General features: G+C 37.0%; 2 protein-coding genes and 1 non-coding gene across 4 annotated transcripts; all 3 read right to left on the reverse strand.

The window, feature by feature from the left end:
* Nucleotides 1–20,714: 20,714 nt before the first annotated feature.
* Nucleotides 20,715–27,507, reverse strand: LOC107766068 (myb family transcription factor MOF1-like). Of its 2 annotated transcripts, XM_016584779.2 has the most exons (6): nt 27,114–27,507; nt 26,910–26,986; nt 26,779–26,815; nt 26,354–26,525; nt 25,163–25,461; nt 20,715–21,121 (listed from the first exon to the last, which is right to left on the reverse strand). In XM_016584779.2, exons 1-5 carry the CDS (start codon nt 27,241–27,243, stop codon nt 25,203–25,205), a joined length of 675 nt encoding a protein of 224 aa, XP_016440265.2. In that variant the 5' UTR covers nt 27,244–27,507; the 3' UTR covers nt 20,715–21,121; nt 25,163–25,202. The 2 variants fall into 2 exon arrangements, with proteins under 2 accessions (XP_016440265.2, XP_075093132.1); XM_075237031.1 differs by lacking the exon at nt 25,163–25,461 and having other exon boundaries at nt 20,927–21,121; nt 27,114–27,506.
* A 4,852-nt stretch (nt 27,508–32,359) lies between these two features.
* Nucleotides 32,360–42,676, reverse strand: LOC107766065 (uncharacterized). The gene is made up of 2 exons (XR_001643582.2): nt 42,610–42,676; nt 32,360–32,637 (listed from the first exon to the last, which is right to left on the reverse strand). It is a non-coding gene; the product is annotated as an uncharacterized LOC107766065 (transcript).
* Nucleotides 42,677–43,290: 614 nt separating this feature from the next.
* LOC142161604 (NADH dehydrogenase [ubiquinone] 1 beta subcomplex subunit 7-like) lies at nt 43,291–43,578 on the reverse strand. The gene has a single exon (XM_075236231.1). The coding sequence runs from the start codon at nt 43,576–43,578 to the stop codon at nt 43,291–43,293; it is 288 nt and encodes a 95-aa protein (XP_075092332.1).
* Between the last annotated feature and the right edge of the window lie 28,511 nt (nt 43,579–72,089).

Consider the following 72,089-nt stretch of genomic DNA (forward strand, 5'->3'; position numbering starts at 1 on the left):
TGTGATATTCGAGTTTGCTTGGCGGCACAGAAGAATTTTAGAGTATCTCTCATGGAATGATTGCGTATTGGAGGTGTGGTATGTATTCGGACGGCGGAATTGGGATCGGATATGGTGATTCATATGCTATATGGATTTAGAGATGAGATGTTCTCATATTCAGGCTATGTTGTGGTTGTGGGATGTGTGTATCGGCATTGTTTAGTGACTATCGGGGTTTGGAGACCCGAGTGGATCTTTTGTTGCTTGGTATGTTAGATTTTGGATGTGATATCGGGTATAGACTGGTTGTCTCAGCGTTGTGTCATTTTGGACGATTGCGCTAAGGCGGCGATGTTGGCTATGACTGGAATGCCACAGATTGAGTGGCGAGATTCGACGGATTTCATGTTCTAGTAGGGTGGTTTTATATTTCGAAGGCCCATTGGGTGGCTAGGAAGAATTTTCTTCCTTATTTGGGCTCTCGTCATGGATGTCAGTGCAGAGGCTCCTCATAATTATTCAGTTCTAGTGATGAGGAACTTTTCCGAATGTGTTTCCTGCTGGCGGGCATGTCGCCGGGCAAAGTTGTTGATTTTGGTATTAATTTGGTGTTGGGAACCGTATCGTATGGCACCGGTAGAGTTAAAGGAGTTGAAGTAGTAGCTTTAGGGTTTCCTTGATAAGGGGTTCGTTGGCAGGCCAGTGTGGATGCGTGTTCTAACTTGAGTCGACTTAGTTGGCTCCGAATTGTATTATTGAGGATATGTTGATTCGATTGTTATTGAGCTTATTAGTGTTCTAAGGTGATCTATGAGTTACTTTTCTGGGTTGCGAGGCGTTATGAATTATTGTTTATAGGCACGTATGGTGCGGATCCATTGGGGTTCATAATGGAAGTCGAGTGGGAAGAGTACTAGATATTGCTCGGTGGATGGCGTATCAGTTATGTCCTTTTGGGTTTGTGTGGTGTTATGTATTTGCTTCACCGTGGTTATGATGATTTGCTTTGGTTCTAGACATCAATTGCGTGTGGTCGTCAATTTTGAGCAGAGTGACTTGAGGTGTTTCATGTGGAGCAGCGTTTGGATAGGATCGCGCATTTCAGCGAAGTTATGTGGAGGTATGAACTTGCGGGTTAGATTCGTGTGATCTGTTTCTATGATGTGAGACGGGTTCTCAACCTTGTATTGTGGTGGTACTAGTGAGCTTGCGGTACAGCTCTTTCATTTGAGTCATTTCCATGATTTGAGTATGTTCGGATTGTTGCTTATTGGTGAGCGGATTTCACAAGTTGTGGCTTTAGACTGTATTGATGTGTCATGTCACCAGAGTAGTGTGTTGAATTAGATGAGATTGATGGGATCATTAATGAATACGAACGGATTCGATTTCAGCATGTTGGAAGGATAATATCGAGGTTCGGCTCAGAAATTTTTGCTATAGTCTTTGCCAAAGGAGAAGCGGCTTCATGAATAGTTGATCTGAGTGAAAGTTATGGTTTACGGCGTGCTTCTTTTATCATTGGCAGTATATGGAAGTGTTGGAATGAGACTCTAGTTGATAAGAGGTTTTCTATCGGTATTCGGGTGTTGTGTGCAGTTGTTGTGATTAGAAGTTATCGCTACAAGTGTTTGAGTTATGTGGTATATCATGTAATTGCCCCTGAGGTAGCAAGTATGGGTTATTACAGCTTGTTCGGCCTTATTTAGAGTATACACGTGAGATTCTGATCTTGTGAATGATTTCAGAAATGGAAATGTGGTTCTAAGGTTTATGGGCTAGGTGGATTGTGAAATATTTCAGTTACATTATGTTATTGGACCTATATGAGATAGGGTGACGTGGGATCACCCCCGAGTATATGCATGGTAAGGTTATTCAACGGTTGGTTAGCTTTTGAAAAAACTCTGGACACGTTCGAGGACAAACGTTTGTTTAAGTTGGGGAGGATGTGACGACCCGGCCAATCGTCTCATGAGTTACCGCTCTGTTTTTTCCCATTTCTGCTTCTTTATGTTTTGGTTATCCGTGTTATGTGGTATCGGGTTAGTCGGATCGAATCTGGAATGGTTTTGGTAAGGTTTGAGACACTTAGTCTCTAAAAGTAGCTTTAGAGTTAGAAAAGTCAACTGGGAGTTGACTTATTGGTAAACGACCTCACAATGCGGATTGTATGGCTCGGATAACTTCGTTAGGTGATTTGGGACTTAGGAGTGTGTTCGGAATATTTTTGTGATGTCCGGTGTAGAATTAGGCTTTAATTGGCGAAAGTTAGTTTTTGGTGATTTCCGGTCGGCAGTGGAAAATAGGCTATCGGGGTCAGAATGGAATTCCGACAGTTGGAACAGGTTCGTAATGTCATTTTGGATATGTCTGCAAAATCAGGTCAATCAGAGTTGTTTTGGATAGTTTCGACATCGTTGGTGGAATTTAGAAATTTCAAAGTTCATAGGCTTGAATTTGATGTGATTTTGGTGTTTTGATGTTGTATTTGGTGTTTCGAAGGCTCGACTAAGTTCGAATGATGTTATGGGACGTGTTGGTATATTTGTCGAGATTTTTGAGGGCCTCGAGTGGATCTCGAAATGTTAACGAATCAATTTAGACTAGAAGAAAAGCTGCTGCATTTTTCACAGCAGCATGAACAGTAACTCGGGTGAACAGTACTCGGGTGAACAGTAAAACGTGTGAGCAGTATTTAAATAAACCCTCTGCGACCATTAAACCCTTTTACACCATTTTTTGAACAGGAAAAGAGCTTTGAGACAATTTTGAAGAGAGGAAATCATTGTTCTTCATTGAGGTAAGGATTTTGGACCCTAAAACTCGATTATTTGTGATTAAGGAACAAAATATCAGTGTATAATTCATGAAAATCAGTAGAAAAAGGTGGAGTTGGGGCTTGAGATTATGAGACCTTCGAGGGATGATTTGAGGGGTCAAACGAGCTCCGATTTTCGAGTTCTTTATATGTACGAACTCGTGAGATGATGAAGAACATTTTGGTATAAAGTTTGTCCCGTTCCAAGACGCGGGCCCAGGGGTTGGATTTTGGCTGATTTCGGGTTTTGTGCTTAAAATCGATATTTTTCAATTGGAATTCATTCGTTTAGCATAATTTGATGATAAAAATCTGAACTTGGTAGATTTGGAGCACTCGGAAGTTGGTTCGAGAGGAAAGCGTGTTGCAGAGTAGCTTTTCGGGCTAGTTCGAGGTGAGTAATGATTTTAAATATTGTTCTGAGGGTATGAAACCCCGGATTACACAACATTGGGCTGTGTTGAGGTGACGCACACGCTAGATGACGAGCGTGGGGTCATGCATCATTAGGGATTGTGACTTAGTCCATCCCGAATGACTATTTTTCTGTATATTTGGTTGCTAATTGTTTGATATTATTATACTTTGGGCTAAATGCCATATTTGGGCTTCGTGCCAACTGTTTGAACCCTTAGGGGATCGTTAATGATATTTTCCTCATTGTTTGATTTCATACTTGTGCTCAGTCATGCCAGATCTTTCAATGTTTTCAAAACCCAGCTATGTTAATTTATTTTAGAAACCTTAAATGATGTTTTAAAGATATTTTGAGCTGAGCTGTATATTTTTACTATTGCCCGAAGGGCTTATGAAATTCTGACTGAGTAAGGCCGAGGGCCTGTATTGTGAGGATACTTTTGGGTCGGGCTGCACGTCGCGCAGTGATACACTAATTATGATAATGAGGCCGAGGGCCTGAGATTGTACGCCACGAGGTGGCTTGATATTGATATGAGGCTGAGAGCCTGTTTATGATGCCACGAGATGGCTTGATATTGCGCTTAGGCCGTAAGGGGCCCCTCCAGGAGTCTGCACACCCCCAGTGAGCGCGGATACCCATTGTGACATGAGATATAGCCCGAGGGGCTAGTATTGTTCTGTGATATTGCCCGAGGGGCTGATTTGGTGTTATTGTGCCCAAAGGGCAGTTCTTATGTGTTTACCATTCCTAGTTGTTTTTCCTATCTATTGTTGACTGCTTAAAAAGGTGTTTTTATAAGATTTCATTGTTAAATTGTGTTACTGATTTTGTTATGCCTCTAATAGCTAAATGTTGTATTTAACGTGATTTTATATCGTTCAGTCTTCTTTTATTCTTATTACTCACTGAGTTGGAAGTATTCACTTTATTCCCTGCACCTCTGTGCGCAGATTCGGACGATACAGGTCCTGCCACTGAGGGTTGATAGTTCCAGCAGATCTTCGGGGGTTTTCTAGGTAGCTACTTGGCGATTTGCAGCCCAGTGCAACCTCCCTCTATCTTATTTCTTTTCTGATTCTGTTATTTAGTAGTGGAGTGGACTTTCAGACTGGTAGTATTGTTTTAGATGCTCATGACTGGTGACACCCCGATGTCGGGATGTGTTGACTTTTATTTCCGTAAATTATACTGTTAAATGCTTATTTTGGGATTTTTTTTCTGATTAAAGACTTAGTAGTTATTATTTTAATTGCTTAAAGTGAATTGGAAGTAAGTTGGTTGGCCTTGTCTTCACAAGAGGCGCCATCATGACCGGGTTGGGTTTAGGGTCGTGACAAATGGGTGTAACAAAGAAAGAAGGAGAATAAAGTAGAAGTCAAGTTTGGCATCTAGTTCCAAGACCCAAGGATAGATCATTTATTGGCACAAAATGGTTCTTCAGAAACAAACTTGATAAAGATGGAACAGTTACAAGAAACAAGGCAAGACTGGTGGTCCAAGGTTACAGCCAAGAGGAGGGTATAGATTATGATGAGACTTTTGCTCCAGTTGCAAGACTAGAGGAAATAAGACTCCTCATAGCCTTTGCAGCATATATGGAATTCACTCTTCATCAGATGGATGTAAAAAGTACCTTCCTAAATGGCTACCTAAAAGAAGAAGTGTTTGTGAAACAACCTCCAGGGTTTGAGAGCAAGGAATGTCATGAGCATGTGTACAAATTAGACAAGGCTCTCTATGGACTCAAGCAGGCTCATAGAGCATGGTATGAACGACTGTCCAAATTCCTGCTTGAACATGGCTACAAAAGTGGTAAAATTGACAGTACTTTATTCTTGAGGGAAAAAGGTGAGGATCTTCTTGTGGTGCAAATATATGTTGATAACATAATCTTTGGGGCCACCACTGATAAACTAAGTAAGGATTTTGCCAAATTAATGGGGATTGAGTTTGAAATGAGTATGATGGGTGAGCTTAACTTTTTCTTAGGCTTACAGATCAAACAAAGCCCAAATGGAACCATGATCCATCAGCAGAAATATGCAAAGGAGCTGATCAAAAAGTTTAAAATGGATGAATCAAAGGAAATAGACACCCCCATTGCAACTGCCACTAAATTAGACATAGATGAACCTGGTTCATCAGTTGATCAGAAGTTGTATAGGGGTATGATTGGTTCACTTTTGTATCTTACTAGCAGATCTGACATAGTTTTCAGTGTAGGGCTTTATGCTCGCTTTCAGGCAAATCCAAAAGAGTCTCACTTGATTGTTGTCAAGAGGATATTGAGATACTTGAAAGGCACTACTGATCTATGTTTTTGGTATCCTAAAGGTAGTAATTTGAATCTAGTAGGATATGTTGATGTTGATTATTCAGGTTTCCTTGTGGATAAGAAAAGCACCTCAGGTATGGCTCACTTTCTTGGTTCATGTCTTGTATCATGGTCCACTAAAAAGCAAAATTCAGTGGCCTTATCCATTGTTGAGGCTGAATATGTTGTTGTTGCTTCTTGTTGTGCTCAATTGCTATGGATCAAACAGCAACTGGTAGATTTTGGTATTAAATTTGGTTGCATTCCTATATTCTGTGATAACACTAGTGCTATAAGTATGACAAAGAGCCCTGTTCATCATAAGAGGACTAAGCATATAGATGTTAGACACCACTTCTTAAGAGAAAACTATGAGAAAGGTTTGATATCCATAGAATTCTGTGCTACTGATAAACAAATTACTGACATCTTCACTAAAGCACTGAGTAGAGAAAACTTTGAGAGGAACAAGTTGGAATTAGGGATGATTAAGATTACCTAATAGGTCCAGCTCAGAAAGCACAAATGAAAAAGAAATTGGAAAAATGAGGAATATTTTTTTTTTGGCTAGAAACTCTGAACTTGTGTAAATATCTAGATTAATTCTTACTCAGCTTCATAATTTAATTAGTATACTCCTGTGACATGTGTTAATATGACTCACTGATCTCTTATAAAAAAAATTCTATTATGGTAATTTGAGGCATGTTCCAGAGAATTCTAAATGAAGAACCTGGTTCATCAGTATGGGTTCTTCTGAAAGCTAAGGTATGTTTTCTATACTCTGCACAATTAGAAAGATAAATATTTAATTCATGTGCAGAAGTCCTGTAATTGTTCAAATCCTAGAAAATTCTATTTGTTAGCTTTGAACCAGTTCTGTCCGCCTAGAACTCTAAACCGAAGAATTGCCTAAACTCTAGGGAAGATAAACCGATCATTCAAAATCAGGAATTTTAGGTTGATTAGATCTCTAATTGACCACTGCTAAAAGTTGTCGTTACCTATTAAATGTGTATTTCTCTTTAAATACACATCATTTCTTTTGCCATCTCCATAATTCTAAACCGTCAAAAATTCTACTTCACTTTCACTTGCCCTCTTCTCCAAAATTCTAATTCACAAATTCTCTCAAGAAACCAACGATCATGACCAACCCACAAGACAATCCTGGAACTCCTCCATCACCCACTCCCTCAAATTCATCCACACCTCCTCCACCCAGTTCATCTCCAAACCCAGACTGAGAAGGTTAAAAATGCTTACTCGAAACACAGTAGCGTCTGGGGCTCTAAGGAAGAAATTAAATGAGAAGTTGAAGGCAAGTCAGGCTCAAAACTCCGACTCCAACTCTGATTCTGAATCATATCAATCCGCTACTAAGGGGGAAGGACCTAGGTCTTCTAATTCTGAAAAGACTCAAGAATCTCCTTCTAAGGTAATTTCTTCTGTGTCTGAAAATCTAGAAACTAGGTTTGTTCTTGTTGGATATGTTAAGAATTTAGAATTGCCTAGGTCACGAAGGAGTGGAGGTAAAAAGAATTCTGAAAAAGAAAAAGAGAGAGAGAGTTCATGTGGTGAAGAGAGGGGAAATGGGAAAGGAGTAGTGCCTGCTATATGTTGGGTTGCACAAGAAAGGGTAGAAGAGAGTGGCAAGAAGTCAGGGGGAAGTGGTTTTGGGGAAGCTGCTGAGTTGTTGGTTAATCTGAGCACACAAAGAGATGAACCTGGTTCATCTGCTTAAGAGACCCTAGCAGACCTGCTTAAAAAGGTTGGGGCAAGCTATGACCCAAAGAAATGCAAAACCCCCACCACAAAAGCCCCCAGTGTTCCTAAGCCTTCCAAGAAAAGAAAGGGTAGAGCTACAAGAAGTAGGGTGAGGCAGAGTGAGAATGACCTCCAGAAAGCACTAGATGAGAGTAAGAAGAAAAGGCTACAAAAGGAAAGGGGAAGGTTACAGAGTCCTCAGAGGAAGTGGAGGTTGATGAGATAGAACAGGTCCATCAGGAGGAAGTTCAACCAGTGGAGGTTTAGACCCCCAAGCCCAAAAAGCCCAAGACTTCTTCCAAGAAGTCTTCCTCTGTGTCTGAGGCTGTTGTACCTTCACTAGCCAAGAGGACAAGGTCTGCTGTGAAAGGAAAATAAGTAAAAATTTCTGAAGATGAGGAATGGAGTGGAGAATAAGTAGAAGATTCTGATGGTGAAAAAGACAAGTTTAGCATGTTTGGCAAAAGAAAGATTTTGAAGGGTAGACTGCTGAAAGACCTGGTGGATCCAGGAATGATGAGACTGGTGGATGCCTTAGCGGCTCAGGGGTTGAAGGACATGGTCCTTCAGATGGATAGTAGGCTAGCCAGGAATGAGATAATTGAGTTTATGGCAAATGCAGAGGTTCAGGATGGCAAGGTTAGCAGCTTGGTGAAAGGGATCCAAGTATCCTTTGATGTAGAAAAACTTAGAGAAATCCTTGATATACCCTCTGAAAGGTTTGATGAATATACAAGGCAAAGGTGGACTTGTCTGGACTCCCTCCCTATTGCCCTTGAGAATACCATGAGGTTTTGTGATGCAGAGAATGTGAATAAAGTCAGGGCTGTTTAGAAAAGTGAAATGAGGCCTCAACACAAGGTCTTGTTTGAATTTGTCAACAAATGCTTATTTCCCAAGCAGGAGAGAAGGTAAATTGCCAATTACATGGACCTGGATCTTATGGAGTGCCTGGAAAGTGGAAGGCAAATCAATTGGCCTGCCTTTATTATCAAGTTGCTAAACAGGGTCATCAATGGCTCCAAGGCTCGTGCTACTCCCCATGGCTTTATTCTAGCCACAGTTCTGGATAGGTTCAATATGCCTCTAAAGAAATGGGAAATGGCCTCAAGCAAGGAATATTTTAGCATCAACACTCTTATTGATTGTGATTATTTAGTCAGTGCAATCCCAAATGAACCTGGTTCATCCAAGAAGACTCCTATCAACAGCAAAGTCAGGGCTCTAGTCCAGGAATAGGAAGCCAAGGATGCTGAGATAGCTAGGCTCAAGGCTCGTGTGGCAGAGGTGGAATCTGAGAGGGATGCTCTCAGAACCAAGCTTACCAAAGAAAAAGAGAATAATGATGGATTTCTTCATAATATGTTGAATCTTCTCCAAGCCCAAAACTAACCCTCTAGCTCCTCCAAACCTTAGGGATCCTAACTTTTGTCTTCTGAACCTGTCTAGTACCTTAGTGACCTAGATTAGGGATTTTTCTATCTTTTGCTTATGGTTTAAATGTTTTTTCTTTTTGGTTGTGGATTGTGGTGGCAACATATCTCTATTAATGATAGCTACTGTTTTGTTTTTGTTCAATGTTAATCTTTCCTTGATAGTTTATATATGTTTGCTTGATTACTGATGATTAAACCATGATTGTACTTGCAGTTGCCCCAGTGGCCATGAGTACTTATTAAAATCTAGAACTCACACTTTGTATGCAACTTTTCGATGATGCCAAAATAGGGAATAGATATTGTGATTTACATATTTTGAAAAAGTAATATTTATAACCTAATTAATATGGACCTTGATGATAAGTGAATTTACTAAACTTTGCGATTGATGGTTAAGCTGAGTTCTTACAGGATCCATATAAGTAAAAAGCACAGATTTTGTCATCATCAAAAAAGGAGAATTTGTTGGCACAAGAACAGATGAAGTTTTGAAGATTGACAAAAGAACTCAGACATGGACCAGGTCCATCTTGTGAAGCACAGTCATGATCAACCTGTACATGTGAGATGCACGTGAATGAGACAAGTCTAACTGATCAAGCTGCAATATCTCCTGATATGATCGAAAAGGTTGCATATTGGATAAGGAGAGAGAGACTCCTTACATGAAGAGAACACAGTTTAGGATGAAGATAGTGTTAGAGTTTGAGATCATCATGAACTCTTCTACGATAGAAGAGTAGCAATTGAATCCCACTAAAACTCTGATTACTAACCTATTAAATGTTAGTGTTGTTCTCTTTTACAGGAAATGCACATAAGCAGAAGTTAAACTTAAATTGAGAGCAAAAGAGCAAGGAGATTTTGCAAGAAATTTTTGTGATTTGAGTGTGCAATCCTGAAGCTACTTGAACAAGATTGAAGAACCAATTCCATTGTGTCTATCTTTTATTCTAATTCAATTGTAGTAGGTGATTTAACATTGTACCTTTCAGCTTTCATAGAAGCAATTGTATTAGGTACCTGGAGTGTTCAAGTTATAGTTAACTTGAAGTTGTCGCAACAGTTGAGGCTGTATGCCACAACGGGATTAGAGTTAATCCTTAGGTTTACAAAGAGTTTTTGTAAATGCTGTTTTAGCTCAGTGATTTTAGTGGAAGTTTGGGAAAATCTTACTGAATAGTAGGTCGTGGTTTTTTCACCTTTTGAGCCAGGTGGTTTCCACGTAAAAATTGTTTGTGTTCTTTATTTTTTGTGTTTATTATTCCGTAAACAATAGTAGTTAGAACACTTAGAAGAACCAGGTTCTTCTATAGTTCAATTAAGCGAAAATTGGGTATCATACAAATCACCCCCCTCTTGTGTGGTATTGATGCTTACAACATCAATTAGTATTAGAGCGGGTTATCCTTGAAGAGGCTAACACCTTAAGAAAAGATCAAGATGAGTGCACCACCTGGAAACTGGGAAGGGAAATCCATTGCTAGGCCTCCATTCTTTAATGGTCAGTACTATTCTTGGTGGAAGAACAGGATGAGAGATCATATCATAGGAGAAGACTATGAACTCTGGGACATAGTCACTGATGGTCCCCTAGCAACTACAAAGAAGAATGCTGAAGGAGTGGATGTGCCAAAGACAAGAGCTGACTGCACTGCTGAAGACTTGAAGAAATGGGAGAGAATGCCAAGGCCAAGAAATGGCTTGTGTGTGGACTGGGTCCAGACGAGTACAGTAGGATTCAAAGCTGTACCACTGCCAAGGAAATATGGGACACTTTACAAGTAGTTCATGAAGGAACTCCTCAAGTAAAAAGATCAAGAGGAACACTGTTATATTCTCAATATGAGAATTTCACTATGAAGGAAGGAGAATCTATCTAGGAGATGTACACAAGGTTCAAAACACTAACAAATAAACTTAAATCTCTTGGGAGAATTATCCTTGAAGAAGATAAGGTTGAGAAAATCTTGACAAGAGTCTTACCAGTGACTTGGGAAAGCAAAATCACTGCTATTCAGGAATTAAAGAACATTTCTACCCTCAAGTTGGATGAACTGATTGGAAACCTCACTGCCTATGAATTGAGAAGGAAAACCATGAAAATGGATGCACCCAAGAATAAAAGAAGTCTGGCTCTCAGAATAGCTGAAGGTGCAGATCTGGAGGATGATGAAATGGCCATGATCACAAGAGATTTTAAAAAGTACCTAATGAGAGGAAAGGTTCTTCAAGAGGTAAAACCTTCAACAAACCAAGGGCTCCTGAGAAACAGACCAGCTAGGGTTGCTACAAATGTGGTAAGACTGATCACATGATCAAGAATTGTCCTCAATGGGAAATTGAATGGAAGAAGGAAAGGGCTGAACGAAGGAACAGGAAGAAGGAACAGGTTCAACCTAAAAGGAACAAAGGATCAACAAAGGCTACGGTTGCTGCTTGGGGAGAAACATCATATGAGGACTCAGAAGATGAAGCTGGAGATGAACAAGCACTTATGGCCATCGGAGAATCAGATGATGAACAAGAGGTAAGTGTCCTTCATCTCAAAGACAAGATTAAATTCCTATCTAAAGAAAGGTTATCTGAGCTATTGCTAGACTTCATTGATAAGTCTGAGATAATTAATAATAAGAAGGAAGATCTGTCTAGGGAGTGTGTGATCTTAAAAGCCAAGTGCAAAAATCTAGAATCTAGGGCTAATGAGAGTGACAGTACAAATGCTGAGTTGAAGAACCAGGTTCTTGAACTTGACACCAATATCTTAGAACTTAGGTCTGAGAATTTAAAACTAAAACTAGGAACAGGTAAGAAAAATGTTGATCACACACATCTCACCCTAGAAGAAAACTTAGTAAAAATGAAGGATGAGTTGTACAGGAAGGATGAGCAGATAAGAGTCTTAAAAGAAGGCCTAGGGAAGGTAAAGCATGAACTAGATAGAACTTGCAAATGGAATAAGGTTTCTGATGCACTTTCCTGGCTACAAGAACATCACAGTAGCAACAAAAGAGGACTTGGCTATGGGACTCAAGCACCTAAGTGGGACCCTAAAAGCAAGTACCTCACTCTTCCTGAGAACAAAATTTGCACACACTGTGGCAAGACTGGTCATTACAAAAATGAATGTAATGCAAAAGAAAAGGCCAGTCAAAAGAACAAAGCTTTTGTTCAAGAGAAAAATAGGCTGCCTGGGTGGGCTAAAAGGAATTTGATTTACCCTTTTGCCTATAGAAAGGGACCCAAACTAGTTTAGGTTCCTAAAACTAACCCTTGATTTATTTTGCAGGTCCAAGTGAAGGGAAGTAGCCAAATATGGTACATGGATAGTGGCTGCTCAAAACATATGACTTGAAGCAAGAACCAGTTCCTTTCACTTGAGGACTTGAAAGGAGGTAATGTCTCCTTTGGAAATAGGAAGAAAGGTGAGATTATTGGGGTTGGAAAGGTAGGTAAGACAGGCTCACACTCCATTGAGAATGTATACTTGATAGATGGCTTGAAATATAGCCTAATCAGTGTGTCACAACTGTGTGGCAGAGGTAACCTTATAGCATTCACCTCTACCAAATGCTTTGTGATTAACCTTACCACTAACAAGATTGTTTTGCAGGGAAAAAGAGTTAACAATATTTACATTGTAGATTTGTCTGCTCTTTCAGAAAATGAACTCACTTGCTTAAGTGTGTTGGATAATGATCCTTTCATGTGGCACAAAAGACTTGGTCATGCTAGTCTGAGTCAACTCTACAAATTAGTTTCCAAGGACTTGGTGATAGAACTACCTAACATCAAGTTCAAGGAAGACAAAGTTTGTGAGGCATGTGCAAGGGGGAAGCAGGTAAGATCATCTTTTAAAAGCAAGAAAATGGTAAGCACAACCAAGATGTTGGAACTGGTTCATATGGATCTATGTGGTCCAATGAGAACATTGAGCAGAGGTGGTAAGAAATATGTGATGGTACTTGTTGATGATTATTCTAGATTTACATGGGTACTATTCTTAACATCTAAAGATGAAGCATTTGACATGTTTACTGCCTTTGTTAGAAAGACTCAGAAACAACTAGGTAATCAACTTGCATCCATTAGGTCTGATCATGGAACTAAGTTTGAAAATGTTAAGTTTGTTGAATTTTGTGATGAGCATGGTATAGATCATAACTTTTCTGCCCCTAGGACTCCTCAACAAAATGGAGTAGTTGAAAGAAAGAACATGACTCTTGAAGACATGGCTAGGACTATGCTTCTTTCTAGTAAACTGCCCACAGCTTCTGGGCAGAGGCTGTAAACACAGCATGTTATATCACCAATGGATGCATGACTAGACCTCTTGTAGAGAAGACTTCCTATGAGTTACTTAAAGGGAGTAAACCAAATATATCCCATCTTAGGGCATTTGGATACAAGTGCTTTATGCAAAATATTGGAAAGGACTCCCTAGGTAAGTTTGATACCAGAAGTGATGAGGGAGTATTCTTCACATAGCAAAACATATAAAGTGTTCAATAAAAGAACTTTGTGTGTAGAAGAAAGTGTGCATGTAGTGTTTGATGAAACTAACATTCTTTCTCAGAGACAGGAACATGAAGATGAAGATATTTGGCTGGTAAAGGATTTGACTGAAGTCTCAGAACAAGTTAAAGCAGCACCAAAAGAAGGAACATGTGATGAAACAGGTTCGTCCATCCAGGGCAACCTGACAGGGGGGACTGATCAAAGAGGAACTGAAACCAATCCCCTAAAGGAACCTGTTCATGACCCTGTTCCTCAGCAACAAAACATGGGTGAAACATCTAGCAGAAATCAGTTGGTTGCGAAACCTCACAAGTATCGAAGTTCTCATCCTATTGATAACATAATCACTGATCCAACCTCTGGAGTCAAAACTAGATCACAATTAAAGAATCTGTGCGCTTTTGATACTTTCCTATCTCTTATTGAACTTAAAAATGTTGTTGAGGCTTTGCAGGATGTAGATTGGGTAAATGCAATGCAAGATGAACTCAATTAGTTCGAGAGAAGTCAAGTTTGGCATCTAGTTCCAATACCCAAGGGCAGATCAGTTATTAGCACAAAATGGGTCTTCAGAAACAAACTTGAAAAAGATGGAATAGTTACAAGAAACAAGGAAAGACTGGTGGTCCAAGGTTACAGCCAAGAAGAGGGTATAGATTATGATGAGACTTTTGCTCCAGTTGCAAGACTAGAGGCAATAAGACTCCTCATAGCCTTTGCAACACACATGGAATTCACTCTTCATCAGATGGATGTCAAAAGTTCCTTCCTGAATGGCTACCTAAAAGAAGAAGTGTTTGTGAAACAACCTCCAGGGTTTGAGAGCAAGGAATGTCCTGAGCATGTGTATAAATTAGACAAGGATCTCTATGGACTCAAACAGGCTCCTAGAGCATGGTATGAACGACTGTCCAAATTTCTGCTTGAACATGGCTACAAAAGAGGTAAAATTGACAGTACTCTGTTCTTGAGGGAAAAAGGTAAGGATCTTCTTGTGGTACAAATATATGTTGATGACATAATATTTGGGGCCACCACTATTAAACTAAGCAAGGATTTTGCCAAATTAATGGGGAGTGAGTTTGAAATGAGTATGATGGGTGAGCTTAACTTTTTCTTAGGCTTACAGATCAAATAAAGCCCAAATGGAACCATGATCCATCAGCAGAAATATGCAGAGGAGCTGATCAAAAAGTTTAAAATGGATGAATCAAAGGAAATAGACACCCCCATTGCAACTGCCACTAAATTAGACATAGATGAGCATGGTTCATCAGTTGATCAGAAGGTGTATAGGGGTATGATTGGTTCACTTTTGTATCTTACTGCCAGCAGACCTGACATAGTTTTCAGTGTAGGGCTTTGTGCTCTCTTTTAGGCAAATCCAAAAGAGTCTCACTTGATTGCTGTCAAGAGGATACTGAGATACTTGAAAGGCACCACTAATCTGTGTCTTTGGTATCCTAAAGGTAGTAATTTCAATCTAGTAGGATATGTTGATGCTGATTATGCAGGTTCCCTTGTGGATAGGAAAAGCACCCCATGTATGGCTAACTTTCTTGGTTCATGTCTTGTATTATGGGCCACTAAAAAGTAAAATTCAGTGGTCTTATCTACTGTTGAGGCTGAATATGTTGCTGCTACTTCTTGTTGTGCTCAATTGCTATGGATTAAACAACTGCTGGTAGATTTTGGTATTGAAGTTGGTTGCATTCCTATATTCTGTGATAACACTAGTGCTATAAGTATGACAAAGAACCTTGTTCATCATAAGAGGGCTAAGCACATAGATGTTAGACACCACTTCTTAAGAGATAACTATGAGAAAGGTTTGATCTCCATATAATTCTGTGCTACTGATAAACAAATTTCTTACATCTTCACTAAAGAACTAAGTAGAGAAAACTTTGAGAGGAACAAGTTGGAATTAGGGATGATTAAGATCACCTAATAGTTCCAGCTTAGAATGCACAAATGAAAAAACATTGGAAAAATGAGAAAAGAAAATTTGGCTAGGAACTCTGAACTTGTGTAAATATCTAGATTAATTCTTACTCAGCTTCATAATTTAATTAGTATACTCCTGTGACATGTGTTAATATGACTCACTGATCTCCTATAAAAAGTTTTCTATTATGGTAATTTGAGGCATGTTCAAGATAATTCTAAATGAAGAACCTGGTTCATCAATATAGGTTCATCTGAAAGGTAAGGTATGTTTTCTATACTCTGCACAATTAGAAAGATAAATATTTAATTCATGAGCAGAAGTCCTATAATTTTTCAATTCCTAGAAAATTCTATATGTTAGCTTTGAACCAGTTCCGTCTGCCTCGAACTCTAAACCAAAAAAATTGCCTAAAATCTAGGGAAGATAAACTGATCATTCAAAATCTGGAATTTTAGGTTGATTAGACCTCTAATTGACCACTGCTAAAAGCTGTCGTTACCTATTAAATGTGTACTTCTCTTTAAATACACATCATTTCTTCTGCCTTCTCCATAATTCTAAACCGTCAAAAATTCTTCTTCACTTTCACTTGCCCTCTTCTCCAAAATTCTAATTCACAAATTCTCTCAAGAAACCAACGATCATGACCAACCCACAAGACAATCCTGGAACTCCTCCACCACCCACTCCCTCAAATTCATCCACACCTCCTCCACCCAGTTCATCTCCAAAACCCAGACTGAGAAGGTTAAAAATGCTTACTCGAAACACAGTAGCGTCTGGGGCTCTAAGGAAGAAATTAAATGAGAAGTTGAAGGCAAGCCAGGCTCAAAACTCCGACTCCAACTCTGATTCTGAATCATATCAATCCGCTACTAAGGGGGAAGGACCTAGGTCTTCTAATTCTGAAAAGACTCAAGAATCTCCTTCTAAGGTAATTTCTTCTGTCTGAAAATCTAGAAACTAGGTTTGTTCTTGTTGGATCTGTTAAGAATTTAGAATTGCCAGGGTCACGAAGGAGTGGAGGTAAAAAGAATTCTGAAAAAGAAAAAGAGAGAGGGGGAAATGGGAAAGGAGTAGTGCCTGCTATATGTTGGGTTGCACAAGAAAGGGTAGAAGAGAGTGGCAAGAAGTCAGGGGGAAGTGGTTTTGGGGAAGCTGCTGAGGGGTTGGTTAATCTGAGCACACAAAGAGATGAACCTGGTTCATCTGCTTAAGAGACCCTAGCAGACCTGCTGAAAAAGGTTGGGGCAAGCTATGACCCAAAGAAACACAGAAGTCACACCACAAAAGCCCACCAGTATTCCTAAGCCTGCCAAGAAAAGAAAGGTTTCACCCCCATCAACCACAAAATTTCCATTACCAAAGGGTGGAGCTACAAGAAGCAGGGTGAGGCAGAGTGAGAGTGATCTCCAGAAATCACTAGATGAGAGTAAGAAAAAAAGGCTAGCTAAAGGAAAGGGGAAGGTTACAGAGTCCTCAGAGGAAGTGGAGGTTGAGGAGATGGAACAGGTCCATCAGAAGGAAGTTCAACCAATGGAGGTTCAGACCCCCAAGCCCAAAAAGCCCAAGACTTCTTCCAAGAAGCCTTCCTTTGTGTCTGAGGCTGATGTACCTTCACTAGCCAAGAGGACAAGGTCTGTTGTGAAAGGAAAACAAGTGAAAAAATTTTAAGATGAGGAATAGAGTGGAGAAGAAGTAGAAGATTCTGATGGTGAAAAGGACAAGCTTACCATGTTTGGCAAAAGAAAAATTTTGAAGGGTAGACTGCTGAAACACTTGGTAGAGCCAGGAAAGATGAGACTGGTAGATGTCTTAGTTGCTCAGGGGTGGAAGGACTTGGTCCTTCAGATGGATAGTAGGCTAGCCAGGAATGAGATATTTGAGTTCATGGAAAATGTAGAGGTTCAGGATGGCAAGGTTAGCAGTTTGGTGAAAGGGGTCCAAGTGTGCTTTGATGCAGAAAAACTTGGAAAAATCCTTGATATACTCTCTGAAGGGTTTGATGATTATACAAGGCAAAAGTGGCCTTGTCTGGACTCCCTCCCTACTGCCCTTGAGATTACCAGGAGGTTTTGTGATGTAGAGAATGTGAATGAAGCCAGGGCTGTTCAGAAAAGTGAAATGAGGCCTCAGCACAATGTCTTGTTTGAATTTGTCAACAAATGCTTATTGTCAAGGCAAGAGAGAAGGCACATTACCAATTACATGGACCTGGTTCTTATGGAGTGCCTGGAAAGTGGAAGGCAAATCAATTGGCCTGCCTTTATTATCAAGCTGCTAAACAGCATCATTAATGGCTCCAAGGCTCATGCTACTCCCTATGGCTTTATTCTGACCACAGTTCTGGATAGGTTCAATGTGACTCTGAAGAAATGGGAAATAGCCTCAAGTAAGGAACATTTTAGCATCAACACTCTGATTGCTTGTGACTATTTAGTCAGTGTCATCCCAAATGAACCTGGTTCATCTAAGAAGACTCCTATCAACAGCAAAGTCAGGGCTCTGGTCCAGGAATGTGAAGCCAAGGATGCTGAGATAGCTAGGCTCAAGGCTCATGTGGCAAAGGTGGAATCTGAGAGGGATGCTCTCAGAACTGAGCTTACCAAAGAAAAGGAGAAGAATGATGGAATTCTTCATAATATGCTGAAGTTGTATTAGAAGCAATTGTATTAGGTACCTAGAGTGTTCAAGTTATAGTTAACTTGAATTTGTCGCAACAGTTGAGGTTGTGTGCCACAACGGGATTAGAGTTAATCCTTAGGTTTACAAAGAGTTTTTGTAATTGTTGTTTGGGCTCAGTGATTTTAGTAGAAGTTTGGGAAAATCCTATTGAGTAGTAGGTCGTGGTTTTTTCACCTTTTGAGTCAGGTGTTTTCCACATAAAAATCGTTGTGTTCTTTATTTTCTGTATTTATTATTCTGCAAACAGTAGTAGTTAGAACACCTAGAAGAACATGGTTCTTCTATAGTTCAGTCAAGCGAAAATTGGGTACCACACAAATCATCCTCCTCTTGTGTGGTATTGACCTTTAAACATCAGGCACACTTTTATTAAAGTTAAAGTGTTCAATAGGTACAAATCTTAGTTGATGTGTCTACGTGAAATTTACTGCCAAATTTAATGGGCTATCTATGTTCTGTTTTCCTCTGTTCTTCGTTGAGTCCTCAAGGAGAGAAGTTTAATTTTCATACAAGATACGGAGGTAAAACAATATCTGAGCAGATAGTTAACTGCAGTTCCTTGGAAAGTAAGTTGTGTTCCATATATCCAAATAGAACTTAGACTTAAAACCAATGAATTAGACTCGTATTTTGGCAATATTAAATGGTCTGACGGCCAGTGGAGCAAAAACATGGCCTGACGGCCGGCTGAATTAAGTTAAATATGTGTAATTGGACTAAAACAATTAATTGAAATTTGCTGACTCGCAACCTTGATGTGAGACAACACTTGTAGAATTTAGGGTTTAATCCAAATTTTGGTATTGACTTAAAAGCAATAAAATTGGAATTCTATTCAATATTAGCAATTAATTGGTTAAACTAAAGAACGCATTCTGTTTAAGAGTACAAGTGTAGATGAAAGCTAGCACACGTAGAAATTACTGATTTGCATCGGAGCTACCCTTTTTGTGTAAGACATACCAAACTAGTTTACATTTTTTGCTTATGTGAAGTGTATAAAGGGTTGGAAAAAAGAAGTTTATAAAGGGTAATTATTCCATAAAGAAAGGTGTTTTCTACGAGGATAAAAGTCTAACTCGGTCAAAGTGTAGGTAACTTCACATCCCTTTGAGTACTTTATTGATTATTCAATAAAGTTAATCCTTTCGAGTGTGGTAGGATAGTACTGCTACCTTGTGGGAATTCTATGGACCAAATATGGTTCACCAAATTGTTGAAATTTGAAAAGAAGTCCATTGGATACCCAAGAACACCAGATTCTAATAATTGATGTAGGGCCTGAATTCTGCAATAATTTGGAAATGATGTTTCATGTGAAATTTAATATATCTTTGGTTTTGACTAACTGCAACTATCTGAGGGCAAATCTACCTAAAAGACTTTAATTAGAGCTTTTATATTCTCGAGGTAACGTTTTCTTTTCCTTTGATTAATATCCAAACTTGTTTGTGCATCTGTTTTCTTCCTTTCCTATGGTACTTGCTCCTTTTGGCCATGTCCAAGTATTTCAAAATAAGTCCCCTTTGTCAAAATACTACTCGAGCTTCAAATTAAATCATCCTGCTCAATTATTACGGAAATTTGAAGTGATAAAAAATAACTTGATTCTTTACTAAAATATGAACTAAGATCAAAGAATGTCACACCAATACTGATAAACTACTAATACTCCCTTTGCCTCAAATCAATCTTCTTGTTGCCCTTAGTGAAGGCTAATTTAACAAACAAAAAATTATTAATAAAGCTGAAATATTCACGAACTACAAGAAATTTATTATATAGGTTGTGATTTTCTCGTATTAAAGATGACGTGTTAGAAGAAGTTCACCTAAATTTGAATCCTAACTCCTAAGCTAAAAGTGTCGAGCATTTTGGGACAGCGGGAGTAAGTATAAAGCAATATCAATCTATAAATGCTATACTAATTACTCCTACATAGTATTACTTCCTCCGGTCCAAAATAAGTGATTTTTTGGTTGTTTTCATGCAGATTAAGAAATTCACCTTTTAACATTAATTAGCAATGAAATTGACCATATTAACCTTTACTATCTCACATAAACACTCCTAACACATACTCCAACATTATTTTACTTCATGGGCAATGTAAGAAAAAAATAATTAATTCATTCTTGAAATCTGAAAAAGTCATTTATTTTGGACCACAAAAAAAACCAAAAAATCACTTATTGTAGACCGGAGGGAGTATTAAATAAGTATTCGCTTCATTCTTCTATTTGACTGCCAAATATATACACTTTCATTCGAATACTTGTGTAAATGTTTCTACTAATATCAATACATCTATATAATATCATGAAGTGATTTCATTCTGATTTAAAAAATCAGAAGTTTTGTTTCGTATAAAATTTTATAACTAACAGTCGGAGAAGTTTACTCTCGAGTAATAAATAATTGGAAGTATCATTTTACGCATTGAAAATATGTACTCCCTCTCTTTTTAAAAGATGTGCATTATTTCCTTATTAGTCTGTTCCAAAAAGATTGACACATTTTCAATATTTTTTTAATATGAAGCATTTATAGCTATACAAATATTATGGTAACTGGTTTTAGACCATAAGTTTCAAAAGTTTTACAGCCACACAAATGTTACGGCACCACATATTCAAAAGTTTTCTCTTCTTTAGTAAAGCTTGTGCCAAGGACAATCTTTGTGAAAGAGAGGGAGTACGTTGTAACTTATTCATAGAAGCCTACAAGTCTGAAAATTTTGCGGAGAGCAAACAAAGAAGAGATAAATCTAGTAAAGTAAGCATAATTAAGAACCTAAAATATGAAAAAGGGTCGAATTTGCAAGTTAAGAGATCTAATTTTGTATGCAAGTTAAGAGATTAATGATAACACTTTAAACGACAATAAGAAAAATGTAACTAAGCGTTAATACTTTAATATTCAACAAAGGGGATTCTGCATGTAAGTCTCTCACTCACGACAAGGCAATAGATAGGTCAAGATTGAGACTATGCTTTTCTGAGAAAGAATTCCAGTAGTTACAGTCTGAGTATGAAGAGATTGCCTCATTTGTAGAAGCTGAAGTACTGCTTCTTTGACCACAAGGATGGTGCAGTGAGAGAGATAATGACAATCTACAACTATCTTCTTCTTCTTCTTCTTCTCCATTCTTTATCTTCCTCAAGCTTTGATCAAATTTACGCTTCTTTGATGATTTCCAGTTCTCATCCTCTTGCATGGACAACTGAGTAACAAAATTATCCATCAATTTATGAAAAATGCAGACGTTAGAATGGCGTAGCCACATAGAGTGAATGATGTTCAGTTGAACACCCTTCGTCGGAAAATTACACGGAGCATACAGAAAATTATACTATGAGGTTTTAGTTTTCTACATTTAAAGATTAGGCTTTTCTTTTCTTATTTTTTTCTTCCACACTTTCTGTAGGAAATATTTTAGCTTATCAAGAGTTCAACATATTCAAAATGCAATTCATTAAATATGTAACCTTTTGAATTCAAAATATTAATCCCTTAAAATGAGTAGATCTCATGATGAAATGAGAATGAAATGTAAAATAAGCTGAAAGATTTTTCTCATGCCCGTATACAGTATTATTAGCTCATGGAGTTAGAAGGGGCACCAAAGAAATTTTGTATGCGTGTGGCTTATGATTATATGATAGCATATCGTAATTAATTAACAGTCAAAAGGTTTCTACTAAAATTAGGTTATGTATCATTAAATGGCAAAAATATCTGCATTTTGATATGTAACCTTGCAGAAAAGTACAGTAGTACCATATTTTTTTTTTTTTGCTAAAGACAGTAGTACCATATAGGTTTCACTCATTACTTCTTAAATAAGGTGGCCCACTGTTATAAAGTCTGCTGTTGCTATTTCCATATTCATTTCCACTTCACTGCTCCAGAATGCATTAGTATCCATTTGGGATTTCAGTCAAGAGAATTTCAAGTCCAACCATCACGAATTTTCTTTACCCAAAACATGATCAAATTTACAGCATAGTTTTTGCTATATATAAAATATACAAGTTTAGGTAAAAAGACTATACTGCAGTATTGAATTCCTGTTCAACATCTTTGTCGAAAACTGGCCAAACACATTATAAATATGATATCGACACACACTTCAACAGAAAAAGCAAAGACCAAAGGCAAGAATCGCTGTAGAAAAGAAAGCAGTAGGTGTATTGACCACGAGAAGATAAGGCAAATATAACTTCTGTCAGAATACTCATAGAATTATAAGGGTATATGCTTTCTTTTTATTGTACATAATACCTGAGAAATAAGACTGTTACGGCTCGCCAGTTGTACCCCAAGACCAAGAATCAAGACCTCTCTATGTAGTAGTATCAGTCAATGCTCACCCAAGTATTCACAGGCAAATAAATAGAAAGAGAATAAAAGGAAGTATACGTTGCATGACTACAGTTGACACTTGAAACTTGAAAGTAGACCTTATAATCACCAACTTACAGCAACCACAGCAACAACGAGCCCGATGTAATCCCACAAAAATGGGATATGAGGAGGATAGTGTGTACACAAACTTTATTTCTATCTTGTCCTACACGAAGGTCATTCTCACTTTTTCCATAATAACTTCATTCCTAATCTTATTTGTCCCGGTATACTCGCATAATCACCGACTTACACTCAAGTTTGGTAGCTTTTTTCATTTGATAAAAATGGAAAATAAAGAAAATTCTATTTTGACACGTGTTATTAAAATATGAATTTAGACAAAATATTTATCTTTTTGTTAATGTGGGTCCCTAAATAAAATAAACAAAAAGAAATAGAAAAAGATAAATAATGTAATTGGATGAAAGAAGTAGCAATTGTGGGCGGCGGCAACAATGTAATTTCTAATGGATGTTGCAAGTTGACGATTCTTGTTTGCAGCAATGACAACTTGCATATCAAATTGCAACAAACTAAAGCAATCTGATTGGTTTAGAGCTTGGCAAGTTTCACTATAAATAGGAGCCTCGCTCATTCAGTTTATGCACACTAAAACAAGAGAAAAGCAACTGAAGTTAGAGAGATTAATCCATGAATTGTAACGAGATAAATAGTGAGTGTGAGTAATATTATACTGAGGTGTTTAAAATAAAGAGTGTTATTTCTTTCGAAGTTGTAGTAGTCTTTTGGCACTACTAAGTTGTAACATTATAGTAGTAATATTGCTTCGCTCGGGTATTATATTTTACCCCGTTAAAAAATTTGGTGTTTTTGTTACTCTCTTGTGTTATTGTGATTTATCGTGGATATTGTTCCTGGACGGGACTATTATTTTTCCCAACAACGTGGTATCAGAGCCATGGCGAATAATGGTCCGCTATTTTTCAGTACCCCCGTCTCACAAAAGATAATTATGAGAAATAGTGTCTATGTATGAAAGTCATTCTTGGCTCCCAGGATGTGTGGGAAATCATAGATAGAGGGTACGCAAAACCCGATAATGAGGAAGCTCTGCGTCAAAATGAAAAAGATATCTTGGCAAAGACAAGGAAGAAGGATCAATAAGCCCTCACGCTCATCCACCAATGTTTGGATGATGCCATGTTTGAGAAGGTGGCAGATGTTACCACCTCAAAGGAAGCTTGGGAGATTTTACAAAATTCTCTTCAAAAAATTGACAAGGTGAGGAATGTAAAACTTCAAACTCTAAGGGCTGATTTTGAAGTTTTAAAAATGATAGAATCCGAATGCATTTCGGATTATTGTTCAAAAGTGAAGGTTGTTATAAATCAGTTGAGAAGATACAGAGAGGATAGAGAAGATGTCCGTGTGGTAGAAAAGATCCTTTGCACTTTAACACCTAAATTCGATTTTGTGGTGTGTGCTATTGAAGAGTCTAAAGATTTAGACTCAATGATGGTGGAGCAATTGGAGGGTTCTTTACAAGCCCATGACGAAAAGATCAAGAGGAGACAAGAAGTGCCATTGGAGCAACTTCTTAAAACTCAGGCATCCTTCAAGGATTATGGAGGTGAAAAGAGCTATCGAGGGAATGGACGGGGAAGAGGCCGTGGCGGTCATGGACGAGGAAAAAGTAATGGTAACAACTTTAACAATAAAGTTAAAATCCACCAAACATTCAGAGGTCGTGGTCGTGGACATAGAGGCGGAAGAAGACGTGGCTACTATCAAGAAAATAATGGACAAAGGTATAACAAATTAAAAATTGAGTGCTATACTTGTCATAAATTTGGCCATTACTCTTGGGAATGTCATAGAAATGTTGAAGAAAAAGCTAACCTTGTTGACAACAAGAAAAAAGAAGTTGAGTCAACATTGTTGATGACACTCAAGGAAGAAGACATGGATAATTTCAGCTCGTGGTATTTGGACAATGGAGCAAGCAATCATATGTGTGGATGCAAAGAAAAGTTTGTGGAGATCAATAAAATAGTAAGAGGTAATGTGTCCTTTGGAGATACCTCAAAGATTCAAATCGTAGGGATTAGTACGATTCTGATCTCCTGTAAAGATGGTTGCCACAAACTAATTCAAGATGTTTATTATGTGCCAAAATAAAAAAGTAATATTTTGAATCTGGGCCAACTTCTTGAAAAGGAATATGATATCCACATGAAAAATAGGCATATTTGGCTTAGAGATTCAAGTGGAATTCTAATTGCTAAAGTGTATATGGCAAAAATAGATTATTTTCTCTGAATCTTAAAACAATTGATGCAAAGTGTTTGAATGCTAATGTGCAAGATGAATCATGGTGTTGGCACATGCGATTTGGGCACTTGAATTTTGAAGCGCTCAAAATAATGGGAGAAAAGAACATGGTGCATGGGATACCATCAATCAGTCATCCCAATCAATTGTGTGAACACTGATGTGTGTGGACCAATCAATCTACCTTTCTTTGGTAAAAGTAAATACTTTATGTTATTCATTGATGACTTTAGTAGAAAGACAGCGCAAGCCACGTAGCAAAAAATATGTATATTAGACACGCTCTAGAAAGGTTGAGTGTGTAAAATGATTTTTGTAGTAAAAAAGTGTATAACAAGAATTTGGTTCATAGTCCAGGGTAACTTAACTATTTACCTATAATAAAACATATAAAAGTGTACTCCCTCTAATAACTAAAATTTTCAGATGAGATGGTCGCACTAATTTCAACACTATAAAACTTCATATAGTAGAATAAATAAGATTAATAAGCTAAAACATAAGGCAAGAAACATAGGCTGAAGGGGAGTTAAAATGGGGGAGAGAGCGGAGGGTGATGTACCTTTAAATGTTTAGATTCTTGAACAGCATTGGTAAGAAGATTAGAAGTCTGAATTAGAACTCTGAAAAACATGGAGTGACACGGGAACTACTGCTTCTCTTTGTGTATCACAAATCTGTTGCCATCTGAAACCAGTAATTCCTTTCTTAATAACATTATTTACCCCACTTTTCTCAGTATAATTAATAGTCTGCATGTAATCATCACCACTATACGAATAATTGGCTACTGCTTCACGTATTCTCTCCCTGCAGTTTTGCAGACTCTCTGGCTTACAACTTGTGGTCTCCATTCGAGCTCTGAGACGAATATCGTAGCTCCATCAAACAAATTGACTCGATCCATATATAAAGAAGATCCATATTATAGATATATATATATATATATGTACACCACCACAACAACAACAACACAGTAAAATCTCATCAGTGGGGTCTGGGGAGGTAGAATGTACGCAGATCTATTTTTAAAAAGTAAAAAAGTGAACGATATTTCGCTAAAGGTTTCGTACTTTTAATATAGTATATAGATTATTATCATTGCCATTACTAGTATTATTATTATTATTATTATTATTATTATTATTATTATTATTATTATTATTATTATTATTATTATTATTATTATTATTATTATTATTATTATTGTTGTTGTTGTTGTTGTTGTTGTTGTTTTTTCTTTAAAAAATGTAGTTTAGTGCATAAGGATCAAGATCCGGTATTCACGCAAGATATGGGATCGGTCGGACCCTAAGGAATGTGATATAGACAGTTTACCCTAATGCAAGTATTAGTGACTATTTTAACGGCTCGAATCCGTGATCTATTATTGAGTTTTTAATTATGAAAATTTTATTGTAGTTACCTTATTAAGTAATCTAATTAATTAGGTAAATAGAACTTAAACTTTAAGGGGTCATTTGGTTAAAAACCAGGTTATCTCAGGATTATAATCATATGATAGAATCTGCCTTCAATATGGGATAAATAATTCCATGATTTTGCCATAAATTTTATCCTGATCAAAATATTGAACAAATTTAATCTCAAAATTTAACGGCTCTTAAAGAGGAAAAGAAAACGCCCTTTCTATGTATAATAAAATGCAAATCCTTTTTTTGGTTACTTGCTAGATAGGATTCATTTTTTAGACTCGGAAAGTGAAGGCATAAAGCGTACAAATTAAACTCACCTTTTAGGGGGCAGTAACATGAATGGAGATTCTAATGTTTCAATGGTGGGGCTACAACATGAATGGTATCTCAAAACTTTTTCTTCTTCAACACATACTTCTTTTTGTTGAAGATGAGAATGACCATCTTCTAGGGACTGTAATTTTCCTGGTTGACTTTTGCTTCTTTCTCCTGCTTGAGAGTCGACCAACAAAAATGGCAAATTTAGAAGATTTTAAGGCATCTATATTGTATCTTCATTTTAGTGCTTATGGATTTTAATCGTAAAAAGAAGGAAACAAATAAAATATTGTAACAATGAGGTGGAATAAGATGATTTCCAAAGATATGTATGCATGTGGAACCATCAAGTCTGGAATAATTGTTTTCCTCCACAAACACATAGTATAGGATAATAATTAGACAAGTCCTGAAAAAAGAATACCTTGCCAGTTAACATCATTCTTCATGCTTCTGTACATCTGTTCGACAACAAATATATGAATAACAAGTTAGAAAACAGAAGGGGAAAAAGGAATGGAATAAATACTAAACACATGGAGTATATATTTATACCTGGAGATGACTTTTGACATGTGATATTGTAAGTCCTCTCACATCCATCATCTGAAGAACAAGCTTTGGTGTAGCTTCTACACATTAGACAGATCAAAAAAACATTACTGCTAGAAATCTGCGAATTTTACGTGGATATTGGTCGAAATTTTCGTGAGAAATACTAGTAGTGATGAAGAAGAAGAAGAAGAAGAAGGATCTTACTGTCATGGCCTCCAAGTTTTTGAATAGCAAGAAGAAAACATTGATGAAGATGAGGTGTCCATCTCAAACGAGGAACTTTTGATCTTGTATATTGCCTCACTCCACCATTATTCCTTTCGCAGTTTCCCATTACATATTTTCCTATAACTAATTCTTTCTTATACTTCCAACACCTCTGTATGTATAAGACTAGCTCCTCTATCCGTACAGTACAGTACAGTACAGTTCAATTGTAAAACTTTAAGCAAAGAGAAAGAGCTGTTTTTTAGTTGGCAGTGTCTAGGTCTAAAGAAACGAACGTAGGTATAATGATGATCGTAGAGGCAGAGATATCACGAGAAGAGAAAAAGGGTAAATTCCTCTGTAAATTCAGTCTCTCCTCTCTGATTCTGCAATCGCGACTACGTTTTTAAGTGATATATCTTTGTATGGTCCATCTCTCTCTCTCTCTCTCTATCTTGAAATGATTACACCATACAAATACTACCAACTGCTGGGCCAAGCGCTGCTTCGACTTTCCTTCCCTAAAATCTTACTGTTTCTCTCTCTAAAATCTTAATATGCCAATTTTACTCATCATCACTAACCCCACGAACACCGATTTATATGGCAATATTATGATGACCTAACACGATCAAGACCACAAATATTAAGAGTATTTTTAAATTTTGTGCGTGTTAAAAGTCTTTCTTTTTATTTAAATTTTGTATTTGTCAAACATCATTATTCCATCATCTTAATTTTATATGACGGTATTTGATTGGAAATATAATTTAAGGAAAAAAAGAAAAAAAATTGAAATTTATGGTCTAAAACAAGTTACAAATACTATATATCATCCCATTGATGGTAAATGCGAAATTTAAAATAAAATTATTTTTAAAGAAGAAGTGAAACTAAAATGGAAAATATGTGACATAAATTAGGACAAATGAAGTTTATAAAATGAAATGGAGGAAATAATATCTTTTGGAAGTGTGGTTATAAAAGCTATTTGAATTAATCAATAAATGTATACGTTACAAGTCAAAACAACAAAAAACTTGAATGAGCATAGCAAAACATAAGATAATCAAAATATAGAAGAAGCACTGCAAAATAAACAATTAATTGTAGAAAAGTAAAAAGAAAAAGTATTGATTTTTGAAGTGTCGGGGAGGTAGGGGAAGAGAGTGTAAAATTACTCATAATGTATGTGTATTTTCCGTTTGAGTTAACTAAGGGTGTGTTTGGTATAACGGAAAATGTTTACCGTGGAAAATATTTTCTAGGAAAACAAGTAGTAATCTTATTCATTTTTCAGTGTTTGGTACGCAATTAAGGCAAATAACTTCTCAAGAGTATTCATAAATAATTTAGATACAATAAACATGAAGCCATAAACTTTCGAACCAACAACCTTCGAACTCATAAATTTGGAACTTGTAAAATTTTCGAACCTGTAAACCGAAAGATCAAAAAATTAAAATTGAAAATATATATATAAAAAAATCGGGGGGGGGGGGGGGGGTTGCTGTGCATTTAAATTACAAAAAAAAGTAAAAAAAATAAATAAAAATTGTGCGGGTTGGGGTGAGGGGGTTGGGGTGGGTGGTGCAGAAAAACGAAAAAACAGAAATTTAAAAATTACAAAAAAAAAAGTAACAAAAAACTTTTGGGGGTGGGGGCAGTGGGTGGGGTGGGGATGGGTGGTGCAGAAAAACGAAAAAATAGAAATTTGAAATTACAAAAAAAAATACTAAAAAAATATTTTTTTTGCAGGGGTAGCAGGGTGGGTGGTGACGGGAAAAGAAACTAAAATTTAAAAAAAAGCCTTTTTGGAGAGGGGTGGGGTGGGGTTGGGTGGGGTGAATGTGGGGTGTAGGGTGGGTTGGTGAGGGTGAGGAATACAGTAGGAAGGTTGAGAAGGAGTTTTGGAAAACGTTTTCTCTTCTCTTGATAAAGAAAATATTTGCCTCCAATTGGAAGAAAATGAATTCATAAGGAAAATGTTTTCCAAAACATTTAAGTCAACCAAACATGGAAAAATTGGAAAATATTTTCCGGAAAATATTTTCCTTCATACCAAAAACACCCTAAGAGCCCATTTGGACATAAGAATTTTTTCACTTTTTTTCATAATTAGTGTTTGGCCATAAAATTTTCAATTTTTCACTTGAAGAAGAATTTTGAAATTTTTCAAAAATTTGAAAAACTTCAAAAGGCTGTTTTTCAAAATTTTCACTCGGATTACTCACAAAAATTCAAAAACAACCTAAAATTATATTCATGTCCAAACACAACTCTAATTTTCAAATATCATTTTCACTTGAATTTTCTTTTACTTTTTTTTGGAATTTTACAATTCTTATGTCGAAACGCCCACTAATATCCACCAACATTCTAATAACCTGATAGTGTAAATATTTTTATATTATTGGTATATAAAAACAATAAATTCATATAAAATGTATAATCTTTTAAGAACGGGAGCGTTTGTAATCTCTTTATTTATTTAGTCAAACTGAATCTTAATTAAAGAAGTGAACAATTAATTTGAAAACACATAGTAGTAGCATAGAACAAATACTAGATGTAATAAGTTGAGACGAAAGAGTACCTTTTATTCTTTCTTCTTCGATGTGTATGTATTCAGAAAAGGAAAGTTCTTTTTGTTCTTTCCCACTTCGGTCAGAGTATCCAAAAACGTTGGCTACAGTGTATCTATGGAAAAGTTAGTCAAAATGCATCCTCCAAAAGTACAAGAGAAATCAAAAAGTCTCTATTTTGGTTTTAATTATGTCCAGTCTGTGAAGTTTCACCCACTATTGGACAGAAGAGATGAAAATATTTATTCAAACCAAAACTAGGAAGAAATTTCACAAGTCGCGCTGTTGAAACGTACCAAACTTTATTTGGCTAGACTTAAAAAAATCAATATATTCTTCAGTTAGACTCATTTTAATAAAATGATAATACTTGGTAATGCTTAATGTGCGTAAAAATTTCAGAGGATCCTATTTTCGTTTCATGGCTATAGTCACCTTAATCTTATCCATTATTATTTACAATATATTAATCTCCTTGTTTTTTCATGATCACAAGTTAATTAAGATGTATTGAGTTTGAATGTCTTCCCTAGTTTAAAAGTAATGTTTTCTTGAAATAATAAATAGACATTGAACCTAACTCAACCTCAAAAGCTATCCTGCAAGGTGAAGATTACCCAAGACCATATAAGAAGACCAAAGACTTCAAATCCCACCGATGTGGGACAGCTCAACACGAAAAATAATCGAAGCATATCTGTGTTTCTTGTTTTATGTTTAGTTTTTTATACTTTTATATATTGAAGCTTTTTCGATGTGTTTTTTTTTTCGGCTTTAAACAATGAACTCTAGTTAAACTTGAAAGATTTGAAATGAATAACTGCCACTATAGCGTGAGAAGTTTTATTGTGTGTCTCACACAATTGACATTAATTGTGAGAGGCTCCTTTTTGTCTCACAAATTTGTGGACTCCAATCTTACACTTCTGGATCCACAAAAATCCGGGTCCACAAAACTGTGAGACAAAAAAGATTTCTTATACAAGTAGTGTAAGTTGTATGAGACACAAAATAAAAAAAATCGGCTATTATTGGGAAAGAAAATTCAACCAATCTTTCATGTCAAGTTGACTTTTGTCCTGTCAACTGCCAAAAGTAAAAAAGAAAAGTCAATTTTGCAAGTGAAAGATAAAAAGAGAAGTGAACAAAGGAAATAGGTCAAAAAGCAGAGAGCTCATGTGCATAAAATATGGACCATTGAGATCAACTATGAGAAGGAAGAGCAAGAGAGGGTAATAAAGTTCCTCTCAACTCTATCTTATTGACCATATTCAAGGTTAAAGTTGACGTTCTAGGCCGCATAAGTAAGGTTTCGTCCCCAATAAGAGACTATGCCAAGCGGGTTTTTATACTTGACTTGTACAAAATATGCAGTATATATATACTCGATTTACTTATAAGATAATTACACATAAATTTTTAGTAATTTGCACGTACATTATTTTTAATTTGATATCACACAGGGGCTTACAAAGTTAAAAATGATAACTTTAAGTTCACATTTTACACTACTGACATTAATTGTACAGCCACAAAAGTATCATGGTACGATTTAGAGGAGATGTTTAAATGAAAAAAAGTTATGTCCAATCAAACACGTAAAATGAAATTGGAAAGAATATCATATTACCAAAATGGCTGGATTAAAATCTTGATTTCAGATAAAGCAAACAAAATAGTACTATATGTTTGAAACGCACAGTAAGGACAGGGGCTAAGAGAAGAGTTACTTTGGGATTGGGAAAGGCAAAAGAGTGTTTAAGAAGGGAAGGGAATGATGAAAATTCCTGCATAAAGGTATGATGCAAAAACCTGTTAGGGTGAGTCAATAAGAGAGAGCAGTCAGAAAAAGGCTTTCAATAAATCCAAAAGCCATGTCCACTATTTATTACTCCTTGTCTTAGTTATTACTGCTGCTGCTATAGGTAGGCCCAGGTAATTGGGGGAAATAGTACGAGTATCCTACCTCCCCCACGCAACAATGGATAATCAAACACTGTTCTTGGCTAACTCACGTGATACTTCTATAGGGGTGTGAATAATTTTTGTCTCAATTCGATTTTTTTCACTTTAAGATTTAGGGATTTGATCTTTCCATATTAATATGAGTATCAGTTTTGTGTAATTTTGCATTGCTACTAGGCCATTTATTAATATAAGATTTAAAGGAATAGTTATGTTATGACATGCATTCCTCATCCTCCCTAGTCCCTAGCAAGGCTTTCTTGGGATTGTTGAGTAAGCTCGAGTAAATATGGAATTACAATGTTACTAGCATATCAGACTTTGGTAGAGATATAGCAAGATTGAACCCCCAAAGCTCGAATCAATGTGATATTATTACTATCACTCTATAGAGCCAATAGAACAAGTCATAGTTCTGACTGATTTTATGCTTCTCCATTATTATTGATGAGCAGATTGGTGGCTAAGGGAGTTAAATATGAACATGATCAAGTTTAATGCGTTTAAAGCCATATAATTCTCAGGTGAACAAATTTTCATCTCATTTGAGGTATGTGTATCTGGGTAATTCTTCGACCTGGATATATACCTTAGCCCTCTTTCTAATAGATAAGCAGGAAGAAAGGTTACTGCAGGTGCTTAGAGAATTCAAACGGGCATAGTTGATATCGAAAGCACAAATAATCAGACAACTTTCACAGACAACATAGCTGTATTATCAGTTTCATTTAAATCTCTTTTTCACATGTTTTATGAGAAACTGAAAGACAACGTTTAAAGGAGACGGGAAACAGGTCTTGGATTAGCATAGAAACAGCATCAAATTGGAAGAACATTATTGGACCAGTAAGATGTGCAAAGAGTGCGCTATAAAATTTTCACTCAACAGATGTCAGTTCTAAATGGAAAATGCCCACCAAGTTGCAGTGACAATGCTCTGGTGTTCTGGAAGCCTTGGTATTTTCTGCTTCCTGTCAAAACAGTCACCATATCGGAATTCAGCTGATGAAACATGAAGTCGAAACCAAAGAGAGTGACTTGAACAACTCGTTGCATAACAAACTTACATGTAGAAGCAGAAATGAAACAAAAGCAACTCAATAACCATGATAACCACCACAGACATTACCAAAAGAATGTGCAGAATTTTTTTTTAAGTTGCTATCTCCATGCTGCAAGTACTTAGAAAACACTGAAATCAACTAAGTAGTTAAATGCAAGAGCATGCAAAGGAGATGCCAACGTCAAATGTGCCCTTATTTACAATCTTTGAGCTGAGCTTAGCCCTCTTCCTATTCTAAACCCCTAGAATCATAAGGACTGATGGTTGAAGAAAAGATAAAAAAGTAATCAAGCCTGGGAGCCCGTACGCACCCAACTAAACGCTTCCTTGAATCATATCAACACCATTTCAGCATTTGATCTCAGCCAAACACTTCCTTGAACTATATAAACACAATTTCAGCCTTTGTTCTCGGACATTTGATGCACCCGCGCATTTTGCTCTTTCCATTACATAATCAGTTGGTTGTCTATATTATATTGAAGTCAGCAGCATCAACTTCTAGTCTTAAGAAAGCTGAGTACTTAGGAGGTTCCAAGTGTCAGCAAAGGTTGGCTAGGTCGGACATAAAGTTAATAATATCATATAGTGCCAAAAGAAGATTGGAGAAAGAGATGTTGGATGGCCGAAAATGAAGAATGGAACAGAAGAGTGCTCAAGGATCAACACTCAATCCTTAGCAGAGAAACCCACCTTAGCTAAAACATTGAACAAGTTAAATTCCCTAGTGAAGAGTAAACTAAATGAAGATGACGCTGTCCAATTGGCCGAACAGAAGATCGACATGAGAAGAAAAAGTAGGTGAAACAGAGGAAGGGGAAACCTGCTTTCCAAAGTAGTCAGTCACCATCTGTATCTTAAAAAGCGCGGGTGCGAGGCGAGGTATTTTACATGATACGAGGTGAGGCGAGGCATAAACCTCGAGGACCGGGCATAATCCCCATGGATCTTTAACTTTTTATATTCTATAAACTAATATATTAAAAAGGTATACTTACGTAGAAATTTCAAGAATATAAGATAAGTGAAAATGTAAATTGAATTGTTTCATCTTAAAGCGCTAATCACATCAACAGTTGACTAAAAACTCAGAACTACTTCATTAAAAAAAAAAAACTAATCAGACTTCGAAAAAAATTGAGTAGAAAATTATAAGCAAACTTGAAACAGCCAAAAAAAAAGGTTGCAAAAAACGAAGTAGGAACCTACAATTAGAAGTGTTGAACTAGAGCAAGTGAGGGAGGATGATGAATTTTTACTTTGTAGTTTGCAAACGGATTATTTTCCCCATTAACGGGCAGAAGACAAAGAGAAAGAACAAATATAAGGGCTAACAATAAAAAACTTGACTTTTAAGTTTTTTAACTTTTTAAAATTAATAATAAGTTGATTTTTGTTTTTTTTTTTGTATTAAATTAAGGACTTAAAAGGGCAGCCCAGTGCGCTAAGTTCCCGCTATGCGCGGGGTCCGAGGAAGGGCCGAACCACAAAGATCTATTGTACACAGTCTTATCCTGCATTTCTACAAGAGGCTGTTTCCACGGCTCGAACTCGTGACCTCCTGGTCACATGGCAATAACTTTACCAATTTAGCAATTTTAAGTCTAATTTGAAAAGATTTTTTAAGTTTACGCCCCAAAGACAAAAACTCACCCAACGCCCAAGCGTACGCCAGAACAATGGGGCTTACGCCTCACGATACTTTCCCCCCCCCCCCCCCGCCCCTTAACCTCATATTGCCCCAGTGCATTTTTACTACGCCTTGTCCCAGGATTCACCCCGAGGCTCGCCCCCAAAAACGCATTTTAAAACACTGGTCACCATAACATCTAAAGCTATCAAGAGCAGTGTTTCAAAAGTGACAAGCGAAAAAGAGCTATAAGACTTTTGAAACTGTAAGTTTGAAGAAAGATTTGAAGCAAATGATTCTTCGAAATATAGTGCACAAATTACCGAAAGCAGAAAAATTACCTAACATATAGAAATTTAGTACTTATAATATCAAAATTGCAATTAGGATTTCCCTGTCAGTATCCAACATTATGACAATATGAATTCCAAACAAGCTCAAATTAAACATTGTTAAAATGTAATCTCAACAAACTGATGAAAAAGATAGCCTCAATTACAGATTTGTTTTCCAATTTTGAATTATTTGCTACAGATATCCATTTGCAATGTCATTCATATTTAGCTGCTTTAGTGAACGTTAATAATAATTAGCTTTGGTTGCAAAGACCATTTTATTATTGTCCTGACATTCATACTATATATGAAGCATTAGAGAATAGAAAAAGAAATAGAAAACAAACAAGCAGAGAAGGAGAAACGAATCATTGAGAGCAAGAGAGAAGAAATGTAAAGCAGAAGACAAGACCAACAAGAAGAATGAGTCATCTTGAAGAAGAAAAACACTAACAAAGAAGCAAATCAAGAAAAGCAAAGAATAGTAGAACAGTTTTTCGCGAACCGTAAGAAGAAAAAGATAAAAAGAACACCGAGCATATCTGGAGAGGAATTCAAGTACTTAAATGGCAAACGGCTCTATTCTATCCCCTTTTCCTCTTTTTTCGAATCTTTTAAAGTCAAATTCAAAGATGTGGCCGCTTCTGGCTCGCGCCTTTTTGTACCTAACAATTTGAAGCCCACGCTTCTCCAAAGTTGCTTCGCTTCATGCATGAGAAAGGGAAACTAGGACCCCTTGCTACATATTGCTCTGTCGCTTAAGGAGCATAAGCACCCTCTTGCTAGAGTCGGTTGTCTTTTTTTAACCACGATCACTTACCCACATTAGCACTCGTGCTTCTTCGAAGTTGCTTCACCCCTTATTTTTCATCACTTCATCACCCTAAACGACGAGCGATCCTCAAAATTCAAACAGTTTTCCCATACAATTAACCAATTAAAAAAGCTCAGTCGTAAAACTTACACCCAAGGTCAAATAATCACAACCCCACCGACTTAATCTCTATCCAAGCACCAAAATAATCCTCATGCCCACAAGCGAACTTATCCTTCCTTCTGACCCCACTCATCTTTTACGGACAAGTGAAATAATATTATAATAGTATACACCAATATGTGAGATAATAAAGAAGTTTATTAGAAGAATGCTTTATGCTACCAAAAAAATATAGCCAGTTATCTATACAAGGAATTTCTTGCTTACACCAAAAAATGGTAAGAAGTTTTTCACTTAGGGGTCATTTGGTTTAAACACCAAATTATGTAGGAATTAATAATGTAGGGGGATTATAATACAGGGATTAGTAATGCATGAATTATAAGGTATAGAGAAAAATGTGTCTTGTTTACTATTTTTTAAAAAGTTGTTAGTACATGAGGGCTATTTTGGTCATATCAGTTATTAATCCATGTACGTTTTCTAATTCCACTTTCTATCCAGCATAAAGTAATACATCGAATCCTACATAACTTATGCAAGTATTACTTATGTGGGAAACAAAAACACTCACCAAACAATGTATTGTACAATTCTGGATTATATGCAAGTTTTAAAAGGCAATCAGACACTGTATTACTAATGTAGCGTTTTGTGCAGGTATTATAAGAGTGTATACATGCAACCAAACGGGCTCTTAGTATCCAAGTCTAATGTCCTTAGAAAGTTCTCATATTCCTCTGTCTGTATTAGCCAAAAATTATATAACGGGATGGTCTTTCATATATTCCTTCTAGCATACAATTTGTTGATTTTCAAGGCTAATGTATCTACCCCGCTCTAGGGAGTTCCATCAGAAATGAAACATTTATTCTCCATCCTTTTTGAATATTTAGCGACCCTGGCCTCTCCATCTTTTTTTGATGAAGTAAGGTGTTGTATTGCTGGCATCAAGAAGATGCAGTTAGTACAAAAGAAGAGATGTTAGCTCCAGTACATCATGTGCTATTCTAATCGTAGGGAGCTAACCAAAAAAAAAGGGCCATCAGGCTAGGCTCATTGAGCCAATAAAGTCTAGAAAGGGGATAACATTATTTACAGAGGAGATATTACTCCAACTAAAAAGATACACCAGACATCTAGCTTTCAAAAAGTGTATGAGTTGAAATGCCATCAAAACATCTTCGATTCCTTTCTGTCCAAAGACACCAAAATATGCAACCTGGGACCATTTTCCAGATACTTTTAATGGCCTTGCTGACTTTCCAAAAGCTCCAGCTTTCAACTGCTTCCTTAATGTTCTGAGGTAGTGTCCAGCTGATACCAAAAATTGAGAAGAACATGTGCCAGAGATCAATAGCCACTGTGCAATGCAGAAATAGGTGATTGATTGATTCTGAGTTTAGCTTACACATGTGGCATCTATTAACAATCTGGAAGCTCCTCCTACAAAGATTGTCTTGTGTCAAAATAGCACCTTTAAGAGTCGTCCATGCAAAACAGCTGACCTTTGTAGGCATTTTGGTTTCCCAGATTAGCTTCCAAGGCCACATGTCAATAACTTCATTCAAAGCACAAAGTTTATTGTAGCCTGCCTTCACTGTATATGCCCCTTCCTTAGAAGTGCCCCATCGTAGATTATCCGTGTGTTGGATACTCACTGTACAATTTGCTAACCTTCCAAGTAGGTCAAGCACTTCTTTAATCTCCCAGTCTTGTATGTTTCTCCTGAAAAGGACCTCCCAAGTGTTGTTGGATCTATTTTGTGCGACTGTTGAGTTAGGATCAGTAGCTAGGTGGAATAGAATGGGGAAAGTTTCTTGAAGTATGAAGTTCCCTAGCCACTTATCCTTCCAAAATTTCACATGTGCTCCATTACCAACTTTGAAGGACACTTCTTGTTGGAAGACTTCCTTTAGGCTGTTGATGTGCTTCTAGGGCCCAACCCCATGAGGAGCTCTTGTGGTTCTGGTACTCCAATTATCCAGGTGACCATATTTGGCTTTTACTATTTCCTTCCATAAGCTTGTGCCTTCTTGCCCATATCTCCAATGCCACTTCATTAGCAAACTCTTGTTGTGTTTTGAAAGATCTCTAATGCCCAGACCACCTAGTGACCTTGGTTGAGTTACAGTTGCCCACTTCACCAAATGGAATTTGTGACCTTCACTATTACCTTCCCATAAAAAGGATCTTCTCAATTTGTCCAGCTGCTTTTAAACTTTACTTGGCATAGGGAATAGGGACATGATGTAGGTTGGTATGCTGTCCAAAACACTGTTGATCAGAGTCACCCTTCCACCCATTGAGAGATACTGCATCTGCCAAGTTGCTAACCTTTTCTCCACTTTCTCAATCACACCATTCCATACCTCCACTGACTTATGTTTTGCTCCCAAGGGCAGTCCGAGGTAGGTAGTAGGAAATGAGCCAATGTCACAACTCATTATACCAGCCAGCTCGTCTAAGTTAGACACCACATTGACAGGATATATCATGCTTTTCACCATGTTTATGTGTAGACCTGAAATAGATTCAAAAATGAGGAGGGTTAGATTGAGGTACTGCATCTGCAGTTTTTCAGCCCCACAGAAGATTAGTGTGTCATCTGCGTATAACAGATGGGAGATTGAGATTGAATTCCCTGAGTTGCTGCTTATCTTGAACCCTTGAATCCATTCTAATTGCCTTGCTTTATCAAGTATTTTGCTCAAACCTTCCATTGCTATGATGAAGAGAAAAGGCGAGAGAGGGTCTCCCTGCCTAATCCCTTTTTGAGGGGAGAAAAAACCAACTGGAGATCTGTTGATGAGGATTGAGTATTTGACAGTGGTTAGACTGAACTTGATCCACCTTATCCATCTTTCACCAAATCCCATTCCCCTTAGTGTTGACAGAAGATAGGACCAGTTGACTTGATCAAATGCCTTCTCTATGTCTAGTTTACATAGGATTCCAGGGACTCCACTTTTAAGTCTCTCATCCAGCAGCTCATTTGCAATAAGAGCTGCATCAGTATCTGTCTATCTTTTAGGAATGCATTCTGTTCCCTGAGATTAGCTTCCCCATCACTGTCTTCATTCTTTCTGCCAACAGTTTAGCTACTATCTTATACACACTTCCAATAAGGCTTATTGGTCTAAAGTCCTTGAGCTCTACTGCACCTTTTTTCTTCGGGACAAGTGCAATGAAGGAGGCATTGCTGGACTTTACCATATGACAGCTATGGTGGAAATGGTTGATTGCTGCCATAATGTCCGGCTTGATAAAGTACCAAGTTTTTTGGTAAAAAGCCATTGTGTAGCCATCAGGTCCTGGGGCTTTATCTGGTGCACAAGAATTGATGGATGCCATCACTTCTTCTTCTTCAAAGGCTCTTTCCAGCCACACTTCTTCCTCCATCGAGATCCTAGCTAAGTTTTCAAAGTTGACACTATGCCTCCATTGCTCACTTTCTGAATAGAGCCCCTGATAAAAGCTTAGGATTTCAGCTTTGATGGATTCTTGGTCCTCAATGATTTCCTCCCCTATCTTCAGTCTGTCAATGTAATTGTTCCTTCTGTGGGAGTTAGCCATTTTCTGAAAGAACTTAGTGTTCCTGTCACCTTCTTTAAGCCATAAACATTTTGATTTTTGTCTCCATGAGATGTCCTCAAGCCTTGCTATTTGATGTAATTCCACTCTTATCTGCATTAGTTTCTCCTTTTCAACTTGTGCTTGGGTCCTGCTCTCTGTTGTTTGCTCTAGCATTGCTAACTCCTCCAATAGTTTAGAATGGGGGCTGAGGAAATATGTCTCTCACAATAGTATCAGCATGCCAAACATCAAGTTGGAATAATATGATTTTTATTATTCAGTAATAGCCCTCTCTAAACTAACCAAAATATTTTGTTTGTTCACTTATTCCATCACACATGAAATCTCTCATTAATTTCTCAATTAGTTTAGCAACAATGGAACTGAATAGGGACAAAGACAGGAAGTATCTGAGAATGTTGGAGAGGGTTGCGTTTGTCATACTAACTTTCCTCCGGTAGACTGTAGACATAATTTTCCACATTTTCAATCGTCTGTTAAACTTTTGTCTAGCTCGTTGCCATAGCTAAGTCTCTTTATACTTACCACTTATTGGAAGGCCAAGATATATATAGGTACTTTAGCTACTTTACATCCTCCAATCAAAGCAAGTTCATATATAATAGGGACATTCTTAGCAGTTAGCTGCTCCGACATTTTCACGCTGATACAAAGTCTAAACACTTTCTAGACTCATAACATTGTAAAGGGGTTCAGAATTAAAGCTTTCACTAGCAAATAGCAGGTGTGATATAGAGATCTTCCCACCTTTGGCTTAATAGATTATAAATCCACTCCCCGCAAATGGCCTATTAAGTGACCTGCGGAGGGTTTACATAATAACAAAAGAAGCAACAATGATCGGGGATCCTCCTATGTGAGTTCATCTAAGACTCCCAGAAAATCCGGATGGGGAGCTGTTGGCACTAAACATGCCAGCTCAATAAATGACTCAACCGGTGCATCTCTTACACTACCATATCACATCTATGCTGTTCAAGTTTTGTAAATTTTTCAGACCTATTTTCACACTCAACTTTTGTACCGATAAGTAGGTGCATTTTCTCAACATCACAATCTCCAAATATAAATTAAAGGTTTTCTCTTTTCCCCTACCAATTTAGCTATCAACATATCCATGATTTCCTTCCTTTTCTTTTTTACCTCCTTACAAAATTATACATTCGAACAATATATCAAAAAAGAAGCTACAAGAGATTAACATCCAAACTCATTGCTAGATATTCAAAATCGCAAATCATTTTTTTAACCATCAGCCAGCAGACTACTATTCCTAGACAAAAAGTTATACTACTAATGTTCTCTAATCCTTTTCTTTTCCTTTTTTAATGAACTTACTGCACTCCTCTCTCAGTATAAATATCCACCTCCTCTCTACTCTAATATTTCTCTTTCCCAACATTAAACATCTTCCCTTTCTTTTTTTTTCTTCTCTTTTCTTTCTTTTTCTCTGAAAAGATTCTCATTTTCCAGAATCAGCAGACTGGTTCACACTCTAGCAACTCCAGCAACATGAAGAAAAGAGACGCGAAGCTGACTGTTAGCATATACTCAAGACCAGAACTCTGAAATGAACTTGAGAAGCACTATTTTCTCTGGCTAACTCTTTACTTTTTCAAGATCAATGAGACCTTCAGCGATCCATAGATATGCTTGAGCAGCGGGTAGATGCGTAAACAATGTCATTCTTCACTCTCTTACCTTTTACACCTAGATGGTGTACTGACGGAAAAATACCGAAGCTGTCTCCAACAGCTGCTAGTACTGCGCGAAACAACCTTCAGGTCCTTCTATGCCTTGAATAGCTATTATTTTTTTTCCAGATCATTTTCCACATTCGAGCCTGCTATAACCCCTCAGAAAAGAGGATGGCATTTTCCTTCTCTAGCAAATCTTAATCCAAAAAGCACCAAACAATGACTAAAGATGACTTAAACAAATAGAAAAAAGAGGACCTAGAAGGTGTCAGAAAGTTCCTTGTCCTTCTAAAAAAGATGTCAGAAAGTCAACAACACCGCACATGTTCAGCAAGACCCTCATTGCTTCAGATACCAGCAGCTATGGTGGTCTTCTGTGTTGCTCGTGGGGCTGCAGAAGACTGCTACCTAACTATATCAGTCAAAATATCTTTTAAATCTTCTTTTATAAGAGCCAAATATATTTAATGATCTTGTAAGGGAACACAACCTAACGGGAAGCAAGCTTACCATTAGTTGAACCTTTGAGGTTAGACTAGAGGTAATGTCTAACCATCATAAACAAGATCTTGGTAGCTTCGATTTTATTTTTCATAAAATTAAATAAAATAAATAAAAATAAATAAATAAATAAATAAAAGTTGCAAGGTAGATTAAATAATTGAAAATGTTAGACATCTAAATTATGTATATGGATAAAATTCGAAGAAACGATAATACATTATTCAGACGGCAAGATCCTTTACCACAAATGATTAAAAAAACAAACTAAGATGGCAAAAGCTCTACCTGGACAACGTTCAGATAAATTCCATTTGCATGCCTATTTTAAATAACATTGTGATGTTGAGGTTTGTGTTTACCCAAAAGAGAAAATTCGTGGGTTGAAAAGGAACTAGGCGAGAGATTTCCTGTTGTACGACTACCCTTAATAAACCAAGTTACCAAAAATCACTATCACATATTAGAACTTAAAGATCCTCATTTTATTTTGCTTTATTCAATCTTGTGCCAATGCATTAATTAATTGGCAACCAATTATATTTATTTGGTAAGCCAAAACGAACTTGACAAAGAGAATCTAGGTTTGACTAGAGTTGAGTAGCGCAATGTTAAAATCACTTAGCTCAACAGTTGAATTAGTTTTAAGATGGACAACCACTGCCTTATGCAACCATTGTTAGGGCTGGAAACTAATGCACCTTTGTTATTATTATTCTCATAGATATCCAAAGAGTGAAGAATTAATTAAGGAAGATAGGCTCATAACAACTCAAAAAGGATACTTATAAGTATAACTAGCACCCTAGGTTAGTAACTCAATTCATTATAGTAAGGTTAAGAGAATGCAATCAGTTGAATGAAGTATTGGGGGAAGCCATATTATTAGGCTTTAAAATCAAGTGAATTCCATAAGCTGTTGTTGTTTCCAGTTAATCCAATTAGGCAGTAGTCAATCAAACACATGTCTGCAAAAACCATACTTGTGTTAATTCTGGTAATTAACAAGTAATTAATTGCAATTCCATACTTGTATTTTATCTTTATTACTATCTCGCGAACTGTATAATTGCGTGCGTACTAGTCCAATGACACACAAGCATGACTATTATTGATGCCACATCTCCCAAAATCGGTTAAAGTTGCAACTGATTCTCATTTCTTATATAGATTGGCAACATACCATGTACTTGGAGACAATGTCGCCTAATGAAATTATACAATATGTACTTGGGGACAACAATGGTGCCTGAAAAATTTACAGAAATAAGATATAGACATGGAACCAATAACATTTTTTTTGGTAATAAACCAATAACATTTTGTACACTAATATTACTACCTATATCAATCATCAACAACTCCTTTATTTTTTCTTTATGATTATTTTTTCCTATGACATGTTGTCCGGGCTAACTTGTCCCTCGACTAATCTACGTGTTCCTCCTACCTCCCACCAACACATATACAGGGTAGCTCTGCCTGCCAAGTTCGTCAACAACTCCTTCGTTAATCTTCATTAGGTTGTCTTTAAATCTTTTACAAATTATACTTAAAGTAATTTCAAGTAAGTGATATAGGACAGCCAAGTCAGTCAATGTCTTACCACCTAAAGTCAAATAACAAGGAGCTACCCATCAATTTGACACTTTAAGTTATAACAGAAAACAATCAAGAAATCCGACAAATATTTTTTGGCAAAAATAGAAAATAAAACCCCCAATATTTTGGAGTCTAAAGTGAACAAGCCATAACATATCTTATTTTAAAAGTAAATGAAAAGGGCAGTATATTTTTGCTTCAAATAAAATTAGCAGTAGGTCAAATAAGCAAGCACTAACCGATTAGATAGATGATGGATTGACTAGGCATTGGCAGTCTTAGGGAAAAGGGGAATTGACTGCTGTCCTTTTTGCTGCTGACGGATCTTCTGCATTTGAAGCATCCGTTCCATGACAAGCTCATACTCGCACTTCTCGTACGAGTGACGTTCGTCCTCGCACTTCCAGGGCAAGTAAAACTCCGACTGCCGGCACTTGTTAAGAGGGATCAACAGATGGGCGCACTGGTCCCTGTATGATAATGGTACTTTCGCTTCCACCATCTCTGCTTGCGTCGCTATCATCTTCTTCGATGATCCTGGCACCTCCATTTTCTCCCGATTGAATTCCCTCCGATTCGCTTCTCTTTCTGTTCGCCACTTTGTTCTGTTAGCTCTGTCGGGTTTGGGCTGTTGAAATGTCTCGGATTTTCAGCGGGCAAATAGGGAGAAATTAAAAAATAGCCAGATTTACAAGTCCTCGTTCAAAAATAGTCACAATTTCAAAAGTAATTGAAATTTAGCCACTTTTTATGTAAAGATAAATCTAAACAAAAATATGGTTCAAAATCCGGAAATAATCCAGCATAATATACTGGAGTTCCAGCATAAGTATACTGGAACTCCAATATATTATAATGGAGTTCCTGTCACACCTCTTTTTTTCGCGCCCGCCCCGAAGGGTAAAATGCGCGAGGGAGTTTTTTCAATTTAAGTGACAATATTCGAAATGGGATTATTTATTTAATTCAGAGTCGCCACTTGGGAAATGTTTGGTTTTTGGTGTCCCAAGTCACCGGTTTATCTTGAATCCCAAATTGAGGAAATTTTTCGACTTTCCAAATGAAGTCTGCGAACCAGAAATTCTAAGTAAGGAATTCTGTTGACCCGAGGGAAGGTGTTAGGCACCCCCGAATCCCGTGATTCTAGCACGGTCGCTTAAATTGTTATAATGGCTAAATATTTGATTTTAATACATGTTATAACTGGTGTGCTTTTATTAAGTTTAAACCGCTTTTATTATTATTTTTCAATAGAATTGCAACGTTGTGAAAATGCATCTCGAACCACGTCACAATCAATGCACCCGTGGTTGTTAATACATTTCGACTCCGTTGAGATTTGAATTTGGGTCACATAAATGCGCACCCGAATTTAAAAATGTAATTTAATTAAGTCGCGCCTAAATAGTCTAACGCGTTATTATCTTTGGGGAAGGCAGTGAAATTCACTAAAGAGTCCATCCCAAATTCTAAGTATTTATTATGATCAATTATTGAGGGCCCCGCAATTTGCATTTTTATTTGGCGAGGCTCGTCTCATTATTTTTAAAAGGATAATCTTAGCATGACTACATTTTCTATTTTTTGTTTTCTAAAATAAATGAAGATAAGGTCCTACTTTATTTACATACTTTCGAGTTATTATGGTTAAGTTTCAAAAGTGAGTTGTTTAAGGAGTTTGCATGGCAACGCATAGAACATTCTACATACAGACAGTAAAAGAAAGAAAAGACTACATTAAATTACAACTTCAAATCTTTCTCATTTGTTTGCATTCATGCCTCGAGTGGCTTACAAGATGAACCAGTGTATCAGTTTGTGTACCTGGTATTTGGAAAAGCAAGGAAAGAAGATGAAGATCAGTAGAAGCAGCAGTAGTGTAAATACAAAGCAACAGCAGGTTCAGCAACAGCAACAGCATGTTCAGCAACAACAACAATTCGAACCAGATTCAATGCCCAGAAAACTTTGAAGAAAAACCGAACAACTCAACAGAACAAACCCAAAAGTTTGTAAACCAACTAAACAGCAACAAACCACATCACCACAAACATACTCCAAACCCACGTGTATTAAAACCCGAAACTAAACTCATTTCTCACTTTGTTTTTGTTTTCTCTTTTTAAACTCTATCACACTCTCTTCAGATTTTTAGAATGTATTCCTCTCTCTCTAAGTAAGTCTTTCAAGTTCAAGTCTAATAATCAAATCTTGTCCCCTTAAAATGTGTCCAATAATTCTATTTATAACAAGACTCTTGTCTTGAATCCCCAACCCCAAATATTCCCCCAATTGTATGTTTTGTCCCCACTACTTAATGTTTTCTTTATTTTAAACTCTTGTCCCCCATGCTTAGCATAAATAATTACATTATTCTTATCCCACTACATTATGTCTTGTCCCCCACTATATTAAACAATTATATCAACCCCAACCCATTACATCTTGTCCCTCATGCTTAACATAAATAATTACATTATTCTCTCCCACTACATTATGTCTTGTCCCCCATTATATTAAACAATTATATCAACCCCACCCCATTACATCTTGTCCCCCATGCTTAACTTAAATAATTGTTCAAATGTTCAATTCCAAAAATGCCCCTCCGACCTTACTGCAATTACCAATTTACCCCTGAACGTACTGCAATTTACCAAATTACCCCATCAGCTATAACCAATTCCCCTAATCAATCTCAACCAAAATACAGCAAATATGACCAATTTCTAAACAAATTCAACAACAAATCTCATGAACACAGATTGAATCATACAGCTTCAAATTAATGGGAATAAGTTAACCATATTGGGAACAAATCCTGGTTAACTTAGACAAAAAATGAATGAGCAAAGAGATAACAATATCAACAACAAAATACATGTTTCAAACTAAATCAACAAGTCAAAAACCAAAACATAAACTCACATTAAATCACTGGATTAAAAACGAACTTCAAACAAAGATGAACATGAATTAAATCTATTTTAAACAACAAACATGACGGATTCAAATGATTTAACCAACATTAACAATTTCTGGGAAAAAAAATACATAACAACACATGAAACAAACTGAAGAAATAATTAATTAAACTTTAATTTGAATCTAACGACATTAAACTAACAATTTCGCATGAACAAACTGAAAAATTAACAAAACAATGAACACGAACAAAACAAAATCAAACATTTACCGATTTTAGATTCGAGAATATAAAAAACAAAATACGGACAAAAGTGAAACTCAAACCCACTAACCGGATCGGAAACACGAACAACAACTGACCAACGACGAACTCGAACTGTGTATGGACTGTTTCGACAAACCCCGACCAAAGCTTGAATAAGCGAAATGGTGAGTCTCGTTTTTGGACTGGAGGCGCCGGAAAAAGTGAAGCAGTGCGATTTGGTTTTAAGTCCAGCTACTTGACAAAGCAGCAGCGTCGCAGCCCAAGCAGCTGCTGAACAGGCTAGAGCAGCAGCAACTTAGCGGAAAGGGCTTGGTTTTGGGAGTAGCAGCGACGACACAGTAGGGCGTTTGGTCGAAGACGATGACAACGAAGTGAAGCAGAAGCAGTCGAGGCAGCTGGAGGTAGCAGCAACGAGCTGGGATGGTTGTTGGCGGAGCTACTATTCGTATGGAGGAGATGAAACAATGGCCATGAGAGCTCGCACTCGAACTCGAAGAAAATGGTGAAGGGTTCGCCATTGTAGGAGCTTGGATGAGGCAGAAGATGGAGCAACGCAGCAGCCATGGGTCCGTTTGGACGTGAAGGAGAAGGTGGTGGAGGGTTGTTGGTGCTGCTGCCATGGACGTCGATATAAAAGCGCAAATTAACTCCCAATAACAATTAACACATAATTAAGTAATAATTAAGCATAAAATTGTACAATTGGACATTAAATGCTAAAAATGCAAGCAATGCACATTTTTTGTAATTTTCATTCTTGTAAAATAAGCTTAATTATTCCTAATTGTAGAATTAAATCCTACATGCAAATGCAACGTATTTTTTGTATATTTTTATTAATTTAACAAATAAACATGCACAGACAAATACAAATAATTATCCAAAAATGTCACAAAAATTCTCAAAATTGCACAGCAAGGAAAATCGTTTTATTTTGAATTTTTGGAAGTAATTCTTTCATAGAGCAAAAATCACGTGTTTACAGTTCCAGCATACGTATACTGGAGTTCCAATATATATACCAGTCCAGTATAATATGCTGGAAATTTATACACAGGTGCTCCAATCTCCAGTATATTATGCTGGAACTTTTTGCGTGTTGGAAGCCACTTTTTATGTAAAGATAAATCTGAACGAAAATATGGTTCAAAATCCGGAAATACTCCAGCATAATATACTGGAGTTCCAACATAAGTATACTGGAACTCCAATATATTATAATGGAGTTCCAGCATAACTATACTGGAACTCCAGCATATTATAATAGAGTTCCAGCATAAGTATACTGGAGTTCCAATATAATATACCGGTCCAGTATAATATGCTGGAAATTTATACACAGGTGCTCCAATCTCTAGTATATTATGCTGGAACTTTCCGCGTGTTGGAATTCATGATGGAAGTTCATACACAGGTGCACCGATCTCCAGTATATTATGCTGGACTGATGCCCTGTTGCAGCAAAATAGTGGCTATTTTTTAATGACTTTGCAAACGTTGGCTATTTTTGAATGACCAGTCCGAAAACTGACTAGCTCGTACTATTTTAACGGGCAGATATCATTTTTAGCCCATGGCCGAAATTATATATATATATATATATAGTCAAAATAATAATATTGACTATTACTTTTACTGCGACTATACACTGCCATTTTTCCATTTTCAGCGGAGGGCCTTCCAACAAGCCCTAAATATTGTTCTTTTTAGGCTAAACTACACAATTGAGCACTTTCTAAATATTATTTTAAGAAGATGATATCACTTCTTTATATTCCATAAATAGCATAACTATTTATAATACTTACCCGACTAAAATTATCTATCGTAACTTCTAAAAATAGTCTTCTTAAATTATTTATTATTTTAGAAATTCAAGACAAAATTAATTATTATTTTCTCCTTTTACCCTTATTAACTGAGGGTCTATCGGAAACAGTCTCTCTGCCCTTCCAGAGTATGGATACGACTGCATACATCTTACCCTCCCCATAGCTCACTTGTGAGAATTTACTAGGCATGTTGTTGTTGTTGTTATTGTTGTTGTTTCTCATTTTAGCCTTAGTAGAAAACATATTTTTGAAAATGGAGATGATATATAAATAGAATAAATATTCAATGAAGATGGATTATATCTTAAGACATAAATAAGGGTAAAATAGTCAAAAAATCATTCGAATTAATATTTCTTAAGGATCGTGTAAAAAAGAAATATGACAAATAATTTGAGATGGAGGGAGTATTAGCATATTGTAAACATTGTGAGCACAATTACTGAATAAACATGATGCATAAATCATAGGATTGGTTTTTATTTTCACACTCTCTCTCCTCTTATTTTCTAACTTTCACGGGAAAAAAGTTCTACCCATATCCAATGGCGGAGCCACATGCATTCAAGGGGTGTCAACCGACACCCCTTCGTCAAAAAATTATACTGTGTAGCTAGGTAATTTTAAAAACAATATGTATATATATTATGTATTGACACTCCTTGACTTCTTGGTGAGTTTATTTCTTTACATTTTGATCCTCTTAATAAAAATCCTGGCTCCGCCAATGCCCATATCTTGTAAACATATCTTATACAATACATATAAATTGTTTATATTGTATATACCTACATACATACCATACATTTTTTCTCTAGAATATGCATGCAATGTCTCAAATTATATCTTTCATGTTATATGCCAGCAATTTTTTCCATATAAAATGCTTATATAAATAAATGATATTTATATTATAACATTATCATACCATTTATATATTAAAATATTACTAATTAAATATGCATTATACTAGAATTATTATTGACTTATACAAGGTATATTAATCAATTATGAGGTTGTGGCCCGTGCCAGGGCCCAACCATTTAAGAGTTGAAACTTTTATTCCTTATTAACTTAGGTTTGATATATGAGAAATAACAGATGATAAATATTAATGCATGTAAATGACTATCAAATAGGATAAAAATGACATTATATACCAACTGCGGATATTATTTACATACATATCGACACAGTATCCATTCTTGGATATTGTGTGGCTTGAATATGATGCATTCTTTACATCTAGAAAAGTACTATTCACACACACATATATATATATACACGACGCATTCACAAGGTTGTGATTAGTCTTCTTTGCAGTTTTTGACATAACAACACCTGTAGAAGCGTGGAGTTAATGATCAAATGTCAATTACCGTATAACATAATGGTACCAATATGATATTAGCAATACAAATACTGCTACCACAACACAGAACCCAGTAGCAATGACCTATAGTATACCATGATTCTCATTTCTCAGCCACATTAAGAAGAACCCAAACTCACACACTAAAAATTGTTAAACTGTGGTCAGCAGTACAAACACCAGCAATACAGCTACTTTAATCAGTAATCCAAACACCAAATTCAGTGGGAACCCACTGATCAACAATCAATACAGCCATAATCCCACTAACAAGAACCCCAATTCACAAAATAAACCTTATTTTTAGTCATAGTAGTATGAAAATTAGAGTAACACAGAAGAAATTACCTTTAAGTCGAAAAGTACATTCAAATATGATTACAAAGATCTGAAATAAGAACAGTATATCAACCTTCATTTGATAGCATGTAGTGGAGATATGTTGCCTGTACAATGATACCATCATGATTAATATGACATAATTAGTACAAAGACAACAAATATGACTGAAACACTTCATTGAAACAACTGTATTTTCCTATCTTTAGTTCTTTGTTATGTCCCATTATGAGAAAAAAATATCAATGGTATTTCTGACAATCTTTGCAGTCTTTTCGTCTTTGACAAACACATTGGGACCTGTTTCATGACATATAAGAAAGTACGAAGAAAAGACAACAGAAAAATGCCATCTGATGAGAGAAGTATACAAGTAGTAGTGTTGCTAAGTCATGTATTTGAACTATTCAAGAGAAAATAATTATTGAATAACAGATTTCAAGGAACAACCTCTTCCATTTTATCATGCTGATTGTATAATTTGAGTCCAAAGTAGTTGAAAGGTATAAATAGAATACAAAATACTTCATACGCTTGTTTCTACTACTACCTGCATCTAGATGTCATAAGCTTAGCTGATAGTTCAGAAAATATAACCATGCAAGTGCTAATTGCAAAGGCAAAATTAGAATTTAAAGAAAAGGTTACTCAATCCAACAATTAGGGACATGTAATTCAGAAAGAAAGAAATCAATAAATATGGGTGAAAATGTAACGCACAGATCAATATGCAAGAGCCAACCCAACAATGGAGATGAAATCAATTACAATTGTACATGTCTCACATTGTATCTAGTAAAAGAAAGACATAAAAGAATGACCTTGGATAATATTTTATCATTCTTTCGACATAGACCACTATGAACTGGTGCGAACTTCATATGTCAACATAATGAAGGATACATATTTTAGTAGAATGTCTTCAGTGAAAGTTCAAAATTTTCTTCAATATTTTCTCAAAATAAATGTGTGGGAGGAGGGGGGGGGGGTATGGATTATGTGGAAAGCTAGGAGAAAGGAAGTAGGTATAGTAGCGTATATGAGAAAAAAGACATGTAGATGCAATTTAAAGTTAACTTAAATAAATGAGAATCCATTGCAACTTAATTTAACAACAAATCCACTTCATCTAATCCAAGAAATATTGATCAAACCATGAAAGATTTCAAATGGGACAAAGAAGCTCGAGAAGTACTTCACCATGCGACCACAGAAAATAAGAGCAACATCTGCATCAAATCCAAAAAAATGATAGAATCTCTTAGCCTCCTTGTCAGTCGTAATCTGCAAAAGAAATCATCCAAAGCAATCAATGATAGGTTCAATAACAGTAATTTCCCCACCAACCTCATGCTCAGTGATTATATAGACATAGAGATCTGTTGACAATCATATTATAACTGGTCTGCAAAATAGCTAGAAGCAGGGAATGAAACCTTTGCAAATTTTGTATCACCAACTTCATCCAAAAAAAAAAGGCAGACCAAGACATTAAATACTGATGAAATGGTTTAAGACGTAGTGAGCACAACTGCACAATAAACAGAACCATTAGCTAAGTCATCCACCATTGGAGCTTAAATTAGATAGAGCTGAAGCAACATTTTAGAACTTCACCCTTCTGCTATTCCAGCAAATTGTCTTCTCTCTGCACCCCTGCGATATAAAACAGAGAAGAAAAGGAATAATTTTTCTTTTCATGCATTTTAAAATATGTATACAGATTTTACCTAGAATCATGTAAAGCTGGGCAGTTGAAAATAGAACTAATAAAGGCAATATATTAAGAAAAATATTCATTAAGCACATAGTTCACCATACAACTTTTGTAATGTAACCCTCATATAAAGTGACCTTTCGCTTATGACTATTATTATCCAATTAGGCCTTCACTGAGTACCAATCCTTTTTTCCTCACTTTGTCGCATTTCTTCTTATCAATCAGAAATATCATATAAAAACAACAATTGATCGGTTTATCATTATTACAATTTGTGAGCGTAATTGTGTTAAAACAAAAATCAGAAAACTGTTAGAAGAATAAAGAAATGTATAAAATAGTAAAGAATCAGAAATATTCCGAGTCTACAATTTTTCTTGTGCTTCCTTAAGGAATTTTAACCCCCTCACACGTTGCCAAGGTAATGGATTAAATTCTCCCAGGATAAAACGGAATAAACCTTCCTGCAACAGTGACAATACAAACTGCAGGATACCAACGAACTCAAAGAACGGAGCAAAATCACACTTAAGAATTTGAGAGAGAGAGACTGCGAATTAGGATGCAGTATATTCAGAAAGAAAGAAGTTCTGGAGTGTTTTTCATGTCAAGAAGATGCAGCCTTGCCTCAGAATTTATAGACAAATATCAGAAGAGGTGTTTGGAAAGGTGCCTTTTCAGAAAATACGCGGCCTGCCGCGGTTCTACCGCGATCGCGGCAGAACCGCGGCTAGAGAGGCTCTCTGAATATGACTGCCGCGATTCTACCGCGGTCGCGTAGAACCGCGGCCAGCGAGGCCCTCTGAACTTTCAGCAGGGTTCTGGCGTAGTTTCAGCAGTGATTTGGCATTTAATTAATTATTAAATAATTAAATAACTTTTGTCCAAAAATAATCTTATCAGTCGATCATTTGACAAATCCAAATCCGAATCTGAATCCGAAGCCGAGCGAGCGACAACGACGACGCGAGGGTTCATTCTCTTCAACTCCTTTTAAGAGATTTAAGAAGTGAATCTATATATAAGCACACAAATGTGATTGTCCCTCACCAATGAGGTACAAAGTGCAAGACAAAAGTTCACTTCTTCAAATTTTCATTTTCCCTCCATTTTATTTCCCTCCATTTCCAATTCACACTTCTTCTACTTTAAAGCCCAATGGCTTAAAGTCTAACAATCCCCCACATGAATGGGAATGGCTGTATCAAGAAAGATCATAGATGAAAGCTATGTGATTTTGCAAGTAAGGATTAATTGCATCTGGATAAGTAGGTTTCCCTTTGAACTTTCCGTAGTGAACATATGTCGGATATACTCGGTCAATCGGTAGATTTGATATCTTTGAACCATCAAACTTTAGTGTATACCTAGACAGCCATATGCCGTACAAACAACCCTTAACCGTCTTTTGGTTCTCATTGTTGTGTTCGTTTTAGCCATGAACACCGCCTGGTCTCATAAGTGCGTAGAGAATTGGCCTTACAGAATTCTCCTTGAAGCGGCTTACACTTCACACTTACGTAGGTAATTCCTAAACGTGTAATCCTTTAGATTGACACTATTTGATAGATACCTCATCAAACTTTGGTAATCATTAAAGAACATGTAAAGTTCTATCCTTGTTACTGAACATTGTCTTCATCACGAGAATGAACCAAAGATTTTGTTTTGACAATGTTGAACCGGTCAATCACAACTTTGTTTGAGCTCCTTGAACCTAGATCTCGGAACATCCAAAATTCTAGGTAGAGTTACCGCCATGTTGACTTGTCCTTGGCCATAGTCCCATTCCCTTAGATGATTTCTCAACTTCCTCTCTAGTTAAGCCTTTTAAGCCTTTTGGCCATAGACCGCAACATTATCCTTTGATCTTACATAATCAATAGTGATAATTCCACTAGAAAGTAGTTGTCTAACGGTATTATGTCTTCGTCGTATATGACGAGACTTTCCGTTATACATAACGCTCCCTGCCCGTCCTATTGCAGCCTCACTATCGCAATGTATGCAAATAGGAGCCAAAGGTTTTGGCCAGAATGGAATGTCTTCTAAAAAATTCCGAAGCCATTCAGCTTCTTCACCGGCTTTATCCAACGCAAAAACTCTGATTCCATTGTAGAGCGAGCGATACATGTCTGTTTGGAAGACTTCCAAGATACTGCTCCTCCACCAACAGTAAACACATATCCACTTGTGGACTTTGTTTCTGATGAGCCGGTTATCCAAGTAGCATCACTATATCCTTCAATAACCGCATGATATTTATTGTAGTGCAAAGCGTAGTCTTGGGTATACTCCAAATATCCCAAAACCTGTTTCATAGCCACCTAGTGATGCTTGTTGGGATTACTTGTGAATAGACTAAGTTTACTTATTGCACAAGCTATATCGGGTCGTGTACAGTTCATGATGTACATTAGACTTCCCAACACACGAGCATACTCCAATTGAGACGTACTTTCGCCTTTATTCTTCATAAGATGATGGTTTAAGTCAATTGGAGTCCTTGCACTTCTAAATTCCAAGTGTTTGAATTTTTCAAGTACCATTTTCACGTAATGTGATTGAGACAAAGCTAGACCTTGAGGAGTCCTCTGGATTTTAATTCTTAGAATTACATCGGCAACTCCTAAGTCTTTCATATCAAACTTACTAGCAAGCATACGCTTAGTAGCTTGAATGTCGGCAATGTCTTTGCTCATTATTAGCATATCATCAACATATAAGCAAACAATGACTACATGATTTTGAACGTTCTTAATGTAAACACACTTATCACATTCATTAATCTTAAAACCATTTGACAACATTGTTGTGTCAAATTTCGCATGCCATTGTTTGGGTGCTTGTTTTAGTCCATAAAGAGACTTAACAAGTCTACACACCTTTTTTTCTTTTCCCGGAACCACAAACCCTTCAGGTTGGTTCATGTAAATTTCTTCCTCAAGATCACCATTTAAGAAGGCTGTTTTTACATCCATTTGATGGATTTGAAGACCATACAAGGCGGCTAACGCTATTAGCATCCGAATAGATGTAATTCTTGTTACCGGCGAGTATGTGTCAAAATAGTCAAGACCTTCTCGTTGTCTAAATCCTTTGACAACAAGTCTTGCCTTGTATTTGTCAATAGTACCATCGTCTTTAATTTTCTTCTTGAAAATCCATTTAGAACCCAACGTTTTGTTACCCGGAGGAAGATCAACCAATTCCTAAGTATGGTTGCTCAATATGGATTCTATTTCACTATTGACAACTTCTTTCCAATATTGTGCTTCTGAGGAAGACATTGCTTCCTTGAAGGTACGAGTCTCATTTTCTAACAGAAAAGTCAGAAAATCTGGACCGAACAAAGAAGATATCCTTTGACGTTTACTTCTTCTTGGATTTTCTTCATTAGGCATACCATTTGTTATTTCCTCCCGAGGTCGTTTTGACTTTTGGCAGGTCACTTCACTTTCTTTTTTATGCGGATAAATAGTTTCAAAGAATTCAGCATTATCTGATTCTATTATCGTATTAATGTGAATCTCAGGATTTTCTGATTTATGAACCAGAAAACGATATGCCTTGCTATTGGTTACATATCCAATAAACACACAATCAACCATTTTTGGACCTATCTTAACCCTTTTAGGTTTAGGAACTTGTACCTTAGCTAAACACCCCCACACTTTGAAGTATTTCAAGCTAGGCTTCCTTCCTTTCCACTTTTCATAAGGAATGGACTGTGTTTTACTATGAGGTACACAGTTGATTATCCGGTTAGCTGTAAGTATAGCTTTCCCCCACAAATTCTGTGGTAAGCCAGAACTTATTAGCAATGCATTCATCATCTCCTTCAATGTTCGATTCTTCCTCTCCGCAATTCCATTAGATTATGGAGAGTAAGGGGCAGTTGTTTGGTGAATAATGTCATTTTCCAAACAAATTTCTTCAAAAGGAGATTCATATTCGCCACCCCTATCACTTCTTATCATTTTGATCTTTTTTTTTAGTTGCGTTTCAACTTCATTCTTGTATTTCTTGAAAGCATCAATTGCCTCATCTTTACTATTAAGTAAATAAACATAGCAGTATCTCGTGCTATCGTCAATAAAAGTAATAAAATACTTTTTCCCACCGCGAGATGGTGTTGACTTCATGTCGCAAATATCTGTGTGAATTAAGTCTAAAGGACTTGAATTCCTTTCAATGGACTTATAATGATGCTTAGCATACTTTGATTCCACACATATTTGACATTTGGAATTAATGCAATCAAATTTTGGCAATACTTCTAGATTTATCATCTTCCGCAATGTTTTGAAGTTTACGTGACCTAAACGCGAATGCCATAAAGTGTTTGACTCAAGTAAGTAAGAAGAAACATTCACTTTATTGATAGGAACTGCTATTATATTTAGCTTAAAAAGGCCCTCATTTAGGTAACCTTTTCCTACATATACATCGTTCTTACTAAGTACAACACTATTAGAAACAAAAATACATTTGAATCCATTCTTGACAAGAAGTGAGGTAGACACAAGATTCTTGCGAATTTCTGGAACATGGAGGACTTGATTTAGAGTCACTATTTTTCCCGACGTCATCTTCAACGCAATCTTGCCAACTCCTTCAATTTTGGCCGTAGATGAATTTCCCATGAAGATTGTCTCGTTGGGTCCTGCGGGGGCATAAGAAGAAAATAACTCCTTGTTAGCACAAACATGGCGGGTGGCTCCAGAATCTATCCACCATTCTTTTGGATTTCCTACCAAATTGCATTCAGACAACATGGCACATAAGTCCTCCATTTCATCTTCAACCATGTTAGCTTGATTCTTTTTCTTCTTATCATTCTTGGGCGCACGTCAATCCACGGCCTTATGCCCAGATCTTCCACAGTTGTGGCAATTACCCTTGAACTTTTTCTTGCTTGGGTAATTCTTTGGTCCGGAAGCCTTCTTCCTCTTCTTATTTTGTGGCACCTCCTCAACAACGTTTGCCCCCATTATTGTCGAGTTTCCACGTGAATTCTTTTCAGCATTTTTGTTGTCTTCTTCTATCCTCAAATGAACAATCAAGTCTTCTAGTGTCATCTCCTTCCGCTTGTGTTTAAGATAGTTCTTAAAATCCTTCCACAACGGAAGTAACTTTTCAATGAAAGCAACAACTTGAAAGACCTCATTTATGACCATACCTTCAATAACAATCTCATAATTAGTAATAAGATAAATCTTATTAATAAAATTATTGACTCGGGTCATACCTTCAGCAAGGAGGTCATGCACAATGACTTGTAATTCTTGGACTTAGGTTATGACTGACCTAGTATCAATCATCTTGAAATTCAAAAACCTTGCAGCCACGAACTTCTTAAGTTCGGCATCCTCAGTCTTGTACTTCTTCTCAAGTGCATTCCATAACGTTTTTGCACAAGAAATCAGAATGTTTCCATGCTTCAGTTACAACAAGTCATTCATCATCCGGAGTATTCTCAGCCATGACCGGAGGATCCTCCTTGATGAAACATTGCAAACTCAACGTAGTAAGATAGAAGAGCATCTTCATTTGCCAGCGTTTGAAGTCAATACCGGAAAACTTTCCGGGTTTTTCTGCCAGTGCCATAGCATGAGCAGGAGTAGAACGGCTTGACGAGGCAGCAACACTCGTAACAGTGGCACCCGTTCCCACAACACTTCCATTAGTTTGGTTTTCATTCGTCATATTTCTGTAAAGTTGAAAACAATACAGAACTTGTTAAATCAGTGAAGTTTTGATATCTTCAAACTGAATACCAAACCAAACATAGAACACGTAACAATGGTGAAGTTTTATATACTTCAAATCCGTACGTTTATTATTCCGGAAAAGTTTTTATGTACTTTAAATCGGACAGAAACAATTATAGGAGTAGAAAGCAACAAGGCTTTAGTCTCCAACAAAGTATATAGAAAACAGTTTAATAATCAACACAGAAACATTAGTAAAATAAAATTCCTTAAGCTTGTGAGCGTAACTGTGTTAAAACAAAAATCAGAAAACTGTTAGAAGAATAAAGAAATGTATAAAATAGTAAAGAATCAGAAATATTTCGAGTCCACAATTTTTCTTGTGCTTCCTTAAGGAATTTTAACCCTCTCACACGTTGCCAAGGTAATGGATTAAATCCTCCCAGGATAAAACGGAATAAACCTTCCTGCAACAGTGGCAATACAAACTGCAGGATACCAACGAACTCAAAAAACGGAGCAAAATCACACTTACGAATTTGAGAGAGAGAGACTGCGAATTAGGATGCAATATATTCAGAAAGAAAGAAGTTCTGGAGTGTTTTTCGTGTCAAGAAGAAGCAGTCTTGCCTCAGAATTTATAGGCAAATATCAGAAGAGGTGTTTGGAAAGGTGCCTTTTCAGAAAATACACGTCCTGCTGTGGTTCTACCGCGATCACGGCAGAACCGCGGCTAGAGAGGCTCTCTGAATCTGACTGCCGCGATTCTACCGCGGTCGCGGCAGAACCGCGGCCAGCGAGGCCCTCTGAACTTTCAGCAGGGTTCTGGCGTAGTTTCAGCAGTGATTTGGCATTTAATTAATTATTAAATAATTAAATAACTTTTGTCCAAAAATAATCTTATCGGTCGATCATTTGACAAATCCGAATCTTATCGATCATTTAATTAATTATTAAATAATTAAATAAATTTTGTCCAAAAAATAATCTTATCGATCATTTGACAAATTCGAATCCGAAGCCGAAGCCGAAGCCGAAGCCGGAGCCGGAGCCGAGCGAGCGACGACGACGGTGCAAGGGTTCATTCTCTTCAACTCCTTTTAAGAGCTTTAAGAAGTGAATCTATATATAAGCACACAAATGTGATTGTCCCTCACCAATGAGGGACAAAGTGCAAGACAAAAGTTCACTTCTTCAAATTTTCATTTTCCCTCCATTTCCAATTCACACTTCTTCTACTTTAAAGCCCAATGACTTAAAGTCCAACAATCCATATAAATTTATTTAAAATCCGAAAAGATAGCGAATGTGGGGATATTGTATGTAAAATGCTTCAATAACATATGAGGAATTCACATGACAATAGAGTGTTTATAGAGTGGAGCTCATGTGATTAAACAGTAAATAAATATTCTTTCATGAGATCCCTCTCAAAGTAAAAGAACCACATTATTTTTACATATGGAAGTTAATTGATGACAAAGTATGAGAAGAGCATCTCCCGCTCTATCATATTTCCAGCCAAAAGCTGATGCAGTATTCTCGTGGATTAACTCTAAAATAAATAATATACCAAATCTATGTTCTTTGTAGCTATGAAGAAAGTGAAAGGGAAGAAATCGTAAAACTATCTCATTGTCATACAAGAAGTCATATAGATTCTATTGTTTAATTTCAGCTCTATTTTTCCTAGATAAATGACTGTGGAGTGTGGGGTCCATCACATTGTATTTTATAGATGGTTCAAAAAGAATTCGGCATAAGTAAGTTCAAAAATAAAAAATAAAAAATGCTATTGGAATGAAGCTGAACAATAAAATTAAAGTTACACTCTACCTTATTACACTTTAGAGCCAACTATACTCTAGCATCCAGCTGAAAAAAACACTCTTCTCCACGTCTCTTCATATGTGAACAAGCAACTTCTTTATAATAAAAGGTTTCAAATTAAAAACAACAGAAGCAAGATGAAAAGCTTTAATTAATTCAAGCCTAATTGTGATAACCCAAAAGGCCATCACTTGTGTTGCAAGTGTATTCAGTGTTTCGAGGCCTAAAAACCTCCCTTTTACCCCACCTTAATTTACGTGCGTGGTCCGTACCTATATCCGAAAAGTCTTCTATGTAAAAATATGATAAATAGAAATTTTAGAGTTAAAATTTTGATTATGGTTGACTTTGGTCAATATTTTTAGCAAACGGACCCGGATCCGTGTTCCGACGATCCCGGGAGGTCCGCAGTAAAATATGGGACTTGGGCGTAATGCCCGGAAATGAATTCCGAGGTCCCAAACCTTAGAAATCAATTTTTGAAAGAAATTATTTTACTGAATTATCTAAGAAATAAAGAAAAGAATTAATGTTTGAAATCATTGTTATCGGGCCCGTATTTTGGTTCCAGAGCCCGGTATAAACTTGTTATAGTATTTGAAAGATAACTTTGAAATTTGGTGAAAAACGGAATTTATTTGACGTGAGTTGGACTTTTGGTTGAAGAGTTATGAACTTTGAGGTAGCACTGCAGGCATCCGTAGGCCTTGGCGTCTCCTTCTATCTACTTTCCTGTTTCTTATATGTATTTCCAGAGATAGTGTTATATTTAATTCTTTCAGGCTTTTATTTGTAGTATTCTTAGACCGTCTGTGAAACTGTGACACCAGTTCTAGGTGGTTGAGACTCAAACAGTTGTATTAGATATTCATGTTCAGATAACTTATTATTTTTCTTCCGCTTATGTTAAATTCCGCTACTTAAATGTTATTACTTCGCAATTGTTAGTGAACATAATATGGGTGAAAAGGTAAATTATGCAATTAATTGGCTTGCCTAGCTCGTATTAGTAGCCGCCATCACGACTCCTGAGGGTGGAGAATCTGGGTCGTGGCAAGTTGGTATCAGAGCTCTAGGTTACATGGGTCTCAATAGTTCACAGACAAGCTTAGTAGAGTCTGAGGGATCGGTACGGAGACGTCTGTATTTATCCCCCAGAGGCTACAGAGTTAGGAAAAACTTCACATTCATTCTTTCCTGTCGTGCGATTTTGTTTTCTCAGTGCTAAATTGAAACCCCTACTCTTGTCCTTTCGTGAATGGCGAGGTCACGTACCGCTTCTTCCGCAGAACAGCAGCACAGACCGGTGATAAATCAGATACGTCTTCGGAAACTTTGTGCAGGTTGGATAGGTTTCACCAAGCTCTTCACTACTTTCAGCAGTGCATCTACTGAGGATCCCCAGGATTATCTAGACAGTTATTATGAGGTTCTCAGGAACATGGGGATAGTTGAGACCAGTGGGGTCGATTTTGCTACTTTTCGCTTGTCTGGATCCGCCAAGACCTGTTGGAGGGATTATTGATAGGTTATACCAGTTAGGTCATCAGCTTTGACTTGAGAACAGTTCACGCAGCTATTTCTGAAGAAGTTTCTCCCCATCACTTAGAGAGAGGTCTATCGGAGGCAGTTTGAGCGTCTCCAACAAGGTTCTATGACTGTTACTCAGTACGAGATCAGATTTAGACTTGGCTCGTCATACTCTTATCATACATCCCACTGTGAGAGAGAGTGAAGAGGTTCATTGAGGGACTCGTCCAGCCCGCTCAGTTAGCTGGAAGTGGAGGTAGAGGTATTAGAGGTGGAGGTAGAGATGCTAGAGGTGGAGGTAGGGGTATTAGAGGTGGAGGTGCAGGTACTATTTTGGTTTGTGGTAGAAAAGCTTCGGTTTTATTTTGCACCGTATCTGATCATGCCTAGTGATTCTTGAGTGCCCCTGTTTATGTGTCTACACTAGTGGGTGATTCTATTGTGGTGGATCGTGTCCATTATTCATGTATAGTGGTGATTGGAGGTCTTGAGACTCTTGTAGATTTGCTTCTTCTGGACATGGTTGATTTGATGTCATATAGGGGATGGACTAGTTATCACCTTACCACGCTATCTTGGACTGTCATGCCAAGACTGTGACCTTAGACTTACCGGGTTTACCTCGTTTAGAGTGGAGAGGGACTCTTTGTCATTCTACCCGTAGTGTTATTTCTTATGTGAAGGCTCGGCTCATGGTCGAGAAGGAGTGTTTGGCCTATTTGGCATATGTACGTGATTCTACTACTGAGGTTCCTTCTATTGATTCTATGCCCGTTGTTCGTGAGTTTCCTAAGGTTTTCCCTTCAGACCTGCCGGGTATGCCACCCGGCAGGGATATTGATTTCTGCATTGATTTGGCTCCGGGCACTCAGCCCATTTCTATCCCGCCATATCGTATGGCCCCGCCTGAGTTGAAAGAGTTGAAGGAGCACTTGCAAGACTTGTTTGAGAAGGGTTTCATTAGGCCGAGTGTTTTGCCTTGAGGTGCGCCGATGTTATTTGTTAAGAAGAAAGACGGGTCGATGAGAATGTGTATTGATTACCGGTAGTTGAACAAGGTTATAATCAAGAATAAGTATCAATTGCCGAGGATTGATGATTTGTTTGATCAGCTTTAGGGTGCCAAGGTATTTTCGAAGATTGACTTGAGATTTGGCTACCATCAGTTAAGGATTAGGGCATCCGATGTCCCTAAAACAGCTTTCCGCACTCAGTACGGGCATTATGAGTTCTTGGTAATATCATTCGGGTTGACAAATGCCCCAGCAACTTTTATGGATTTGATGAACCGAGTGTTCATGCCTTATTTGGATTTGTTCGTGATAGTCTTCATTGATGATACTTTGATATATTCCCGCCGCTGGGAGGAGCACGAGCAGCATCTTAGAGTGGTTCTTCAGACCTTGAGGGATAGTCAGTTGTATGCTAAGTTCTCGAAGTGTGAGTTCTGGTTGAGTTTAGTTGCATTCCTAGGTCATGTTGTATCATCAGAGGGTATTCAGATTGATCCGAAGAAGATTGAGGCAGTAAAGAACTGGCCTAGACCGACATCAGCTACAGAGATTCGAAGTTTCTTGGGATTGGCAGGCTACTATCGTCGGTTTGTGGAGGGGTTTTCATCTATCGCAGCCCCGATGACTGTCACACCTCCCTTTTTACCTACCCCGGAAAGGGTATAAGGGAGTTTTTTCCAACTTAAAGTGACAATTGAAACAAGATTATTTATCTAAGAATCAGAGTCGCCACTTGGGATAATTTATGGTGTCCCAAGTCACCGGTTCAAATCCCAAATCGAGGAAAAATTTAACTCTGTATTACAGTCCGCAAACCAGAAATTCGGGTAAAGAATTCTGTTAACCCGGGAGAAGGTGTTAGTCATTCCCGAATTCCGTAGTTTTAGCACGGTCGCTCAACTGTTATTATTGGCCTATTTATCTGATTTTTAGAATACTTTCAAACCTATGTGCATTTTTACCAGCTTTTATTTAATTTTAGGAAGATTTCAACGTTATACAAAACACGTCTTTGGATCACGCCACATGAAATGCACCACGATCCATGACATATTTTGTTTAATGTTGTTTGGATTTGGATTTGGGTCACATGAAATGCACACCTGACAGTTTAGGAAGGTAAGTTATTAAAGTAACGCGCCTAAAATAACTACACATTTGCAACTTTGCGAGGGCCATGAAAATTGCTAAATGGCGCGCCTCGAATTCTAAGGATCAACATAAGATTAATTAAATGAGGGCCATGCAACGGTTATTTTTGTTGGGCATGGCGCACCTCAGTTCTAAATTAAAGAGGCATTCAAACTAAGCTTTGGAGGGCCATAAGCTATTTTGCATTATTTAGTATGGCTAACCTCATTCTAAAAAAAACATTAATTATTTAAAGAAAACTGCAGGATTCTTAATTACTCAAATATTGCCTAATGGATTTGTTGAAGGCCAAAAGAAAGTACTACTTCATTTTAAAGAAAAACTCAAGCCCAATTAACGAGCCCAGTCCGTATGGGTCATGTGCAAATAAAATATTCTGAGATACACATGTCGAACCTCCACAACAACTGAAAGCAGTCAGATTTTTAACATGCCAAATTAACATTAAACGAAAAGCCATTGCAAGCTTTGGGGCTCGAAGTAGGCCCGTCATGATGAAGGTCGACAAAACCAAAACAACTCAAAGCTGTGCATTCGTACTTGAGAATGCTTTCGCCACTTGGGCTGACTTTAAGCACAGATTTTATAAACTAACAATTAATTTAGATTAAAAGCTAAGTGGGATTAAACCTACAATTATTCCTGACACTTAGCTAAAGGACAAAAATTGCCTAATTAATTTCAATATTTACAATTGTCTTAACATAGAATAATTGACCAAATGTTCCCAAATCAAACCATCACTAATCCGTTATGGCTCATGAGTAAAAATGTTGGAACTATGGACATCAGTCCTTTAAATAACTTCACAAGAACAGTCATACAAATTTCAAATTCATTCAAACCTTGGCTTAATCCATGTACATGATAAATGGAGAATTGTAAAGGGGCCTAATGAACAAACATGATCTCAAACCTTAGGCTCATGGGCAAACATGCTTATCAAACAACATCAATACACGTACAAGCCAAACACCTAACATTTTAATGGATTCAGATAAACATTAGAACCAAAACCTTACTGATTTTTGACAGAAACTTAAGCAAAAAATCTGTGATCCAGAGCACAAATCAAAATAAACTGAATAATTGAGGCCTACAGTTCATTTGCCATACAAACAATCCACAAACCTGCTCATACACCTTCTAAACATGTTATTTAATGTTGAAACTAAACAATTGGCTAAAACACAAACCCCATTTTATAATACCAGTACCAGCTCGTTTAACATCTATCATTACCAATCTACTACATGGTATTTAAACAGTAATGGAAAAAAACAAAGAGAAACTATGGCAAATACAGCCTATATTCCATCAGATTCCACTTGATTCTCATAACCAACATTCAATCAGTATTTCTGGACTAAGAAAATACCTGGAAATGAAAGTAAAGGGGATAAGATCAGCAGTAGCAACAACATTATCCAACAGCAGAAAGAAACCACAGAAAAAACAGCTTTAAACCAAAGACTCATGCTCAAAAATCAAAAATCCACAACCAAAACTTCAAACCAAATTTTTACACCACCAGATTCAAATCATTTGAGCCCAGATAAGTTAGAAACTATTTCAGGAATTAGAAACTAAAGAGATCACAGAAAGAATTCAATCAAACAGTGAAAAACAGCCGTTTGTATTTTTGGATTTTTATCTCCTAGGTCTCTTTCTTATTCTGTCCTCCCTCTTAAACTTCTATATCTCTGTTTCTTTTTTTTGGACTCTATATTCTGTCCCTTCTCCTTCAGTCTTTTCCTAAGCAATCTTTATATAGGATCTCTTAAGGCAGCCTAAAATCAATTCCCTATTCACAAATGCCCCTTCCCCAATTTCTTAATTGATTCCACTCAATTCTTTGCTCTTTATTTTATTCAATAATGCACTCATAAACCCTACCACTAGTAGAAGCTTCTTAATTAGTTAGGTAAGGTTCACACAACCTAAATAATCCCTAGGCTACCCTTACAACCCCTATTAATTACTCAAACTTAACAAACGGGTCAAATTGACCCAAAGTCCTTGAGCTACTGTCTGTGATCCAAACCAATTTCTGCGATCATATGGAAGGCAGAAAACAAAATCGACTACTTAAATGGATTAAAAGAATGAAAACACTTACCATTTCAGAATCAACAACCTGTTGTAGACCTTGATTTAACGAGACTGATGTTACATATTTGTTCTTTGTAAGAACAACTGAGAAACATCAGTCTTCGTCGAATCTAATCTTCAAAACTTTGATAGAAACAACATCATATGACCTTGCATGCCACTAGGTTTTATTGAGGACAATCTTAGATTTTTAGGGCTCGACCTTGGATTTAAGATTCGAGAGATTATGGCAATATTCGAGGGAAAACAATAATGGATTTGGTACGAGGGAGATATGGGGGTTAGGTGGTGTTGATTTGGGGTCAATTGGGTAAGTTAGGGTTTAAGGGTCTGACCTTCGATCCCATATTCGAAGAGTTCGACTGTGATTCGAAGGTAATGGGTTGAGGATTCGGAATGGGGAGATGAAGGAGAGTCGATCGTGTGAATTTGGGGTTGTTTGGTGGTTGCCCGCCGCCGTAGGCGATTTCCGGCAGACGGTCAACGGTGGTTTGAGGCGGCGATTTTGGCTGATCTCTGAAAAGAGACGATGAGGGGGAGGGGGGGTTCTGAGGGGGTAAGGGGTTTGAGGTTTTGAGTATATTAAATTGATGATTTAATTAGGGCTGTTGGATGATTGGAACCCAACGGCTCTGATTAAATCATTAATGGAAAATGGGATCATTTTGTTTCACTGGGGGGAACCGATTTGGTTCTGGATCGGGTCGGGGTTTGGGAAATGGGCGAGAATCTGGACCGTTTGATCAAACTAATTCAACGGTCCAGATTAAAACGCATGAAACGACATCGTTTGGATTAAGCTGGAGACGGACCGGTTATTGGGGCAGGTCTGGACCGGTTTTGGTTGGGTTTTGGGGACAATAGTCAAGTTTGGCCCAAATACAGCCTTTTCTATTTCCTTTTATTTTCATTTCTTTTCCTTTCCCAATTTCTTTTAAATTAAACTAAAATAAAAACCTAAATTAATTCCTAATCCAAATTATCTAATTAATTTAATTAACTCTAAATTATGACTACCACAACTAAGTTAAGTACCAAATTAAAGGGAGAATTACCAAAAAATCAAAAAATTAAAAAGCAACAATAAACTATTTTTTGTGATTTTCCATTTTTGTAAAGCTACTTAATTAATTCTTAAAAATGCAAAGTTAAATCCTAAATGTAAAAAAAATGCAACATATTTTTTTTAATTTTAAAATAATTTAAATAAAATAAACATGCATAGACAAATGCAAACAATAACAGAAAATGCCACAAAAAATCCGCAAAATTGCGAACAATGGAAAAAATTGTTTTGTTTTTGAATTTATGGGAATAATTCATATAAGGCAAAAATCACGTGCTCACAGCTGCCCCTCTTTACTCGGAAACACGAAGAATTTTCGTGCAAAGATCAAGTGAGTGGATATGAGCGATTTTTGCCCATTTGAATACTCCGTGGGAAGCATCTTTGAAAGAATCTGACCGAACCTCTGCTTCAAAGGTTTCCTACATATCCTTTGCTATAAAGGAATCAGGTCAGTGTAGTTCGGGAAGTTTCGGTATCTGGGACTACCATGAAGTTGTGATTTCACTGTTGTTGCTGCTGCTACTGCTTACTGACCTCCTTATTACACCGTGACAAAATAAAAGAAGCTAGACTAAGCTATGAACTATGCATTACAATGATTTATTTTCAAACTTGATCTTGTGATTGTTGTTGCCTTGTTGACTTGTATTTTCCTACAGAAGTTCCTTTGTTTCTGACTTGAATCGTAATTTTGTGATGCTTTCCCTTTCTTTCAATTACTTTCCCTTGTTTTTAGGTGGATACCTGATTGCCAAACTTTAATCGTCTTCCTTTGAATGTTATTGCCTTTCCTTGAATTGGTTCCTTCTGTTCTTCTTCCTTTCATTTTTTAGGTGGTTTCTTGATTGCCAATACTTGAATTGTGTTCCCTTCCTATGAAACTCGAATTGCTTTCCCCTTTCAACTTGAACTGTCTTCTTTTGACCATTATTGCCTTCCCTCTGTTCTCTAGCCAGGCTTCTGATTACTGAAACTTGAATTGTACTCCTTGCCTTCGTTCTTCAGGCGCGCTCCTGATTATTGAAGTTTGATTAGTACTTCTTCCCTTCGTTCTCCAGGCGGGCTCCTGATTTTAACAAAATTTGAATTTGTACTTTTTCCCTTCGTTCTTCAGGCGGGCTCCTGATTTCCAACATTTGAATTGTACTTTTTCCCTTCGTTCTTCAGGCGGGCTCCTGATTACTGAAACTTGAACTGTATTCCCTTACTCTTCAGGTGGGCGCCTGACTGCTGAAACTTGAATTGTATTCCCTTGCTCTCCAGGTGGGTGCCTGATTTATGAAACTTTAACTGTTTTTTCCTTGACTTGTTCTCCCTTGTTCCTCCAGGTGGGTGCCTGATTACCAATACTTATGTCAATCTTCCTTTAAACTTGATTTGTTTTCCCTTGTTCTCCAGGTGGGCTCCTGATTACTTGATCCTGAACTGCTTTTTATCCTTAACATCCGTGTTGTTCTTCCCTGTTCTTCAGATGGGCACCTGACTTCAATAAAATAGACAAAATAAAGAAAAGTTTCTACCTAATTTGGTAGCCGGGAACCTTTGTGAGTGTTAACTAAATCACGTTACTTAATAACTCTAATAATCTGTAAACTAGATCCCATTATCCAGGAGGGTCCTGAAAATTTCTAGTAAAATGCCCGTTTCAAAGATGCATTATATTTTTTTCTATTGAACCTTGTTATCTAACTTGGTCCTAAAACTTCATCCCATTATCCGGGAGGGTCCTGAAAAGTTTTAAATTAAATCTTATCTTACAAGTGACACTTTTAAAGCTAAACTATACTTCCTTATAGCCGAACTTACGCTAAAACTTGTTATCTAATGGAATTCTTAGTGCTACATCCCATTATTCAGGAGGGTCCTGAAAATTTCTAGTGAATCCTATCTCAAGCATGCAAACTTTGAAGTTCCGCTTATACTCCTTTGGGGTACATTTATGCTAGATTCTGCTACTCATGATTATTTTGAATTTTAAACTAAGTCCAATTTTCCAGGAGGGTCCTGAGAACTTTGCGGTCAAACCTGCTTGGTGCTTGCTCTTTCTTCATGTAGGATTTCTCCGAAACAAATGAAATTTTTGCCCCTGTTTCAAATCAAAGAAAAATCTTGTCAGTTTAAAACGTGGTGGTTAGTTGTGGCATTCCTGCTGAAGGTGGTTCTTCCTTTGCCATGCTTTGCTTTGACTGGCTGCCTTGAGCCGGTCGAGAATTGTTTGACCTTTTGATTGATCCTAAACCCCAGGACCCTAGATGATCTGAGTGCTCTACACCCCAACCGTTGTTTTTTATTTCTGACCTCTGCATCTCCCGCGACATTACTGAACCATTTCACCGATTTAACTTTTGCTTACACTCTATGTCCCACTTTTCATTACACTATCTCTGGCATGTCCTAGCCGCACTTTGCTTTGTGCAATTTTGAAACTGGTAGTAAACTTTGAAATTCCTTCTTATTTGTTGAAACAAGGCTAACCTTGGAAGAGCTTTAGAGGAGTAAAATTAACAGCAATGAAATGCGATGATTTTGAGAATTAAGAATAAAGAAGAAAATCCAAATTTGGATGACTATTGGAGAGAGAAAAAGAAACTTATCTGAGTGGAGTAACTGATCACGTCCAACTATGCCTTATAAAAAGGACAATGCGGTCGTTGCAAATATAATCCGGTTTACAAGTCCGGAGTCGAATCCCACAGAGAACTAAGGCTTAGCTACAACTGTTTACTATCACCAAGAAGACAAGCTTGAACAGTTCCTAACTTATAGATATTTAGATTCTTGTGTTTAACTAATTGATTAACAAATTAAAATAATAAATTAACAACTAAAGATACTAAGAGTTAGAGACAAGATTAAGGAAGTCTAGAGTTATGATTTCCCTAATTATCGGAATCCTTCCCGCTATGTCTTCTATAATTTCGCCTAAGTATTCTCTACCAATCATGAGCACTCTTATTACCGTAAATCTCTCCCGAGTAATCACGACAATTTACTAGACGCACTCTCCCGAGTTACGCTAGCTGGCTTTTGATACAGCTCACTTCAGATCGCACCCAAGGCTTCGTTATCCTTAATCCCGCCTTTAAACCCTCAGTTATTGATCCCTCATATACTCTGGGAGTGGTGTTGTTCAACAATTACCTAAATATGCACTCTCTCCCGAGTTATGCATACTAAATAGGCACAGCTAATTGAGAGCTCTTCAATTAACTACAATAAGAACGTAGTTGAACAAACAGAGAAAAACTATGGCTCAATTATATAAAAACATAACAAGAATTTATCCTACAAAAGGTTCTATCAAAACTCTAGATAACAAATTAGCTATTCATAATAGTATGTAAAACTACGATACTAAAAGTCATAACCAACAATGAAAAATAGGAAGAGGAAGGAAAAACTTGTAGAAGAATTCCCAAGCCTTGCTCCTATTGTGTCTTTGCCTCCTTAGGTCAAATCTATGTCAAAAATATGTCTAATACCTTTCTTGGCCGACTTCCTTGGTTTAATATAGGGTTTAGGGCTTAAAATCCCGTGTTTTGCACTTTAGTCCCTGAAATTTCCGCCTCCTGCCGCGGTTCTACCGCGGTCGCGGTCAAACCGCGGTCAAACATGGCCTCTGCTGCTTCAATTGTCTGCGAGCAGCCCTCACCGCGGTTCTGCCGCGGTCGCGGTAAAACCGCGGTATTTCATACTGTTCTTTCTGGAATATGGAAAAACGTAAAACATGAAAGTTGTAGCCCTTTGAGTTTTCTTTCCAACGATATATTATTGAGCCCAAATAGGGTTCTGAGTAAAACGTTATGTCTATTTTACTAGACAGTGCACAATATGCCTCTTCGAGTTTTTGTTTTGTTGTTTTATCATTCGTTGATCCCCGAACGCGATCCCGGCATAATTACTTGAGCTCTTACTCAGACTTCAAAGCTTAAAACCACTTAAATTTATTCCATAACATCTATATAGCTCGAAATCACACCTACAAGGCATAAAACACACAATTATTGCAAAATACTAGCGATTAAAGCGCAAACTCAACTAAAGTGCAATAAATTAGAGTGTAATAATTGACTAAAATACGTAATTATTGCCTATCATCAACACCCCAAACTTAAACCATTGCTTGTCCTCGAGCAATCAACCTACACTTTTTTTTATAGACACAACCTTTTTAAACAATTCTCCTAACTCATCGCACCAAGAGTATTTAAAATAGACTAAGCACAAAAGTGTAACATCTTCACCTCAAGATTTGACTCCCAAGTACCACGCATTATTCACAACTCACCCACTTACTCTAACATAGAGGTCACTAACATTACCTTTCCTTCATGAATCAAGTGCCCTCACACAACAAAAGTGAGTAGTTCCACACAATAAAATTTAAGAACACTTAGGAACTCAAGATAGAAAGAATTCACTCACTCTCAGAAATAACATTCATATGCCACAAAAGATGCACCATAAGCTTGCCCGTAGTGTACTACTCCACTAATCGAGCTCATTCAATCTTGGATCAATTAGGACTTTATTTGGTTGTAATGTAGGCTGAGGGACGGGTAAGATACATTTAGATATAAGAGTGACTACACCTCCCCAAGCACTTTAATACATACACTTTAATATTTAAAACCCCACTTATGTCAAACCAAAACTCCACCTTCATATCAATGTATATTAACTCCATACTTCTTTAAGCACAATTACATCAAAAGTCACCGCCACAAGAAATATTCTTCACAACAATACAACTCTTTTTTTTCTTTTCTTTCTTTTTCAATTCAAGTGGCTCTTACATTTTTTTTAGAAATAGTGCACCTTTCTCCTTATTTCATTAGTTCCACTCAAAAGCCAAACCAACCACCCCACACTTTAAATTTTATAAAGTTCATAACAATTCAAGTGCTCATGAGAGGTTAAAAGGTTCAAAAGATGGTTAATTCAAACAAATGGGTAAGGCTTGTAATGTGGTTGCCAAAGAAACAGGATTACAGGCTCAAAGGGGTTAACTACGATACATAACAATTAGGTGGGTAAAATATAGATATCTGGCTCAACAAAGAAATGCCGATATCACTTCCAAGACTGAACAAAACTACTATTTCGCTTTGCAAACATACGGGGCAAGTTCTAGGCATCAAATGCAATGCACAGAATACAACAACCCTCACGCACACATGTCACATGACTCACTCAAGATTGGATCATCAAGACACTCTAGTCAAAGCAGTTAAGCAAAGTTAAGATCATACAATTTAAGGTACTTCTACAAGAGTCAAAAACTGAGCCTAAGCGTCACAACCAAAGTACTCACTATTCTCAAGGCATAACAAAGTCAAGAGATATTGCTTCACTTCAAAACACAACATAATGGCTCCTACTCTCAAAAAAAAAACTAACTACACTCGGTTCAAATAAAACCCTTGGAAAAGAACCGTGGTTTAAAGAAAAACCAAGGGGTAATTATTACACTACCTAACAAAAGAAAATATTTTTGTACTTTTTCTTTAGACTTAAATCCCTCAAGAAAATTGTCTAATAGATCCATCATCGGGAAAAGTCCAATCTTTTCTATTTAAAAAAAATCAATTAAACTAACATAACTAAAATAGTATAGAAAGTCACCAGACAATCTCCTCACCCCACACTTAAAATTGTGCATTGTCCCCAATGCACACCATACTAATAAGAGGGTAAAAGAAACTCCCTGGTAGGCCAAAGGCCGAAGCATTAACAGCTCATGGGGTACTCAGACTTCTCCCAAGCTTGGTCCTTTGTATGTGTACCTCACACTTAGTTCCAACCATTTGGTTTGCTGTTGCATCCTTCCAATACCTTTGCTTTTCATGCTCCTAGAAAATAAAAAATTGACACTGCAAAAATAATACAATTAAAAAAAATTAATACAAAAAATAAAAGAAAGCAGTAAAGCTGGGTTGCCTCCCAACAAGCACTTGGTTTAACGTCGCGGCATGACGTGAATCACTTTCTGCCTCCACTTCGAACTTATGAATCGCACCGCAAGTTTTGCTTCAAGCTTATGATTATGCTCTTGGGGCGGTACAAATTCTTGCGAGCCAAAAATTAGATAGAGTCTTATACACTTTTTGGCTCTCAATCGAGGAGTGTCACCTTGCCTAGACGGCCTTGAGAATTTCACAATATAAGGCCCATCTACCTCTTCC

This window comes from Nicotiana tabacum, chromosome 18 (assembly GCF_000715075.1).
Source record: "Nicotiana tabacum cultivar K326 chromosome 18, ASM71507v2, whole genome shotgun sequence".
NCBI classification, from domain to species: Eukaryota; Viridiplantae; Streptophyta; class Magnoliopsida; order Solanales; family Solanaceae; genus Nicotiana; species Nicotiana tabacum.

Bases quoted from the DNA above. Each gene is read 5' to 3' on its own strand.
- LOC107766068 (XM_016584779.2), bottom strand. From the start codon at position 27,243: ATGGGAAACTGCGAAAGGAATAATGGTGGAGTGAGGCAATATACAAGA. The intron at 26,816-26,909 runs GTATAAATATAT...GTTGTCGAACAG, and splicing joins ATGTCAAAAGTCATCTCCAG to ATGTACAGAAGCATGAAGAA. The intron at 26,526-26,778 runs GTATTCTTTTTT...ACTCTCAAGCAG, and splicing joins GAATGATGTTAACTGGCAAG to GAGAAAGAAGCAAAAGTCAA.
- LOC142161604 (XM_075236231.1), bottom strand. From the start codon at position 43,578: ATGGAGGTGCCAGGATCATCGAAGAAGATGATAGCGACGCAAGCAGAG.